The 72,089-nt window shown below is 35.6% G+C and overlaps 2 protein-coding genes across 2 annotated transcripts; one reads left to right on the forward strand and one right to left on the reverse strand.

Annotated features, from left to right (window-relative positions):
* Nucleotides 1-24,211: 24,211 nt before the first annotated feature.
* LOC131158528 (receptor-like protein 15) lies at nucleotides 24,212-47,290 on the forward strand. The gene is made up of 5 exons (XM_058113398.1): nucleotides 24,212-24,273; nucleotides 28,968-29,071; nucleotides 29,230-29,373; nucleotides 29,509-29,756; nucleotides 47,216-47,290. Exons 1-5 carry the CDS (start codon nucleotides 24,212-24,214, stop codon nucleotides 47,288-47,290), a joined length of 633 nt encoding a protein of 210 aa, XP_057969381.1.
* Nucleotides 47,291-49,165: 1,875 nt separating this feature from the next.
* On the reverse strand, nucleotides 49,166-52,600 carry LOC131157567 (glycerol kinase). Its single transcript, XM_058111814.1, has 4 exons — nucleotides 52,312-52,600; nucleotides 51,981-52,202; nucleotides 50,679-51,645; nucleotides 49,166-49,623 (listed from the first exon to the last, which is right to left on the reverse strand). Exons 1-4 carry the CDS (start codon nucleotides 52,446-52,448, stop codon nucleotides 49,384-49,386), a joined length of 1,566 nt encoding a protein of 521 aa, XP_057967797.1. The 5' UTR covers nucleotides 52,449-52,600; the 3' UTR covers nucleotides 49,166-49,383.
* Nucleotides 52,601-72,089: the final 19,489 nt, after the last annotated feature.

The following is a 72,089-nucleotide window of genomic DNA, read 5'->3' on the forward strand; positions in this document are numbered from 1 at the left end:
TGAAACCCCTATCCAGTAATCCCTGTAACTGCTCCTTCAACTCTCGAAGTTCTACTGGAGCCATCCGGTACGGAGCTTTAGAGATCGGTGCCTTACTAGGCAGTAACTCTATCGCAAACTCCACCTCATGGTGTGGAGGTAAACCAGGTAAATCATCTGGAAGCACATCCGGGAACTCACTGACTACCTGAATGTCCTCGAGTCTCAACTCATCCCGCGGCGCTTCCTTCACACAAGCTAAGTACCCCTAACATCCATCCAAGAGTAGTCTCCTTGCTTGTAGTGCCGATAGAATCTGTGGCGCTGGGATGCACACACAATCCCACAAATTTGTACTCCTGCTCCTTAGGAGGTCTGAAAACTACCACCTTCCTACGATAGTCAATCACAGTATAACTGGAGAACAACCAATCCATCCCCAGGATGACATCGAACCCCAACATGTCGTATTTCACAAGATTCGTTGGCAATAATTTCCCTTGAATTACCACTGGGAAGTCTACCAATATCTTCCTACAGAAAGACACACTCCCAGATGGCGTAGTAATAGATAACACCTCATTCATGTCTTAGGTCTCAACCCCACACCATCCCACAAAATTCAAAAACACAAAGGAATGGGTTGCACTCGAATCAAACAAAACAAAAGCTTTATTCAAAAGCAATAATAAGGTACCTGTCACCATGTTATCTGCATGCTCAACATTTTTTGGAGTAAGAGAGTATACTCTGGACGGAGCTATATTCGTCTGAACGGTCCCCCGAGGTATCTGATTGCTCCCTCAGTCCCCACTAACCGCAGGCATGTCTCACCTCGGTGCATGACAATCATGAGCCATGTGGCCAGTTCGACCACAATTATAGCAGTTACCACCAAAAGACCGACACTCACCCTCATGTCGTCTAAAACACCTGGTACAACGACCCTCAGTCTAGCTCACCTGAGAATCCTGGTGCTCAGTATTCTGATGGTAACCCGAGCCCTTACTCCTCTTCTTCCACAATCCCTGACGAGATCCTGTCTGAGAACCAGAAGGTACTATCTTTTTCCTCGATTCCTAATATGCCTCATCCTCTCAGATACCAGTCTCAATCACCGTGGCTTTATCCACCAAGACCGAGACCTCGCGGATCTGAAGCTTACCCACTAGTCTACGGATATCCTTCCTCAAACCCTTCTCGAACCTCCAAGTCTTCTCGTACTCACTCGAGATCATACATCGTGCAAAGCGAGACAGCTCTACGTATCGAGCCGCATATCCCTGCACCGTCATACTCCTCTGCGTCAGAGCAGAAAACTCATCTGCCTTCGCATCATGTACAAAAGCCGAAAAGTATCTGTCGAAGAACACCTCCTTGAATTGGCTCCATGTCATCTCCTCAGGACCACCCCTCTGCTTCTCCTCACTGCAATCCACCATCGACCCGCTTCCCCAGATAGCTAGAAGGTGGCATAAAGGACTCGCTTCCTATTCGTGCAGTACAGGACTTCCAAGATTCTCTTAGTCTTCTCCACCCAATCCTCTGCTATCGTTGAGTCAGGTTCTCCAAAGAACGTCGGAGGATGCATGCGTGTGAACATCTCAATAGTGCACCCCGCAGCAATAGGAGAGCGCTCGCGTCTCCTCACACTCTGCCCGTTCTCCCGCAATACCTACATCGTCAAACCTCAAGGCATAGAAGGAGACTCATCACTCGCAGTCTCCTCGGAGCCACTTCCCAGGTTATTATCTTTGGGCTCCATGCTGTAACACAATAGGAATCTATCAATATCCCTACAACACATACAGTTAACACAATGATCTACACTAATCGTGTTAACTACTCCCTGCCAGGTCTAGGTCTGTCCTATCACATCGACACAAAAGTCATCAATGATCTGCCCTGTTTTTACTGGAATCGTCATCCCAGGAAAAACACGGAATACCATCGATAAGTCCCGGTATAGCAACCAAACAACCCTCAACCAACTCTACCCATATCCACATCCTATACTTAAGTATGTACTCACAGCTAAGCCTAACCAAGTCTACAAGATCTAGTAACCTGGTTAGCTCTGATACCAAGTTGTCACGCCCCGAACCTCGAAATGGGACCCAAGGGTGAAAAGGTAACCTAACCTGTCCTGTATCATACAAATCATCACAGATACAGCACAATGGATGAGGGTCTGACCCCGTGGGGTTCCCAAGCACCCTAAACACATCCAAATACAATCATGTATGCAGCAGAAAAACCATATATACATATGTAGTACCATACCAGATTCTATATAAGAGCAGAACATGGCTCTACCAAAAACGTACAAACTGGGTGCCTAACACATCCCAAAATAGAAACCCATCAAAATACAGTCCTAGCACTTACCCAAGCGCTAAACACAGTACACCGGCCACTACGCTCCCTACACCAGGATGCTAGTTTTGAATACTTGAAGCACCTATAAAAATGTACATACAGCAGGGGTGAGACACCTCTCAGTAAGGAAGAACACAGGTTATACCGATGTGTAGCATTTGAGTGTTATCATGATACAACATACACGCAGTTAAATGCATTCCAGTACTAGCATACACAGTGCATACACGCACACATACACATACACATGATCAGTAATCTACAGTGTCGTCACACTCATTGGCCTGAAGCCGGTCCCCGAAAATCCGGCATTGGCCTGGCCAACCCACTACGCATGGCGCTACCGGCACATGGCTAGTCCTCGACTCCCATGGCATCGTACCGATGCATAACTGGTGGATCCACACCCTTCGGCCTAATTTGCTGGTATAGGCTCAAGCCCTCAGATATAGAGCCGGACACTCTTCCCTACGTGGCAGGCGATAAACATGCCCTCGGATATAGAGCCGGACACTCTCAGTACCTAGAACAATTCGGAACCCAGTTCCTACTAGCATTTCAGCATATCACACACACATGTATACTCATATAACCAAACAAACCACACCCATTTGGTAATCTAAATCATGCTTTTCCAAAAAATACAGTTTAAACAAAGTTAAGGCACGACCATCCCAATATCACAGTATAAATCACACATATACTCGGTTTTCAACAAAACCCGGGATTCAGCCTGTCGCCCCCTTTTTCCCAAAACTGTAATAATGAAAAACCCATAATTTTCCCCATTAGATCCCCCCAAATGAGTATCCAAAAAACACACAGGACTATGGACCATAGTTCCACCGAGTCTGATTTCAAAAATAACTAATATAAACATAGTTCCCCTTACTTTTTCCCTGAAAAGCAAATCCCAAACTACAAGGCTCCTAAACAGCGAATCGAGTTCCAAAACCTACAAATCACAGTATATAATATATTCACAAGACTAATACCTATAAACCTACCAGATCAGAATTGAAAACCAAGCCTTACCTCGATTTTATGCCAAAACCCGAAAAAACTCCGAAACGAGATTCTGATCCATAGAAGTTGTAGAGAATCCTTCCGCGATCCTCGTGGTAACTTCAGATTTCCGATTCCGTCAACGATCGGCGAAGAAATCTAAAGAGAAGGAAAGAGTAGAGAGAGTTTAGAGAGAGAGAGAGAGAGAGAGAGAGAGAGAGAGAGAGAGAGAGAGAGAGATGAAGTTTCTTAATGAAGAAGTAAAGAGAATTTCCTTTTATAGCCCTTTGACCTGAGCAATTTCGTCAACAAAATGGTGCCTTCGTCGACGAATCTTCCACTGGCTTCGTCGACGAAATCCAGCCACGTCGACGAAATTGGGAGCGGTCTTCCGAGACTCCTCGGCTTCTCCTCATCGACGAGTCTCTGAATTCGTCGACGAGAAGAACATAGGCTTCGTCAACGAAATCTGGCTTCATCGACGAAATTTGCCATTTTCCCAATTTGCCCCTCTCTTATTTAATTAAACCTAATTATCACAGTTCAAGTTCTTACACAGGCCGAATATTTCGCACCTTTTTTAATTGACCGTGTGGCGCTAGCTAAACCCTCTTATTTAACTAGTTTGTCTGTCATTTACCACAAGTCACCCACAAAATACTTTCATTGTCATTCAATCAAACATAAGCAGGTACTATAAGCAAGTTATGAAAGCAGTGACATTTAAGCAATAAATATTGAAGTAATGTAATTAATTAACAACATATTCGTTAACATTGTGTATCTAGCAAATGAGGCAAGTTAGCTAAACACATTGACAATAGCTAGTGAGTTTTATAAGTTGATGAACACTCACCCTCACTTGAAAGAGCTTTCTATGTTATTCTCACTTTGGCATTAGGAAACATCAAAGTGACTGATGAGTCATACTGCCCTTTTTAGCATAGAGAGAACCCTACTGGAAAATAAACCTATACTAGTGTTTACATGATGGAAACTCATATCAAACGCATAAGACAAGCAATCACAGGCAAGCATAATGCCTTAAACAAGATCGTCTCGTGATGCTCCCCAACTTATGTGATTGACGTCCTCGTAGACTTTGACGCTAGGTACACTTCAACTTTGTCCACGAACGGTTGCATGTCTTATGCAAAAACCTAGCTTATTTCTCCATCACCAAGGCCTTTCCACCTCACTAATAACTCTCGCCACCTTTTCATTTCCGTAAGGATGTGAATTCTTTGTATGTAAGGATTTCTTCAACTTCACGTCTATCGGGTTGCACTATCTTCTAGTGTTCGGTCGCCCGGGGTATGATTTGAACTTAAAATGGTTGGCAACCTGAGTTGGTGAACAGTCTCTTTCAAAGGGTTCGGGCACCTAAGGAAAATGTGTTCATTCTGGTTTGGTAGCTCGAACCAAAGTCAAATTGCCGACTTTTCAGTAGTTCAGGCGCTCAAAGAGTTTTGAATTCCAGGGGTTCGGTCGCCCGACCTCTCACATATTCTGATCTTTGTTCAATTTAAGGCACAAATTCAACACTTCTGCATATTATATGCTATGTGTGTGAGTGTTGGGACCTAAAGTATTACTATGGCCTTATTGAGCTTACCATATATCCACTATGCATGATGTGCAAGTAAGGAAAATAAAGACCATATCCTAAGCTACTATTATAGACCTTATTACAAATATTGAATTTACGATTATAAATATGAAAGATCTTCAGGGTCTTCTAGTTGCTTCATGTGTCCTTCCTTGGGATGATTATTTAAACCTACATAAACACTTGACAATTATTAAATACCTGAGTATTTGGCATTATCAAAACCGGGTATGACCTATAAGGTCAACATTCTCCCCCTTTTTGATGATGACTAATACAACCAGCAAAAATATGGGTATAAACCTAAGAAGGCTCCCTCTATCAATATGCGTCCAATTATTTTAACCAATTACTTTTACCCAATTATTTTTGCCTCTCTCCATCTCCCCTTTTTGGCAACAGCAAAAAGGGCTATAAGAGTTAAATATTCGATGCAATGGGTAAGTATAATATATATACATTATTAGTTTTGGAAAGATTTTGAAAAAAAATTTTGGCAGAGTGTCGTTTGTAAGTTGGACTTTCCAAAGACATATCCTGTATAAATACTATCCTGTTTGAGTTTATATATCCTAGCAGTCTATCCACAATTACTCAAACAGCTCAGTATGATGCAAAAACCAAATACAAATGCCAATATCATCATGAAGTGGACAAAAGAATTGTGCAACACAAGCAATAATTGATATACATAAAGTCCAATATGATCATGCTGTAGATATAGGAGTCATATACACAAGCAATAATCAAAATTTATCAAGCCTATCCACTAAGACATATTAATAGCAATATAAGTTGTGATGACTTTCAAATTTAAATTTAACTCGAGAGCTCCCCCTAAATTTATGCAAACAATGAAACATCTAAGAAGCCTCTCTACTATGCATCAGACCTAACTCACGTCTAATTTGTATGAACCTATTTTCAAGAAGTGGTTTAGTGAATATATCAGCCCACTATTCATTAGTGCATACAAACTCAAGAGCCACATCTCCTTTTTGCACATCTCCTTTTAGAGATGTAGATTGCACTAGTATTATCACATTTAATCGGTATTGTATCATAATGCAATGCAAAATCCACAAGTTGTTGTTTCATATAAAGAGTTTGGGCACAACAACTTCCAACCGCAATATATTATGCTTTGGTTGTGGATAAGGCAATTGAGTTTTGTTTCTTGGAGAACCAAGAAACAAGAGATTGTCCTAAGTAGTGACAAGTGTCACTAGTACTTTTTCTATCAATCTTACTACCGGCAAAGTCAGCGTCAGTATCATTAACAATCTCAAAAGTAATATGCTTATGTTACCACAAGCCTAACTCTATAGTCCCAACTAGATACCTAAGGATTCGTTTAACAACTTTTAGATGAGATCCCTTAGGGGCGGCCTGAAACCTAACGCACATACACACACTAAACATAATGTTAGGCCTAGTAGCAATGAGATATAAGAAACTTCCAATCATGCCCCGATACAAATTTACGTCAACAGGAATTCCTTGCTCCTCTTTTTCAAGCTTAATGGAAGAATTCATAGGTGTACCAAGAATTTTACAATCTTCCATATTGAATTTCTTTAGCAAGTCCCTGATATATTTAGATTGGCATATGAAAGTTCAATGATTAGCTTATTTAATTTGTAGCCCTAAGAAGAAACTAAGTTCACCCATCATGCTCATTTCAAAATCACTTTGCATGCATTGCATGCATTTGGCAAACTCATTACACAACTCATCATTAGTTGCTCCAAAAATGATGTCGTCCACATAAATTTGAACAATGAGCATATCATCGTTTTTGGATTTGATGAAAAGTGTAGTGCTAATTTTGCCACGGATAAACTCATTTTCTAGTGGAAAACCGCTAAGCCTATCATACCAAGCTCTAGGAGCTTGTTTCAATCCATACGAGGTCTTAGGCAATCGGTAAATATGATCTGGATATTTAATTTTCAAAACCGGGTGGTTGTTTTACATATACTTCTTCATTGATATAGTCATTTAGAAAAGCGATGTTAACATCCATTTGATACAATTTGAAAATTTTAAAAGTAGCAAAGGCAAGTAGCATACAAATGACTTCTAACCTAGCAAGAGGAGCATATGTTTCATCGAAGTCAATGCCTTCCTGCTGGTTATACCCTTGGGCAACTAGTCAAGCCTTATTCCTAGTTACTACCCTATTCTCATCTTTCTTATTTCTATACACTCATTTAGTTCCAATTATAGTGTGATCATTAGGCCTAGGAATAAGAGTCCACACTTTACTTCTTTCAAATTGATTAAGTTCTTCTTGCATGGACATCACCTAATATTCATCCTCTATGGCCTCTTTAATGTTTTTAGGTTCTTCTTGGGATAAGAAAATAGAGTGATTCATAAGATTTCTTAAGGAGGATCTTGTGGCTACACCACGGGATGGTTCACCTATGATTTGATCTATAGGATGGCTTCTAATGTATTTTTAATGTCTAGGCAACCCCTGATTTTCATTTTCTTCAAATGATTTTTCATTTGCTTCAGGATTTTCACTTGCATTGTTTTCAATAGATAATTTATCTAAGCATTTTCTAATATCTATATCATCTTCATCATCTTTCTTAGAAAATGGATTAGATTCATCAAATACAACATGAATGGATATACTGACAGTTAATGTTCTTTTATTGAAAATCCTATATGCTTTACTATTAAGTGCATAACTTAGAAAAATACCTTCATCAGATTTAGAGTCAAATTTTCCTAACTGTTCATTATCCTTAAGCACAAAGCATTTACAATCAAACACATAGAAAATATTAGGCTTATGGTTGTTCGACAATTCATAAGGGGTTTTATTAATTGATGGTCTAATCAACACCTTATTCATAACATAACATGCAGTGTTAATGGCCTCGGTTCAAAAATATTTAGGTAAGTTATGTTCATTCAGCATAATTCTACCCATTTCTTGCAGTGACCTACTTTTTCTTTCTATCACATAGTTTTGTTGAGGTGTCCTAGGTGCAGAAAAGTTATGTGATGTGCCCTCTAAGTCACAATATTTTTCTATGTTCTCATTTTTGAATTTCGTGCCTCTATCACTTCTTATATGAGTTATCTTATATCCTTTTTCATTCTAAATTCTCCTACAAAGTTTGATGAACTATTCACATATTCATTTTTATGTGTAAGAAATAATATCCATGTGAATCTAGAAAAGTCATCCACAATTACAAAAACATATGATTTTCCACCAAGACTTTGCACTGAATTAGGACCAAAAAAATCTAAATAAAGCATCTCAAGTGGTCTAGTAGTAGATATGAATTTCTTATTCTTGAAACTAGATTTTGTTTGCTTACCCATTTGACATGCATCATAGATTTTATCTTTTACAAAAGACATCTTAGGCAAGCCTCTAACTAGTTTTTTTATAACAAATTTAGACAACAAGTCCATGCTAGAAGTCCTAAGCGCCCATGCCATAACTAACTAACTTCATTTACAGTAGAAAAGCATGTCACTTGTTGTGAAGCTAAGTTATCAAGAGAAGTAGTATAAACATTTTCATGACGATCGGCAGTAAAAAGCACTTTGTGATCTGATTTATTTTCTACTATGCATTTGTTAAGATACTTTATATCTATGTCACACAGCTGACTTATGCAAAGTAAATTATGTTTTAGTCCATCAACCAATAAAGCATTATCAATAGTAAGAGAGGAGTTCTTACCAATCTTACTTATCCTGATGATGCGTCTTTTTGCATTGTTGCCAAATGTCACATAGCTTCCATCCTTGGGAATGATTGAAGTGAATTTTCCCTTGTTGCCGGTCATGTGCAGTGAGCACCCGCTATCCAAGTATATCCAATCCTTGGGGGAGGACGATCTTTGGCATACCTACAAAATAAGTTAAGTAACTGATCCTGGTCCCCAAATTTTGTTCGGTCCACGGGGCTTAGTAGCTGGATCTCCCTTAACTACCCAAACTTTCCTAATTTTAGTATGCTTATTCCTAAGTGGACAATCAAACTGAATATGAGCAATTTGTTTGCATTTAAGACATCTTATTCTACACTTAGGTTCTTTAGGAGGGATATGAGACTTTGACTCACTCGTAAAATATCTTAAGTAAAGATTAGGTCGTCTAACATTTTCAATGCCATTAAAACCAAGACCTTTTTTACTTAAGGAATTTCTTTGGGCATCAAGAAGTTTTTCAAAATTGCGTTTACTCTTAGTGAATTTAAAAATAATTTTGGACCTATCCTCCAATTTCCTCTCAAGCTCAACAATGGTAGTATCTTTTTCTTTTAAAATGGAGGCATGAGAGGTTTTTGCAATATTAAACAATTTTGACCAATTTTCATATTTCTTTTTCAAATCATTATTTTCTTTGGTCATTTTTCCAAACAATTTAGATACACGAATATATTCAAGTTGCAACTCTCTAAATGTAGGCATGCAATCATAATCAAAGTCATTAGATGAATAATATGAAGATAATGAACTAGAATACGATACCTCGTCATCGTATGCCATCAAACACAAATTGGCGACCTCTAAGTCACTATGGTATGATTCTAAGTCTCTGCTGCTAAGCTTAATCCCCATTCCCTAGCCTTCATGGGCTTTCTTTCTTTTTATTTAGCTTCCCTTTTTTTTCCAGCAACAAGGCAATGTTGGTTTGGAATACCCGACCTTGTTGCATATACACGTGGAGCATTTGATTTCTATTTCCTTTTACTTTGACTCTCCTTTTTAGTTGTAGATTCCCTGGATCTTTTAATGGCTTTTGTCTTCCTAAAATCTGTTAATTTTCTAGCTAGCATGGCCATAAATCCTCATTCAGTGTCACATTCACTGTCGTTCAACTAATTGTTCGTGGAGATTTTTAATACAATCACTTTCTTAGCCCTATTATGCTCATTAAGTCTCTCATTTATGGCTAATTCATAGTGATCATGGCGGAATATATAATATCCAATCTAGAGTCATGGCCTTAAGGTCTCTACCCTCAGCAATGGTCAAGCCTTGGCTCCAACATGAGTAAGTCCGCGAAGGATCTTCCTATCATCTCCATATGTAGGGATAGGTCTTTCCTAATGCATGCACTGAGTTTGTTAGGTTGTGGAATCCTAGTATACATTTCTGAAGGACTCACCTACTTCATCCTAAAGGCCCATACTCATGGTCAAGCATTCTATTCTATCTATATTTTCCATCTCTATACCCCTCTATGTGACTTCAACTTATCTCATATTTATTTTGAGTAAACATGCCAAAAGTTCTATTAATTCAATTTACCTCAACGACGTCAATATTCATGGTAGTGCATTTAAAAACTAACATCGATTATATCGCCATCATTATTATTCTTCTTCAGTCTAGGAATCTAGTCGTGCCCTTATTTCATAGGGACATAGTGCCCTTAGAGACATCCTCCTTACCTTCCATTCATTTTTCTAAAGGTAGATGCGAATCCGCCTTTTCTAGAAGGTGTTTAACACCACTGAAAACAAGAGGTCGTGTATAAGATGGTTCCCCTTAGGGAAAGGGGTCACGGAGCGAACGAGTTTTATAAGTAGCTTTTTTTGACAATACATCATCAGTCTATGCTACTGGTTCTGATACAAACTGATAGCTTTTACCATGATCCCAAAAAGGGGGGTGAATTGGTACATTTTCAAATTTAGGCTTTAGGCCAATCTCTAACAACTATTTTCACACCCACGAGTCAATTTAGTGCAGTATGTAATCAAATTGTATTGTACAGTATTAAATAAGCGTCTCTTAAGCACCCAAGGCCCAGAATCCTTCCTGCGGTTGATCATTTTGATCCTTATGGGCTTCCACTATATCTTTACTAACTATCCTTGCGTGCTATGGTTGAATTTTGTTCAAAAGGTCATCCAGTGCACAGTGATACCAATTGAATGTCATTATCAATGGGATTAAACTCACAACACATAGTCATACAAGCTGAACTTTCAACAATTTCATTCATTCATCACTTTCAACGCTTTTACATAAGTTTATCCACTCAACTTCAACAATTACTTTAAATAATGTAAGATTGTTAACAATCAAGTATATCCATAATCAATCCCAAGTTCAGTTCTTGTATGATGGTCAAGATTATTTTGTAATTCTAAGTAGCCAATAGATGATAGATAAACAAATCTCAGAATATTCAAATCTGAAGTAACCTTCACCTCAATAAAATTATAATGTGAAAGATAATCTCAGAGATTTATTTTACAAAGAGGCTTGAAACTTTCCTGTAATTATGGAGGAGGGCAATTTAACTTCAGCAACGTAATTAAATCATATTCCAGGTTACTTTTGAATTTTCAAACCACTTAATAACACCAAATAATAATAACCAATATGTTTTCTTGGTTTTGAATGTTAACATCAAAATTTCAGTGAGCTTCAAAATTTGATAATCTCATTTCTCAATCAACCAATCAATATAGTATGCTGATTTTAAGTATGGATCAAAATAAGAAATTTCAGCAACTCTCAATATTCAGCAAGTAATTAATTAATTACACGTAGGTTATATGCTTGTAGAAAATTAAAGAGAGTAGGGAGAAGAGCTAAAGGTTAAATGAAAGGTATTTTCAGTATATAAACGTTAAATGTTGGTTGGCTTATTTTACAGGCAATGTATGAATTTTACTGCTAAATTGTGTGGCATGAGATTCTATGCAAATATATGTTAAATGTATGAGATGCAGGCTAAGTAAGTAAAACAATGAGAATAAAAATATGACAGCTGAAAGACAGCTATGTTAGTAGATCTAGCACACTTCTGTGTAGACTAACTGATGATAGCTAAGAGGAGTTGTGTTAGCAGATTTAGCACGTTTCTACGTAGACTAACTGATGATAGCTATAAAGACCAGCTGTAGTACGAAGTAATAAAATGAAATGTTATGCAATGAAATGACGATGAAATGACAATGAAACGAAATGATAAAGGTAAATGATGTAAATAGGAAAGAGTCACTTAAAGTGAAATGAAATGCAAAATTAAGTTATGAATAGGAATGAATGTGTATGAATGTATAATGACAGAAAAGAATGATGTATTATGATATTAGAAGTATGAATGTACGTAGAACAAATTAAGATTGGGCGAGGCATACTTTTCGCCTAAGGGCTTGCTGAGTAAGGCGAGTGCACTGGTAGCTACAGATGTGGTAGTAACCGCATAACGTACTAGGCCAGAGGGAACCTACTTATATGGGCGGGTAGATTTCCCTATCCTTAGGGCCTTTGCTGATAAATTGTTGTTGAATGCGTGAGTACGAGATCAATCTAACACTTTAGGGCTTATTGAGTAAGGTGAGTGCCCTGGTATGCTTAAATTGTGACCTTTGGGTTGCTAAATGTATCTGAGCATAAGGGTGCTACTTGTATGGGCAGGTAATCACCCCTATCCTCGGGTAATCTTGTGGGTTAAACATTTGCATATGTTTGTTTAGGATCAGAAAATGACTTTCAGTATTATGTTAATGATTTGCAAATATTATAAAATGATATGTATAATCTCATAATGGCCACACGCTGAGTTTAATATATTGTTTCTTCCTTTACTAAGATGTGTCTCACCCGAATATGAATTCATTTTTTTTCAGGATTTCTCAAGATTGAGCTTTAAGAGCTCGATATTTTATAACATTTTTGGAAGATATAAGAAAAAGGGTATATTTTTATATTAATTCTGATACGTATATTTTATGTTTTATATCTTTATGTTTTAACTCGGTTATGAAAGGATAGTTGTGAAACATACTGGTATTAGTGGATAATGTTTTGGAGACATGTATATATTTGAATACTGGTGGATGATTAATTTATTATGGTTGATAGTTAGAATTAGTAAACTCTGGTATTATGTTATATGGAGATTATGATTATGTTTTCCGCTGCATATATTATGGAATTATGGATTATCAACGATTTTATCAGGTATAACGCATTGGACCCGGGATTAAGGGTTTGGGGCATTACACGGCCTACGTCCTTACCCCAAGCAACTGCTATGAGGAATTTCCTTTCCAACTTTCTTACCAGGCAAAGTTACAACCTCTCCTTATTAGTTGGAGATCCCTCTCTAACAAGAATACCCCTTCTTGTTAGTCCAACGATTTAATAACCCCGAACCGTAAAAAAAATTTCTCTCTAACAAGTTACCCCATCTCGTTAGCTAACAATTCAAAAATCCTAAATCGTCAAATAATAGCAAGAGAAACAACTTGTGTACAAGTAACACTCTCAACAAGAGCAGATTAGTACAATTGAATAACAATATACTTCAATCAATAATCAATATAGAAAGATGAAGCTCAAATGATTGTTACCAAATTTCTGATTTAGAATTGAAATTCTTAGTACAAACAAATCAGAAAACTTGTGGCTTTGTTAGCTATAATACAACAATAGGTTTAGAAAATTTTAGCAATGGACTCTTGAATTTTTATTTGTATGTGCTTGCTAGTTGTGTTTAATTCATTAGAATAACATGTATTTATAGAGTTAAAAAGTAAATTTTCATGTTGCCCAAGTTAATTGGAGTATTTCTCAATTTTTTTGAAAATTTGGAGGTCAAGCAATCAAATTTGGAAACTTTCCCTCACTGTTATAAATTAAAATTCTCAAAGGTCAGTCGACTGTGACCTGAGGTCAATCACCTAATTCTTTACAATTCAGGGTATTTTTCAAACACAAAATGGGGTTAGTCGCCTGATCCTGAGAGGTCAGTCGCCTGATTCTATTATATCTGCTCAATATTTTTAGCATTTAAATGTTAGTCAACTAATAGTGAAGCATCAGTCGCCTGATCGTGTAAAACATATGCTTTTAAAATTTTTGTTTCCAAAAACTCTTTTTAGCTTTTAAACTTGGAATATTGAAATGAGACTTTTGAAAATTATTTTTCACGGTTTTCAAACGTAGCTCTTTAAGTCAATACTAATTCCTAAGAACTTCATGCATCAATATTGAATTGTTTGAAGTAGTTACATGAGTTTTCTTAAGGACTATGACTTTCTAATCATTAAGTCTTCATGTATTTTTTTTGTTCTCAATGTCTTCATGTATTTGCTTTCCTTTCAATCATAGCTCATTGACTTAAGTACATACTTTCATCAAGTTTTTCTAACTTTAAGTACAAGCTCTTAATAGACTTTTCAAGTACTTGATCTTGATCTTTTATCAACACACTTGAGTCCTGAAACTTCACTTAACAAAATATATAAATTCCCTTTGATTTGTTATCATCAAAATAAGATTCTAAGCCTTGTGAGGCCAACAGTTGCCATGAATTATGGCCTTCCTCAACATGTTCAGTTCAGTTTAAATAGTTCTTTAAGGTAAAAAACTAAATCCAAACTGGAAAACTTGGCTCCCTACTTTTCTAAACCAAAAGGAAAGGATTCAAAGAAAAAAAAAACCAACTGATTTCAGTTCGGTTAGGATAGTTTGCTGGTTTTGTTGGCACCCATTCATCTTGAAATGCATATAATAAGTACAATATTTGGACAGGTGTTAGAAGTGCAATATGTGAACAATTTAAAGTATTAGCTGGGCTGGATTAAATTATGAAATTTGGTTTCAGTTTTCCAAACGCCACCACATTTCTTTACCCTTGCCAGTTTTTGAGGGTAATGCGTTAATTTGTTTTATTGGAGGTCTCTTAGGAGCACCTAAGAGGTTGACAATGAAATTTCTATGCTAAACATTTTAGGATTAAATTGTGGTAAGAAGGGAATCAAGGCATTCAAAACATTTATGTGTATGTGAGAGACACAACATAGCTTATTCTTTGAGCAATCTTAGCTTTTTTAAATTGGAAGTAATATTTATATTTCGTTACACAAGGTCTGAAAGTTAATAAACTATTATTTTGCTCATCATATTTACTTTTATTTGAGGAATACCATATTAAATTCTCTTTTTCTCTCTCTCTCTCTCTCTTTAGATGAGTGCAAAAATTTGAGTATGTATGACACCATAATTTTATTTTATTTTTAGAAATACATTGTTGCATATATTTGAAAATGTTTTAAAATTGTCTTAGATTCCGAAAGACTATCCAAGCTGAGCAAGCTAAGTTACCTTGATCTGAGTAGTAATGGTTTTGACAAATCCGTATTAAAGTCTTTAAGGGTGCTCCAACTCTTAGATATCTATCTCTTGAGTCAAATGGACTTAGCGGACAACTTTCTGACTTGGGTATGTGTTTGAAACCTTCTCGCTTTTTGGTTCAATTCATTTTAATTCTCATGCTCATAGTAATGGACAAAAAATATTGTGAGAAAAAAGGAATGATCGTTTCTTTTTTAAATTTTACACTTCTTTTGCAGATATATTAGCTTTTAGGAATTTGGAGGTCTTAAATTTGGGGGATAATTTTTTGAGTGGGAGTATTCCTCCAAGTATACGAGCATTACATTCTCTCAAGGCTTTATCTTTAGTTGGCTCTAAGACTATTATTTTAGCTTGCTATAGGCTTAATGGCACTTTACCTCTAGGTAAGAATTAAGCAGCATGTCTAGCTTATCAATCCATTCATTTTAAATTTTCCTTGCAAATAGTTTTGTTCCACGTAGTCTCATGGAAAGAAAATCAAAGCTGTGAAATCATTACTTGTTTGATTTCTTTTGCAGATTTGTGTGAACTAAACAAACTTCAAGAGTTGGATCTTTGTGATAACAATCTCGAAGGGACCCTTCCTCAATGTTTGAATAATTTGACAAATCTTAGGCTTTTGGATCTCTCCAAGAATCAATTCACAGGGAAACTTTCTAAATCTCTCATTTCCAGCCTAACAACAATGGAGTACATTGATTTTAGCAACAATTCCTTCGAGGGCTTATTCTTATTTAGCTCATTTGCAAATCATTCCAAGCTTGAGGTTTTTCAATTCCTCGGTTTCAATCACAAGTTTTAGGTGGAAACTGACTTATCAATTTGGGTTCCCAAATTTCAACTAAAGGTCCTTATGTTATCTAACTGTAACCTAAATAGACTCTCCGGTGGTAATATTCCAAAATTCCTTTTGGGCCAATACAAGTTAAGAACCATCGATCTTTCCCACAATAACTTGACAGGACATTTTCCCAAGTTGTTGCTAGAAAACAATCCATGACTCGAATACTTACTTCTTAGGAACAACTCTTTGGTGGGTCAATTTCGTTTGCCACTGACAGCTTGCTTCCATATTGATGTCTTAGACAATAAGCCGGTTGGTGAAATTCAATCAAACATAGGGGAGATGCTTCCACAAACAAGACGTCTAAACATATCCAGAAATGCTTTTGAAGGACGTGTTCCATCCTCAATCAGCAACATGAGTGGGATTTGTCTATTGGACATGTCCTTCAACAAATTTTCAGGAGAGGTACCAAAAGAATTGCTTGCAGCTTGCACCCAGTTAGAGTTTTTGGATTTGTCTCACAATATGTTTCATGGTCATATATTTTAAAATCACTTCAATATGAGTAGTTTAAATCTTCTGCGTATGGACCACAACTACTTCTCTAGAACTCTACACAATTTAACAGATTTTAATTTTTTAAGGGTTTTAGATATTAGCAACAATTATATGTCTAGTCAAATTATTCATTGGATGAGCAATGATTTCATGTTGGACACACTCATCATGCGGAATAATCTATTCAGTGGTCAATTTTCATGTGAAAATATTCCTTATGAATATTTAGACATTTCTTATAATGATCTTTCGGGAACTTTACCATCATGTTCAAAGTGTAAACGTTTGCAATACTTGCATTTAGAAGGGAACAGACTTGGAGGATCAATACCAGAAGCTTTTCTGAATTTTTCAAAAATATTGTCACTCAATATTAGGTATAACAATTTATTTGGAAAGATTCCAAGTGTGATTGGATCGCTTTCTAGATTAAAAGTCCTTTTATTGAGTGAAAACCATTTGAGTGGACTAATGCCAAATGGGTTCTGTCAATTAACCGAAATAAGCATAATGGATCTCTCCAATAACTTTCTTTTTGGGTCAGTACCCCATTGCTTCAACAACATCACTTTTGGAAATTTAGGGGATTACCAATTCAGCTTTTCACAAAATTTTGAATTCATGTGGGCTCGATCTTTGTATTGGGAATCTAGAGGTTTACTGAAGGGGCACAAAGGAGTTTGGGTGACAGTTCAATATTATGGATTGCAAGAAGAAGTTGGCTTTGTCACAAAAAGCGTATTCAGGCCCTACAAGGGTGGGATCCTAAATAACATGTATGGATTGGACTTGTTATGTAACAACCTCACAGGTGAAATCTCATATGAACTAGGAAATTTAAGTTCAATTCATGCAATGAACTTGTCCCACAATCGATTTTCAGGTCCTATACCAAGCTCTTTCTCAAACCTATGCCAAATAGAGAGCTTGGACCTTTCTTACAACCGTTTGAATGGGGAAATCCCTTCGATCCTTGTTGATCTAAACTTCTTGGCAGTGTTTAGCGTGGTTCATAACAATTTATCAGGTAGAGTTCCAGACAAGACCAACTCTTGACATTCAAAGCAAGTAGTTTCGTTGGAAATCTATTTCTTTGTGGGCAAATATTGAAAAAAAGCTGCAGCCCCATTGTTGAGCCACCTCACTCGCTAGACAAAAGCAATGGGAAACGGTATAAAGTGGATCTGGTGATCTTCTTTGCAAGTTTTGCTGCTTCATACATCACATTTTTCTTTGGGGTCATAGTTGTTCTCTATGTCAATCCTACTTGGCGACAAAGGTTGTTCTATCCAACTGAAGAATGGTTCTTTTTGTGCTACTACTTTGTTTATGATGCTATTCGCAAGTTTGTAGCATGCATGCGCTGATAGTTGTTATGTAATTAATTATAAGTTTGGCTGGTATAAGATTATTAGAGTATGTTTAGGTTTGATAGACAAACATTATGTATTGTCCAATATAATGCGTATTGTTAATTGAATTATAAATTAGCATGTATGACAAGATTGTTAGTCATAGATGGAAGCTCCTAGAGTTAACATTGCAGCATTATATTTATATCAGTGGAAAAGTTATGCTGTGTCCCAATTACAGTAAAAGCTTCTTGGTCCCTCGATTTGATCATTTTATAGTTCTATAGATTCTCGAGTTCATTTATCTTTTTTTTCGAAAAAACATAACACCCAAATATTCAAATATCCAAATCTCAATTACAAAATCCCACAATTGTAAAAACCAATGATTTCTTATCCTTTATGTATGTATGTATGTATGTGTATTGTAATTCAAGATTGAATTTGGACCTTCCATTGCTATGCATAACTGATAAAAGAACATGTCTAAATATTGTTTGGCTCTTTATGGCTGCATTTTCTATCTCCTTATATTCATCCTTGTTTAGCTCTTCCTTACTTCTTCTTTTCTGTTAGTTCTTCTCCTATGCTTCATGCTTCTCTAGTACTGCATCTTATGACACCAAGTGCATAAAGTCATATACACATCACAAAAGAAACCTATACATCTAATTTAATGAGATCATGTAGCACATTTTCTTTTGCAAGCCCAATAGGTCTAATTACAATTTCTACCCTCTCCCTCCTTTCAGGGAATGCAAATTTGTGTGTGGCATGAGTTTAATAATGTTTGATTTTTTCGTATCAGTAAAACATAATGAAAAATAAGATTAAAATTTTTTCTTTTCCTTTTTTTTTTTTTTCAATCAACTATTTTTTCCTCCAACGTAGGGGCTTGAAATTTCCTCATAGCTTAGAGGATTTTTTTTGCGCGCGGGGCGGGGGTGGGGGGGGGGGGGTGGGTGAGAAATAAAAATTAGAGAAAGTGGATTAACATTTAGGACTTGAGCATGGATGTTAAGAGCATGGATGTGTGTGCATGTGCATGAGATGTGGGCATGTGAATTGTGCACATGGAATGTGTGAGTTCGTGTGTATTAGTGTGTATTTTGTGCATGCAAGAGTGCGTGTTTTGATGTGTATTGTGTACGTGTATGAGCGTGTGTGCAAACGCATGGGTTGTGTATGTGCATGAGGGTGTGTGCATGTGCATGGGTGGGTACGTTGGTGTGTGTTGTACGCGCTTACGTGTGAATTGGTGGTGTGTGAGTTGGTGTGTGTGCAGGTGTGTGTGTGTGTGTGTGTGTGTGTGTGTGTGCAGGTTGTGCAATGATGTTTTGGTGCATCTTTTAGTGTATGTAGGTGTGTGTGCATGGAACAGTGTGTGTTTTAGTGTGTAGCAATGTGTGCATGAAACAATGTGAGTGTGTAGCAATGTGTGCATGAAACAATGTGTGTAAATAGTGTCTGTGTGTGTGTATGTGAGAAATTTTATTGCGTGTTTTATGCGTAGTAGTAGGTGTAGTGTGTGCAATACATGTTTCTGCGTGTATGTGTTGTTGCGTGTTGCTTGAGGTGGTGTAAGGCTCTGTGTGTGTGTGTGTGTGTGTGTGTTCTTCTTGTGTTGCCTAAGGTTGTGTAAGGCTGTGTGTGTGTAGGAGTGTTTGTGTAGAGAGTGAGAGGTTAAGGTTGGGGGGTGCACTCGTAAGGATGACTGTGTAAAAACAGTGAGAGTGAGTGGGTGTTGATGGTGCATGAGTGTGTAGGTGTTAATGGTTCCCGATCATTAACCAAAATCCCACCACAGACTGAATGGAAAACCTTCTCCCAAAGAACCTATCCGGTGGCAAAGAAAAGCACACGGACATAAGGGATGATAAACCACGACCTGCAAACTCCAATAAGCATGAACAAACCCGAACATATATAGATAACACAGCCGGCAAATCAAACAACGATGAAGCGAGCAATACCGGAGCAGAGGACGAAATAATCCCAGACCCATTGAAATTATTTAAATACAGAGCAGATATACCAATCGAGAAGGAATATATGAAGCAAATAAGCACATCTAAAACCTGAGATGAAAAGCAACTTCATGGGGAAAGAGTTACCAATCAAGCTGGAAGCAACCGGTGTTAAAATAGTGGGGTGGGAAGTTCTCAGGTTGCAGAGGTAATACCGGCGCTACAGGGGACTGAAATCAGTGTCTTATTGGCGTCGACTCAGTGCAGAGAAGTTGTAGTGTGTCTACAACAACCATCGCTACAAGCTGGAACTCCGACCATTTGAGATAATGCTGATGCGCTCGCTGGGAATGGACTTGCCGCGATGATGCAGAGGGGGGCGGTGGCTGCTTGGGAGTGGCTAAGATGGTAGTGTTAGTGGTGCGGTGTTGTGACCTTGAGATGGAATGACGGAACTGTTGGGTTTGGCCTTGTTGTGGGCATTGTTCGGCTGCTGAGGAGATGTGTGCGTGGCAGAGTGTGTGGTTCTGAGGGAGGATTTCGAGTAGAGGCGAGGTTGGCGAGGAACTCGGATCTGGTCATGGAGGTTCACCGGAGCAAGGGATACTCATGCCCGTGGGGGATCCGAGAGGGTGCTGGTGTAGGAATCAACTTCTCTGTGCTCGCTCCTGCAGCTGGTTCGGAGAGAAAATCCGTGGAGACAAAATGGAGCTGCAGGACGTCTACAAACAGATACGAGTGTGGGAAACAACCTCATGAACACGAACAGCAGACACAAGAAGCAAAGAAAAACACAAAAGGAAAGAAGAAAAAAGAAAAAAAAATAAGAGAAAAAATAAGAAATCAAAGGTGATGGTTGTGAGTCTGCCGAGGTGGTTGCCGGGACTTGTACGTGGAGGTTGCAGAATGAGGAATAGGATGAGGACGGTGATGATGATGAAGATGCTGGGTATGGAGGTTTTCTGCTGTGTGTGAGGGCGTGCTCGGCGAGGAGGTGGCTATCTGCTTCGGCAGGCCGGCTTTTCACAATATGGGATCCTAGGCGAATGATTTAATCAAGGACCCTTAATATTTTTTTTAATTTTTATTTTTATTTAAAATTAATTTTTCTAACTTTTTGAGATGCAAAATCACTAATTAAAGTTTTATATTCAAGATTTTCATGTATTTCTTTTTCTATTGATGACATAGTCAATCCATTTAATTTTTCTTGTGACATACTTGATCGCAAATAATTTTTTATAAGTTTAAGTTTTGAAAAACTTCTTTCTCCAGAAGCTACTGTCACAGGTATTGTTAATAAAATTCTATAAGCAATAAATGCATTTGGAAAACAATCTACCTTTTTTATAAAATTCAATGTTTCAATTGGTGTACTCGTTTCTTCCAAACTTTCTTTTAAAATTCTCAATTCTGAAAATAAATCAAAACCATTAATATCTGAATGTGTTCCATATTTTAAAATATTCTCAAGTGTCAAACATTTTTGTTTCAAATTATTCTCATCTAATGATTTTAATATTTTTAAATTATATAAAAAACCAAAAATATTCTCATATGTTTGAAATTGTTCAAATATACTCTCAAATGAAATAATAGCTTGATCTATTATGTATAAGAAAAAATTAATCCTAAAAGATTCTTCAGCTAAGTGTGTTTTATCATCATTAGCATTCTCATCAAATTGTTTTTTCCTATTAATTACACTTTTTTTACGAAATATAGGTTCAATATTCATTTCAAGTGCAATCTCTTTTGCTGAAATCATAGAAGATATAAATTCGTTCTCCCTATAATTTTTTAGAAAAACAATAAGACCTTTTAATTGATTAATGGCGACATTAATACACATATCTTTTGATTGTAAATTTTTACTAACACAATTGACAGCAAATAATATGTCATACCAAATAATCATTCCTAGTGAGAATTCAAAATTTTCCATTTCATAAGTTGTTATACAATAAGATTCACTCTTTGTTTTTGGATCATCACTAGTTTTTTTCTATTTGAAGCAAAGCATCTCTAATTTGACAAGTTTGAAACCTTATTGCCTTAAAACTCTCTATCCGACTTTCCCAACATGTTTGTGATAATGATTTTACAGTTAAATTTGGTACATATTCGGTTAAAATTTTCCATCGTTTCGTAGAAGAAGAAAATAATGTATATATTCATTGTACTACTCCAAAAAAAGTTATAGCTTTAGAACAACAATTAGCCATATCACAAAGTACTAGATTAAAACTGTGACAACCACACGAAGTATAAAATGCTCTAGAATTTATATCTAATAGTCTCTTTTGTACACCTTGTTGTTTTCCTTTCATATTAGATCCATTATCATATCCTTGCCTTCTTATATTCTTAATACCAAGTTCAAATTTTTGTTTGACATTTATTAATTCATTAAAGAGTCCTTCTCCTAATGTATCATCTACTTTTAGAAATTCTATAAAATGTTCTTCTATTTTAATTGCACTTGTAGAAAGATTCAAATATCGTATTATTAAAGACATTTGTTCTTGATGACTTACATCCGGAGTGCAATCGAGTATGATTAAATAATATTTTGTTTTATTGATTTGCTTCATAATTTTCTTTTTAATATTAAGAGTTAATAAATTTATCAATTCATTTTGCATATCATGACCAAGATAATGATTATGAATTTCACCATGTTGAAAACGTCGAATATGTTCTTTCATTATTGGATCAAATTCTGTAATCATTTCAATTAAACTTAAAAAAATTCCATTATTCTCTTGATAAATTCGTTCATTTTTCCCACGAAATGTCAAATTACTTTTAGCAAGAGTTTTCACAACAGAAATAATTCTCAATAATACTTTTTTCCAGTGTTCTTTTTCTTTGTTGATTTTTTCTTCTATATTTTTATCAATTGTTATATTTTTTAACAATCTTAACTCTAAATCAGCCCATTTACTCATATTGAAAATATGTTTTTCACTAATTTCGTGACTTTTAAGTTTAGTATTAAGATTTTTTCAATCTTTACACCCTTCATTAGCTAGTTGTTGATTATTTAATTTTTGGTCAAATAACTTACAACAAAAACAAAATACTCTATCTAAATCTTTAGAATATATAAGCCATTTTCTATCATGTTTCTCTCCATTTGATAATTTTCGAATATAATATATATTTGAAAAATGTCTTGAATTTTCATCTTTTGGAAAAATTAAATCATTATCCCTAATAGGATCTTTTTCAAGTAATAAATTTCGTAATTTGGTATCTATATTTTCCCAATATTTTGGATCATAAATATTATCATCATTATTTATTTTTTTTTTCTTCTATATTGTTAAAATGTCTTTCAAAAGAAATATCATTAGTGAACATTTCCTGTATATCAATGTTATCTTTATCACTATTATTATTATTATTATTATTATTATTATTATTATTATATTCTAATTCCATCTCTGGAATTGATTGCTCGTTTCTTGGAGGATTTTCATCTTGTTCATTTATATTTTACTTAGAACTAAAAATAAATTTATCAAGAGCTCCCTTTTGAGATGACACTAATTCTTATATTTTTTTTTTTCTTCGTTTTTCATATCCGGATTCATATTTTCTTGTTGACATAGTTAAATTTCAAAATTAACACTATAAATTGACAAATTATGTAAACAAATAAAAATAAATTTAATAAATCTATAGAAATAGGAGATTGAAACAATATAACCTGATTATTATTATTATTGCAAATCGATCGGCGAGCGAGACTTTAGAGATATCGGATTCTTGTCGGATACAGCGCTCTAACCTTAAAGCTTCCAAAATCTAAGAAAAAATAGAAAAAAAAAAATTCAGAATGAAAATAATAGAAAAATAATATACAAACATTGAAATCAAAATTAGAGTTGAAGAAAATTACAGAGAATCGGAGGCCCGAAGATGATGAACACAATAGTTGGAGCAAAAATCATAGAGAGATCAAGAGATGAGAGTGAGAGAGTGTGAGAGATGAAAAAAAAATTTTAGAGAGACTAAAAGAGAAAGATGGGAGTAATAGATAATTTGAAATACAATAAAATTGTTAGTTGGGAAGTATAAGACTTGAAAAAAAAAAGAATTAAATTCTATTTATTTTATATTTTAAAATATAATTTTTTTTATTTGTTAGTTGGGAAGTCAATTATGGGAATAGAGCATAATAAATAATATTAATATTATTTAATTAAAAAAATTTTGGGGCCCTAAAAATATATTATTATATTAAACAAAAATTGAGGGGCCCCAAAAATTTGGGGGCCCTAGGCGGGTGCCTTAATGGCCTAAGGGCAGAGCCGCCCCTGTGCTTCGGGTTGGTGAGAGATGAGAGAGGGTGATGGTCGGAGCTTTTCTGCTGTGTGTGAGGGGTGAGCTCGGGTTGCTGCTATGGAGTTTGGAGGGTGGGGATGGAGGTAGAAGAGCAGGAAGAGCCGAGGGCGGTGAGGCTAGTGCTCTGCGAAGATGACAGGTGAGTCCCGGAGAGTGGGAGGTGGCTGGAGATGAGACAGAGATTAGGGAGAAAATGAGGGTGGTCTAGGAGATGGCCGAGAGAGTGGTTAGGCTGCGGCTGGTGGGGGTTGTAGGAGAACAATGAGGGTGGTATAGAAACCTGAGAGAGAATGAGAGAGAGAGGGTGGGTTGTGTAAGGAGAGGATCCGAGAGGAACGGTAGTTGCATCGTGGGTTACTAGGATCAAAATAGGTGTCCCCAAGATCTTTCATCTCAAAATTTTTGGTCAGAAATCTTTTGGTTTCATGTAATAATTCTATATCACTACTCGCTAGCAATATGTCATCGGCATACAAAACCAGGAATATAACCTTACTCCCACAGACCTTATGGTATACACAATCATCAACCGAATTTTCCTTAAAATCATATGAGATGATTACTTGATGAAACTTGTGATACCATTGACGGGAAGCTTGCCTGATCCCATAAATGAATTTCTTTAATTTGTAGACTATATTTTCTGAATTTCCAAAAATAAAATTTTTAGGTTGAAGCATATAAATCATTTCATCAATGTCACCATTGAGAAACATTGTCTTTACATCCATGTGATGAAGCTCTAAGTCCAAATGAGCCATGAATGCCATTATAATCCTGAAAGAATCTTTCGGTGAAACTGGAGAGAAAGTATCTTTATAACCAATGTCTTCCTTCTGAGTGAATTCCTTACCAACTATACGTGCCTTATATCTCTTAACATTACCCCTTAAAACCCTCTTGATCTTAAATATCCATTTGCAACCAATGGTCTTTGTAATTTGATGAGATCCCAAATGTCATTTGCTTTTATGGAATTCATCTCATCATTCATGGCATCAATCCACTTCTAAGAATTTGAACTTTGTTTGACCTGTTGGAAGTTGATTGGACCATCTTCCACCACACATATATCAAACTCATATTCTTGGAGAAAAACAATATAATCATCCGAAATCGCACTTCTCCTTTCTCTAGTGGATCTCCTTAATGGCACTTCTTGAGGTTGTTGAGTTTGCTATTCTCAAGCAATATCGTCATTTTGTGTAGAGAGTACAATGATATTGTCTTGTATTGTTTCTTGAATATGCTTAATAGATATTCTAGGAAGAGAAATAAATTCCTCCTCAAAGACAATATCCCTAACCTTATCTCCCTGCACAAACTCATCTTCCTTAAGAAACCTGGCATTTCCCATCTCAAAGAAGGTCCTTGTCGAGGAATCACAAAATTTGTAACCTCTTGACCTTTCAGCTTACCCAACAAAGTAGCAGCTTATTGTCCTTAGGTCCAGTTTCTTTTCATTAACCTATAAGGCCTAACCTCAATCAGACAACCCCAAATGTGTAAATGCCTAACACTTGGCTTTTTTCTAGTCTAAAGTTCATAAGGAGTTTTAGCTACTGCCTTGCATGGCACCCTATTCAGTATATATGTTGCAGTCTTTACTGCTTCTCCCCAGAGAGATTCTGGTAAAGAAGAATGACTAGTCACACTTCTTACCATATCCTTAAGTGTCATGTCTCGTCTCTTAGCAACACCATTCATGCTAGGTTTCTTTTGCATGGTGTATTGGGGAACGATACCGCATTCCTCTAGGAATTTAGCAAAGGGTCCTAGACGTTGTTCTCATGATCCGTCATATCTACCATAGTATTCACCACCACAGTCATATTTGACAACTTAATTTTCTTGCCTAGTTGGTTCTTAACTTCAGCTTTGAAAGCCTTGAACACGTCCAAAGATTGTGACTTCTCATGTATCAAATAAAGGTACCAAAAGCGTGAGTAATCGTCTATGAATGTATAAAGACTTCTCATGTATCAAATAAAGGTACCAAAAGCGTGAGTAATCGTCTATGAATGTATAAAATACTATTGTCCATTCCAAGAAGCCGTAGGGAAAGGGGATCTAGTGGCACCTAAATTTATTTTGTTTGTCAGTTTCCCCTTAATACAATCCACACAAACTATAAAGTCTATTAAGTTAAGGGGTCCCAAGATTTCGTCTGACATAAGCCTTTCCATTCTCTGTCAAGAGATATGTCCTAACCGCTTGCGCCATAAGGTGGCAGAATCTTCCTCAGTTAATTTGCGTTTAGTACCTCGTAAACTAATATGCAATGACTCATTATTAGAGGCAATAGTATCTAACATATATAAATTGTCAACCAAAGATCATGTTGCAATCATATTTGAATATTGACAAAAGATAAAATTTATTATTTTCGAAAGAACAAGAATAACCAAATTTGTCCAATACAGAAATTGAAACCAAATTATGTCTAAAAGACAGTACCACATATGTCTCTTCCAAATCCAAAATACAACCAGATTTAAATAACAATCTAAATGTCACAATTGCCTTAACCTCAACTTTATTGTCGTCACCTATATAGAGGAATCTTTTAGCATCAACCGACTTTCAACTTCTTAGGCAGTCATGCATTGACACACTTATGTGAGTAGTAGCACTCGAATCTACCCACCTAGTATGTAAAGGTATTATAACCAAATTAACTTCAAAACAAGCTAAAGTTAGAAGCGTACTCTTATTTTCCGGCCAAGCGGCATAATTGGGGCAGTCCCTCTTGAGGTGTCCTCTTGTCTTGCAGAAGTAGCAGCCAAATTCTTGGTCTGGTTTCTTTTACAGTTTTCCTTGGGATGTCCCAACTACAACATCTTTATCCTTCTTCCTTTTGTTATCCTTTAAGGAAGTTGCTAAGTGAGCACTTTTCGTCTTCTCTCGCTTAATCCTTTCCTCTTCTTGCACACAATGAGCAATGAGCTTATTCAAAGTCTACTTATCCTTGTCTACTTATCCTTCTGAGTGTTATAACTCACAATGAACTGAGTGTATTGTGTAGGAAGGGAAATCAAAACTAAGTGTATGAGCAAATCATTAGGCAGTTCTAACTTAAGTGCCTTTAGCTTTGAAGCGATATTAGACATTTCCATAACATATTCCCTGATATTACCTTTTCCTTTATACTTCATTTAAACAAGACTAGCAAAAAGGTTGCTTGTTTCAATTTTTTGTTTTTTGCAAAACGTTTCTATAGTTCATCAAGAAATACCTTAGCATCATCTTCATCGGAGATTCCACCCCTGAATGCTTCTGAACAGAGCATTTCATGATCACTAGGCTAATTCGATTAGAACGCTTCCACCTCTCCAAGTCCCTCTTCATATTAGAGGTACTTGTATCCATAATAGCGGGAGGTCGTTTTGTCTCTAGCACAAGATCCATATCCATATAGCCTACAACAATCATAAAATTCTTCTTCCAGTTCTTAAAGTTGGAGTCGTTAAGTTGCGAAATGGAATTTATGCTGATAGAAATTGTAGTAGGAGATGCAGTAACTAAATGTAGACCAAAACCAAACAACATGTTTAGTCATAATATACAAGTCATATTATATTCCTAAATCAGTTCCATATATACATGACATGTATATTAACAAATAAAAGTGGGTCTCATCTGAAGATACCTAGTACGACATTAATATTCTATCTTTGGACAAAAATATTAACTTGTTAGTGGTATCCTTCATGCAGTGATCAAATACTTGCAATAAGTCCTGTCAAACAACAAGTATTTCTTTGGACGAAGTTTTTCTAGCTATAGCAATGACCTTCCCTTGGGCTGATCATTACTCACACAAACAACACACATACGTCCCTAATGTTTCAATATAAATGCATCTACATAATAGAGGCTATTTGACAACATATTACTTCAATATACTTATACTGAAACACTCAAAACACACAAATTAGCATAGAAAGAAAAAAAAAATTCTTTCCTTCACAGGCGTTGAAACTTGAAGTCCCACTTTTATTTTTATTTATTTATTTTTTTAGCCGGCAAGCCCTGAAGAATTTCCTTAATGTTATTTTCTATTTCGATTGGAATTACTCCAAATCGATCCCAAACATTAAAAATCCCAAATTAGGGCTAGAAAAACATGACTTTAAGTATGGCGAATAAAATTCCTTTAACCTTAAAACATGCTGATCCATAAAATCATGCAACAACACATCAAATCTAGGTTTTCTTTAAAATTTATCTTGAAAAACTTAGATTTAGGGTTTTAATACAATCAATATCATTCTGAGATCAGATCATGCACAGTTTCTTAATCAACAACATGAAATGTCTCTGATACCACTTGTTAGAAATAACTTTAATTCATAAAACGTAATAACCCAAGATCAGCATGTTATTCAATTAAGAAAACTAAATGCATAATAAATACCTAGATCCATAGATGTGTTTGATTTTATTGTTCAATAGCCTTTAGCAGAGAGTTTTGATTTTCCACAGTCAAATCCTTAAGTGTCTCACTTGTGTTCTTCTCTTTAGATAGAGAAAATAAAGAACGTGATATTGTTTTTTATTTGACTTGGGGACCATAACCCTATTAGGTTTTCCTTATATACTAGGTTATTTTAGAAGCCTATCAATCTTAAATTAACTTAATATTGAGTTTCTACATATTGCAAAACTCATACCCAATAGATGTTAAAAGAACACAGTAACATAATTACTTTTAAATATGTGAGCGCACAATATTAAATTTCCTAAGAGCATATATTTGAAAATGTTTTAAATTGTCTCAGATTCCAAAAGACTATCCAAGTTGAGCAAGCTAAGTTACCTTGATCTGAGCAGCAATGGTTTTGATCAATCCATATTAAAGTCTTTAAGGGTGCTCCAAGCTCTTAGATATCTATCTCTTGAGATAAATGCAATTAGCGGACAACTTTCTGACTTGGGTATGTGTTTGAAATATTCTCACTTTTTGGTTCAATTCATTTTAATTCTTATGCTCATAGTAATGGACAAAAAATGTCTTTTCTTTTTCAAAATTTACACTTCTTTTGCAGATATGTTGAATGATTTTTTATTTTTCAAATTTACACTTCTTTTATAGATACGTTAGCTTTTAGAAATTTGGAGGTCTTAAATTTGGAGGATAATTTTTTGAGTGGGAGTATTCCTCCAAGTATACGGGCATTACCTTCTCTCAAGGCTTTATCTTTGGCTCGCAGTAAGATTAATGGCTCTTTACCTCCAGGTAAGAATTAAGCAACATGTCTAGCTTATCAATTCATTCATGTTAAATTTTCCTTGCAAATTGTTTTGTTCCATGTAGTCCCATGGAATGAAAATCAAATCTGTGAAATCATTACTTGTTTGATTTCTTTTGCAGATTTGTGTGAACTAAACAAACTTCAAGAGTTGGATCTTAGTGATAACAATCTCGAAGGGACCCTTCCCCCATGTTTGAATAATTTGACAAATCTTAGGCTTCTGGATCTCTCTAAGAATCAATTCATAGGGAAACTTTCTAAATCTCTCATCTCTAGCCTAACAGCAATGGAGTACATTGATTTTAGCAACAATTCCTTCAAGGGCTTATTCTCATTCAGCTCATTTGCAAATCATTCCAAGCTTGAGGTTGTTCAATTCCTCAGTTCAATCACAAGTTTCGGGTGGAAAATAACTTATCAATTTGGGTTCCCAAATTTCAACTAAAGGTCCTTATGTTATCAAACTGTAACCTAAATAGACTCTCCGGTGGTCATATTCCAAAATTCCTTTTGGGCCAATACAAGTTAAGAATCATCGATCTTTCCCACAACAACTTGACAGGACATTTTCCCAAGTTGTTGCTAGAAAACAATCCAGGACTAGCATACCTACTTCTTAGGAACAACTCTTTGGTGGGTCAATTTCGTTTTCCACCAATATCTTCCTTCCATATTGATGTCTCAAACAATAAGCTGGCTGGTGAAGTTCAATCAAACATAGGGGAGATTATTCCGCAAACAAGATATCTAAACATATCCAGAAATGCTTTTGGAGGACGTGTTCCATCCTCGATCAGCAACATAAGTGGGATTTTTCTATAGGACATGTCCTTCAACAAATTTTCAGGAGAGGTACCAAAAGAATTTCTTGTAGCTTGCACCCAGTTAGAGTTTTTGGATTTGTCTCACAATATGTTTCATGGTCATATATTTTCAAATCACTTCAATATGAGCAGTTTAAATCTTCTGCGTCTAGACCACAACTACTTCTGTGGACCTCTATGCAATTTAACAGATTTGTATTTTTTAAGGGTTTTAGATATTAGCAACAATCACATGTCTGGTCAAATTACTCATTGGATGAGTAATGTTTTCTTGTTGGACACACTCATCATGCAGAATAATCTATTCAGTGGTCAATTTTCATGTGAAAATATTCCTTATGAATATTTAGACCTTTCTTATAATGATCTTTCGGGAACTTTAACTTCATGTTCAAAGGGTAAACGTTTGCAATACTTGCATTTAGAAGGGAACAGATTTGGAGGATCAATACCAGAAGCTTTTCTAATTTTTTTCAAAAATATTGTCACTCAATATTAGGTATAACAATTTATTTGGAAAGATTCCCAGTGTCATTGGATCGCTTTCTAGATTAAAAGTCCTTTTGTTGAGTGGAAACCATTTGAGTGGACTAATGCCAAATGAGTTGTGTCAGTTAAGTGAAATAATTATAATGGATCTCTCCAATAACTCTCTTTTTGGGTCAATACCCCACTGCTTCAGCAACATCACTTTTGGAAATTTAGGGGCTTACCGATTCAGCTTTTCACAAAATTTTGAATTCATGTGGGCTCGATCTTCGTATTGGGAATCTGGAAGTTTACTGAAGGGGCACTGAGGAGTTGGGGTGATAGTTCAATATTATGGATTGCAAGAAGAAGTTGGCTTTGTCACAAAGGGCATATCCAGGCCCTACAAAGGTGGGATCCTAAATAACATGTCTGGATTGGACTTGTCATGTAACAACCTCACAGGTGAAATCCCATATGAACTAGGAAATTTAAGTTCGATTCATGCAATGAACTTGTCCCACAATCGATTTGCCGGCCCTATACCTAGCTCTTTCTCAAACCTACGCCAAATAGAGAGCTTGGACCTTTCTTACAACCATTTGAATGGGGAAATCCCTTCAATACTTGTTGATCTAAACTTCCTGGCAGTGTTTAGCGTGGTTCATAACAATTTATCAAGTAGAGTTTCAGACAAGGGGCAATTCTTGACATTTGAAGCAAGTAGTTTCGTTGGAAATCCATTTCTTTGTGGGCAAATACTGAAAAAAAAAAAAAAAAACTGCAGCCCCATTGTTGAGCCACCTCACTCGCTAGACAAAAGCGATGGGAAATGGTATAAAGTGGATCTGGTGACCTTCTTTGCAAGTTTTGCTGCTTCATACATCACATTTTTCTTTGGGGTCATAGCTATTCTCTATGTCAATCCTGCTTGGCGACGAAGGTTGTTCTATCTAGCTGAAGAATGGTTCTTTTCGTGCTACTACTTTGTTTATGATGCTATTCGCAAGTTTGTAGCTCGCATGCGCTGATAGTTGTTATATAATGAATTATAAGTTTGGCTCCTATAAGATTATCAGAGTCTATTTAGGTTTGATAGATAGACATTATGTATTATCCAATATAATGTGTACTATTAATTGAATTATAAATTAGCATGTATGACAAGTTTGTTGGTCTTAGATGGAAGCTCCTAGAGTTAACGTTGCAGCATTATATTTAGATCAGTGGAAAAGTTATTGTGTCCCAACTGCAGTGAAAGCTTCTTGGTCCCTCCATACGATCATTTTATAGTTCTATAGATTCTCGAGTTCATTTATCTTTTTTTTTTTTCCGAAAAAACATAACACCCAAATATTCAAATATCCAAATCTCAATTACAAAATCCCACAATTGTAAAAACCAATGATTTCTTATCCTTTTATGTATGTATGTATGTATGTATGCATATTGTAATTCAAGATTGAATTTGGACCTTCCATTGCTATGCATAACTGATAACCGAACATGTCTACATATTGTTTGGCTCTTTATGGCAGCATTTTCTATCTCCTTATATTCATCCTTGTTTAGCTCTTCCTCACTTCTTTTCTGTTAGTTCTTCTCCTATACTTCATGCTTCTCTCGTACTGCATCTTATGGCACCAAGTGCATTAAGTCATATACACATCACAAAAGAAACCTATACATCTAATTTAATGAGATCATGTAGCACATTTTCTTTTGCATGCCCAATAGGAAGGAATGCAAATTTGTGTGTGGCATGAGTTTGAAACAAGTGGATTAGTGGAAAATGGAAATGGATTACAAATAAACTTGCACAAATTAGTGGAATACTGGCACTGTTTAACTCAAACTAAATTTATTTCACATCGAGCTCATTGAAAAAATCAATGTAAAACAATGCAGTTTTAGGCTAAAGAGTAAGTGGAAAGCAGTTTCCCCATATTCCTTATTTTATATTACTTCGGGAACGCTCCCAGTTAATAATACAATTAAGAGTATAAGTGGAACATAATCGAAACAATTTTTAAGAATGAAGATGTCAAAAGCTTGCCACCCATATTTGGATTGTTCGTTTACTGTCTTGGCTTTAACTGTGCTTTTTATTAATATTTTGAATTATGTGTTTTTTTTTTTTTGTAAAAAAAATTATAAATGTTTTCCAGATTGGCGCAAATAAAAAATATGGTGTAGGAGAAGCACACCAACCTCGGACTTAAAAATTGTATGTATTATTTGTGTCCTAGCTAATGATGTTTTTACTAATAAATATAATGGTAATGATAAATTTTTAATAATGTTTGATTTTGTCATATCAATAAAACATAATGAAAAATAAGATTAAAATTTTCTCTCTTCATTTTTTTTTTCAATCAACTATTTTTTCCTCCAACGTAGGGGCTTGAAATTTCCTCATAGCTTAGAGGATTTTTTTTTTTTTTTTTTGGGGAAATAAAAATTAGAGAAAGTGGGTTAACATTTAGGATTAATTTGTATGCTGCATCTCTAAACAAATAATATTCTATATTACATATCATTTTAGTTGTTACTTTAATATGGTACTAACTTTCCTTCACTAATCAAATGGGGTGATTAAAATAAAAGCTGAATATAGTTCTCTCTCCTTTATGTTATACACTAGTTCTTAATTACTCTCACTTAAATGTCACTTAAATAGGTTTCTTGGGCCTTGTTTTGACCCAAATTTTCAAAAGGATTTCAATTGTTTTTTTCATTGTTAGAAAATCTTTTAATTTTTATGCTAATTACATTATCAAAATCTATTTTTTATTCTTTATGTATGTAATTGCATTATGTATATCAAAATTACTTCCCTATACTAATAAAATCGATATTACAATATTTCGGTGGTCAAAACATAAAACATCTTTGTCCAAAATTTGGAATTCCAATGTTGGAAGAATTGAGCAAGAATCTAAAATTTGTGTAGCCTAAGTCTAATATAAAAGAAAGGAAAAAAAAAAACATTAGCTGCTGCAACTTTCCATGCATTTGGGATGAGTTTCTATCATGTAAATACTAGTCTAAGATTATTTTTTAGAGATAGTTTTCCCTAGGTTAAAAAGGGGAGTATGACTCCTCGGTAATATTAATGTGACTATAACGGCCGTCTCAACTCACTATTAGTGATGGAGGTGGACTGTCACTAATAGTGTTATACCGTCACTATAATTGACACTATTTTTTGACTAAAAATTATCTCTAAAAACCTCTTATTAGTGACAGTTTCTTAACCTTTATTATTTTTTAACTTTTAGTGATGGTTTTAGAAATCATCACTATTGTCTAACTTTTAGTGACAGTTTAAGAAACCATCACTATTGTCTAACTTGTAATGATGGTTCTAGAACTGCCACTATTAGCCCACATTTAGTAACGATTCTTGAGCCGTCAGTACTAGTGGAATTTTAGCGACGACTTAACAACCATCACTAAAAGTTTCTAATAATTCAATTAAAAAAAAATCATGCATTACCGTGAGAACACTGTTTCACACATCATATTAAACCACAATTTTAGATTAATTGATTTAAATGTTAAAAAAATGAAAATATATTTACATAAAAAGTGTTAGAATGTACATAAATATCATATGCATAGTGTCCACATAACCCAAAAAAAAAAACAAAAAACAAAAAACAAAAAATATAGAAAATAGTCCGCATCATCATCATCGTGGTTGTTGTGGTCCCTATTATCATTCGACAGACCGCAAACCCTACAAAATAATAATTATACAACAAATTAGTATAAATTTTTTTAATATTATAACTACAAATGATTTGATATGAAGAATGATTATTACATAGTTAATAACAAATGACACAATTTTAAATATCCATACAATTTTAACTTTGATTTTAACTTTCAGTTGGGGACGAGTTTTTGGCCACTGTCAGCTCTGACACATCCGTCTCAATGTCACAGAGGTGTCGAAACTAACCCCACTCAGTTTGGCAATGAAACTAACCCACCGGCTTTACATTTTCTTTTACTCATCATAAAATTTCAGCCTCTCTAGAAGATGAATTTAAGTACTCGTGTCAATAATGGAAAATAATCTTTAAAATAATTATTTTTGCCAATAGATAGTGTTTGATTTACACTCAATTAAATACGTATTTAAATTTTTTAATTGTTTTTAAAAATAAATATCTTTAATTGTGTGGAAAGGTATTTATTTTAAAAAGTATTTATTGGATTACATCATAATTGATTAGATTTTGTTGGATAGGTGAGAGGCGTGAGTGCTTTGGATTTTTTCTGGACACAATGACATGGCATTAGGGTTTTGCATAGAATTGAGAAATATTAAGAGGAATGTCATGACGTCCTGGAGTGTGTGTGCTCCAGGGTGGCGAAATAAAAATTTTAATTTTAATTTTTAGGAAAAAAAAGAATGAAATCGTCACTAACCTTTTAGTGTAATTAAAACACTTGTTTACTACCCAATTAAGGGTAGAATCGGTCTGCATTATCAAAGCTGAGATCGGGAGTTCGGTTACGCAAGGGGAAGGTACGAGCACCCCCTATGCGCCTGTTTTTACGAATGGTATCTAATTAATTATGAAATTATCCCAAAGTAAATTTAAAAGGTCTTTAAAATTACTCCCTTTTAGTAAATTTTTGAAATACATACAAAAATATATATGATATATATTTCCTCAGAACCAAGGTATGTGAAGCCTGAAAGCTCATACCCTATCATTAAAATCATAGGAATAAAATTAAGAAAATATTTTTATAAAAATAAATACCATAGTACATATAAGGCCAAATAACAAAAATACTAAAAATAATAATAATAATATTAATAATGATAAGAATAATAATAATAATAATAATAATAGTATATTAATGTTTCCTGCCATTGTGATAATAATAATAATAATAATAATAACACCTAACACACATTATAATAGTAATAATAAAAAGTACCAATAATCATTATCATAACGATACACACATCCAATGTCCTATAAATGCAATCATACCAATTATAAAAATAATTAAGCCCCACATGAATCATATAATATACACATGGAAAGAAAAAAATGAAATTATGGAAACTATTCAAATCATGAATCTACTTTGAAATATACACACATAATAACAAATAGATATGTCATCCGATGGAAACCTTAAAAACAAATATGGAAGTAAATCGAATCCTACCAAACAACATTTAATGACATGGAAATCCTAAAAATTACCCTACATCTTATGGAAATCCTAAAAACCAATATACACTAATATGGACTTCCTAAAATTAATTTACAAGCTATATGGAAGTAATTAAACCCTAAACATGCAAACTAATTAAAACCCTAAATATCAAACATACCACATGAACATTACATAAATGAACACGACAAAACCTACACACTAAACATACCACGTGAGCATTGCATATTTAATAATAATACTAGTAATATACCACTATAATAATAATAATAATAATAATAATAATAATAATAATAATAATAATAATAATAACCCTCAGTAACATTAAACAAAAACCTTAAACAACGATATGAATCCTTTGACATATATATACTAGATACATAAAAAATTTAACGTAAATATTAAAACAACATTCAACCATAAAAACTTCTACAATAATAATGATCATTTAATAATAAGTACAATCAAAATGCAAATAAGAATTTGAACTGACAATCATTAAAAATCCTACTACAATAGTATTAATTATGTAATATGCATAATAGACACGACAAAAATTCAAGTTTTAAATATTAACACAAACTCCAAAATTTCCACAAATATAATAATAATACTTTAATAAATACTGATAAAAAAAATACAAACTTGAATACTAAATATTGAAACAAATATTATACCTAAAAAATCCTACAACAATATTATAGACACAATCAAAATAAAAGTATAATCACAAATATTTAGTATCACAACTAGTATACAAGAAATAAATAAATAATAAACAATAAAATAATATATATATATATATATATATATATATATATATATATATATATATTTGGTAAAAGAGGGCGGCACCTCCTAAACTTTATTAGAAAACCCCTCACTTATGGCGGAGGAAAACCGTGGTTACAATTTTAAGACTTTGGGACAACAAAAGCAAATTCCAAGACCCTAAAACTAACGTAACCAACATAAACCAAACCAAACACCAAGAACCAAAAAAACTAAGAAACTAAACCACTAAAAGTGTAATAACAGAAAACATTATGAGCGCAAAGAAGGAAAACCCGACAAGTCCAATCGAATCATCCCCCTGACTTGCTGAGGAAGATCATCTTGGCAACTATATGATCGAGAAATACCAGATTCACTCTGTTTGGCAAAGAAATCTGCACTTTTATTCACCTTCCTGTAAACATGTTCCACTTTGAACTGTATGCCTCTTAATTCTAGCATAAGTTCTTCCCCAAACCCCATAAGTTCCAAACCGAGTACTTCCCAGAATTTATCCACTGAACCAACAAAGCAGAGTCACATGCAATCTCCACTTGATCAAATCTGAGATCTTTACACAGATTAATCCCTAAAATAATCGCTTTCAATTCAGCCATGTTATTTGTTCCATAACCCAATAATAAGGAAAAAACTGCTTTAAATAAACCTTTTTCATCTCTTATCACGCCTCCACCACCACAATTCCCTGGGTTACCTCTACAGCTCCCATCCACATTCAATTTAACCCAACCTATCCTAGGTTTACACCATCTGACTACACAAGGAAGATGAACCCCCACATTTTTTACTTGAATATCCAAAGCACGAAGGACTGCAATATCCATGCAAGAAGCAGGTGCACATTTATTTAACTTGTTTGAAATGGATCTCAACCAATATTTTATATCAAGCCACACAGTTCTCACTGAATCATGAATTGATTCCATCCTGACTCTACATCGACGAGTCCAGAGTCTCCAGATGATGAGACTAGGTATAAGACCTACCAAAATGCCTAACTGTGAGGCCCATCTTGCACAACTAAACTAGAAATTAATTCTGCATTTCCAAGTACTCGTTGCCATACAACTAACACCCAACACCACTGCTACTTTTTTCCATACCTCCTGAGCAAAAGATCCTATGCAAAACACATGATTTAGAGATTCAATCTTGGCATTTGAACAACAATCACATCGAGAGGCCATCTAGACACCTACTTCTTTAATATAGGTATCAACTAGAAGACAAGCAAACCAAGACTTCCACATACAAATTGACACCCTTTTTGGCAACATAGGATGCCAGATCCATTTTGCAACTGAGAATTCCTCTTTATGTTCCCTTATAATTTCCCAAGCACTTGCCGTGGTGAATTTCCCATCTATTGAAGGTTCCCAAATTACTGTATCTGGACCCTCCTTGCAAGAAATAGCAGAGTTCATTACTTCCTCAGCCTGATCTTCACCCAATAGATCCACTAATAAATCAACATTCCACCCATCTCTATCCCAACAATCTCGAGTTTGAAGCTTATGGTTACTAATTTCCTGAACCTTAGCACAATGGGGGCCAGAGGCTAACCAACGATCAAACCAGAAAGAAGCCGACCCTTCTTTAATTCGAACATGGACATGCTCTAAAACTTCAGGAATCACACGAACAATTGATCTCCAAAATCTGGTTCCTTTCTCTAGTTTCATTTCTCTCAAGTGGTGTTTCTTATACAAATGTGTGTGAGTTTTCTGTGTGTGTGTTCATGGTGGGTGCAAGGGACAAGAGAGAGGTAGACGGCTAGCCGTGAGGTGTTGGGTGTTACCGGAGCTAGGTGGTGTGAAAGACGAGAGCTTGGGCTGCTGGGCACTAGTTGGACATGGCTGGAGTAGGTGGTGACGGGAGCTGAATGCTGCTAGGATTTGGGGGACTGTAAGGGCTGCCAGAGAAGACAAAGGTGGTGGAGGTTCCATTGGCTCTCTTCTGTAGTAGTAGACTGTTGTGAGGGAATGGTAGAGTGAACGAAACAAGGAGAAGAAGACTTCCTCGACGGCGTGAGTGTGATGGAGTTGCGGGGGGTCGCTAAAGCTGCTGGGTTTGGTTTGGCAGTTGTGTAAGTCGAAGCAAGTGAGTGCGGTGAGGCTCGTGGTTGGCTGTTGGAGATGAGAGAACAGTGAGGGATGTGGGATGCGAAGTTGGTAACGCTGTGGGAGGGTGAGTGAGAGTGAGGGTTGCTAGTGCGGGCTTTTGTGAAGTGAAGGTGGTCGTGGGGTGATGCAAAGATGGAGAGGGACCAAGGAGGAGATATGTGTGAGAGAATGGAAGGATGGACGAAGAGATATGGAGAAGGGGCGTGGAGCTTGGCAGCGTCGGGTCTTCCAGCAGCGGGGAGGCGTGGGTGAACGAGAGAGATAAAGAGGGAAATGGCTGCGGTTGTGGGGGGCGTTAGGGCTTCTTCTATTTTTTTTTTTTTGTTTGTGTCCTCTACCCCGGCCCCCCTTTTGGCTGTGTGTTTGCAATGTATTTATAGAAGAAAATAAACCCTAAAGCCATCCCATAGCCTCTCTTTGCATGTGCCTTGCACGACACCTAAAAAAAAAAAAGAAAACCCTCCTTTTCTTCTATTATTATTATTATTATTATTATTATTATTATTATTATTATTATTATTATTATTATTATTATTATTATTAAATCGCCAAAATAAGGCCTAAAAACACTCAACCTCCATAAAAAGAATTTTGAGACTCAATAAATTTTTTTTTTATAAAATAAAAGACTTGATCTAAAAAATATGGGGACTCTATTTTAACATGACAAAACTCCAAAATACTAGGACTTGATTTAAAAATACCAGAACTCAATTAAAACACCGATATTCAAATTATAAATACTAGACTCATTTTTTAAGACTTGGGACTCAATTAAAAGACTAGGACTCAATTTAAAGGGCTCATTCGACTTCCTGGAATGTCGGATTCTCTCAGAATGACCTAGGTAAAATTGGGGTGTCTACAGTTGCCCCTTTTTGTAGGTGTCGTTGTTTCAATGTAACAGTAGGAATTCTCTTACGTTATTTGTAGCAACAAGCCTACAAAAATAAAAGACACATATTTTAACTAGATCGAACAACTGCTTAAAGCTTTTAGATCAACCAGATACAACTCGCTTCTGCCAACTAGGGATGAGAAAATTTAAATTGGGAAAAATGGGAATGTGGCACAATTCTTTAGGAAGTTAGTGGATAGAATCTCTAAAAAATGATTACTCCATTGGGGATGATCAATCACATGTAAGATCCTGAGATCCTTTAGCTACTCGAGTACTCAGGTGTAAGATCATGAATCTCTGAAAACTAGTTACTTCGCTGGGGATGATCAATTGAGTATATGGTCCCAAGATCCTTTGAATATTTGACTACTAAGGTGTAAGATCCTAAGTCTTTGAAAAAATAGATACTTTGCTAAGGCTGATCAATCAGAGGTAGGGTCCCGACAACTTCTTAAAGTCAGATGATTGCTCGAATGTAAGATCTTGAGGACTTCTCAAATGTGGGATTCTGAGATTTTGCTGGTTGCTCGAGTGTGGGATCTCGAGGATTTCTCAGATGTAGGATTCAGAGAGTCTTCTAATTGCTTGAGTGTAGAATCTCGAAGATTTCTCAGATGTAGGATTCTGAGAGTCTGTTGATTGCTCAAGTGTAGGATCTTTAGGATTTCTCAGATGTAAGATTCTGAGAATCTGTTGATTGCTTAAGTGTAGGGTCTCGAGGACTTCTCAGATGTAGGATTCCAAAAGGATGTTGATTGCTCGAGTGTAGGATCTCGAGGACTTCTCAAATGTAGGATTCCGAGAATCTGTTGATTGCTCGAGTGTAAGATCTTGAGGACTCCTCAAATGTAGGATTCCGAGAGTCTATTGATTGCTCGAGTGTAGGATCTCAATGGCTATTCAAATGTAGGATTCTGAGAGTCTGAGGACTATTCAATGGAAATTCTGGACCAATCGTTAATGATGGTTCGAGTGTAGAATCCCGATTAGCAAGGAATTTGAGGAAGACTTGTGTTGGGTGTAGGATTCGATGACCTAGGAGATGACTACTCAAGTGTATGGTCCTGAGAGTCTAATGACTATTCAAGTCTAGGATCTCAAGAGCTTGATGAATTGATTAATTGAAGATGAATGCTCGGGTATAGGATCCCGAGAGCTAGATGAATTGTCGAATTGATGATGAATGCTCGGGTATAGAATCTTGAGAGCCAAATGAATTTTCGAATTGATGATGAATACTCGAGTATAGGATGAATTGTCGAATCTGAAGATGAATGCTCAAGTATAGAATCCCAATAGCTGAACGACTCAATTTGGTCCTAAAGGCTGGTGCCCCAGTTTCAAAGTGGATGCTAAAATTTGGACTAGGGTCAATTGCCCCAGTTTCGAAGTGGAAGACTTGACTAAGACTTAAGCAAGTTGCCCCAGTCTTAGGGTAGATGGATTGATTTGTACCTGGGCCAGTTGCCCCAGTGTTGATCTTATAGGTCTCGCCCGGTTTTGATTATGACAAATACTCATTGTATCTAATGGGTGTCTGAGGTTTTGTGCAGGACCTAAGATTGTTAAGGTCAAGATGAGCACAAAGCAAGTAAAAGTCTGAAGACCAATTTATATTTAGTGTTATAATATGTGAAAATTGGTTTGTAATAGTTATTAGGGTTCTGGTTTGTAATAATCTCACACACATCACATGCATTATAATACGTAAGTTCAAAACAAATCATAAACTAAAAGTGACCTTAGAATGATCTTAGGGTTCGGTCGACCGACACCGGACTTTTTCAGTGTCTCCAAAATTGGACCCAAAGTGACCTTAGGACACTCACCTTTGCACTTGCATGTATTAGGAACTTGAATAGGTTGAATGTGTATTGAAACGAGACCGAAATGCACACTTTGTGCACTTTCGGTCGATCGGCCAAGGCAGTTCATTCTGCTCCGGTCAATCGAAACAGGTCTGGGTCAACAGTTGACCAAGGCCCTGGTCGACCAAACAGAGTAGTTCAAATCCCCCGGTCGACCGAAACCCTCTCTGGTCAACAATTTGACCATCTAGTCGACCGAGGCAATTTTGTACTCCAACTACCTGGTCGACCGAGGGTCCTCAGGAAAAATCCCAATGGTCTAGTTGACCGAACCCGCCAATTCAAAATGGCCCGGTTGACCGAACCTTGGAAAAATGAGAAATCGCTAACTTTCGGTCATCCGAGCCTTCAATTCAAAATCCTCCTGGTCGACCAAACCATATGAAATCTGGTCGACCGAAACCTTTCTGGTCGACCGGACCTCTCGAGTTGCCCCTCATTTTTTACCACAGTTAATACTTTTAAACACGGTTAAAACATTTGAAAGATCATTAAACTTTTCTAATAATTCCTAATAGGTTCCCAACGGTCAAAAATCATGGGGTGTCTATATATACCCCTTCATTTGGGAAAATTAGGAAGTGCATTAGCAAAAAAACAAAAATCCAAATTTCTCTCTCAAGCAAAATATTTCCTACTGCTCATACTCTTTCCAAATCCACTCAAACTTACCTTCTTCACTTATTCGTATCATTTGTAAGTGTATTGAGTGTTTTTATTTAGAGGTTTGCTCTCTCATTTCGTGAGTGTTTGAATCGATTTTTACAGGAGCTAAACCTAAGTGTTCTTAGGGGACTTTGTTAATAAGTCTCTCCTAAGAAGACTTATATAAAACTTCTGAGTATTGCATATTCATTGCAATATCTTGAGAAGTTTGTATTTGTTTTTGGATTGCAAAAACTTGTCAAACATCTTCAAATATCTATTGTGCTTTTATCTTGAAAAATATTTGAAGAGATATTTGGTCATGTGATAAAATCTTTGTTGCAATATTCATTAACTCACATATCCTTTGCTGAATACAAAGATTGAATATCTTTTTGCAAACCAAACATATACATTACTAGAATATCATACGGTTGAGAAAACCCGCTCATTGAAATATACATATATATTGTTTGGCTAGTATCTTTGTGTGAACATCTTGCTTGAATATCTTGTGATACAAAGATTGCTTGATTGATACTCTCACGCACTTATTACACTGATAGTAAATATATATATCTGAGAGTTGAAATACTAGATCACATTGAGCTTACATATTGTGGTGTATGTAATAGCGCATGTTTGGGTACATATCTGCTTTACAAGAAAGCACAATCACTATATCGATATAATTTGATTGTAAAATCTATTGTATTTCTAGGCACAGGCATGAAGAGGGAGACTAGTGTTGGAATAGTCCCGAATTAGTTTAGACCTGGTTAGATAAGTTAGGTGCGCCATCCTGTTAAGGGGTGTAGGTTGAGGTCAGCCCCGCTAATCGACATGGTTAAGGTTGAGGTCAGCCCTGTACTAATTGACCTAGTTGTAATCGGTGCCGCTCCACCCTTAAGTGAGCTAATAGTGGAATCTTCGAGCTTGCGAGTTAGAGGCGGGGATGTAGGCACAGTTGGCGGAACCCCGATAACATATCGTGTGTTTGTTTATATTTCCGCACTTTATATTTACCACACGTGTATGTTATCATATGAATGATGCGCCTAAATTAAATTTTTGTATATTATATTTGTCAACATATTTGGAACTGCATAAAAAGACCCTAGGTTGTAATATCCTGCTAACATCTAGTTCAACCTAGGAGAAAAGTTTAAAATTCCAATTCACCCCCCCTCTTGGGAATACACCAATTCTAACACCCAGTTTTAAAGCAAATGACTTGGCTATGACCTGGGTCAGTTGCCCAGTCTTGAAGTAAATGGATCGATTTGTACCTAGATCAGTTGTCCCAACTTTTTTTTAACAAAACATGGATTGCTTAGATAAGGATGACAAGACAAGTGTGAACGAATGATGCTATGTGGTGTATGCATGTTGCTACTTATGATGCTTAGAATGCGGGGATGCTCGCATGCTATTTGATATGATACCAGAACATGGGGATATGTATGCATGTTACATGATATGATAGGTATGCATTCTTTTTCCTTTTTTTTATGCAATGGAAATGCATGAAATGTAAAATGATGCGCCAACTTTCTTTATCCAACGTGCCTATAATCAACAACCCAATCTCCGATCTTGACCAGCTTTCAAATTCCAAATCCAACATTAACGCCCCTAAATTGGCTCTCTTGAAACTCAGCCTGACATCTACCCTAATCCCTTTTATCTGTCATGTTTTCAATTTTTACTTCTGATAGGAAAGCACCTAAACTGGCCCCACTAGAACTCGACATGGGATCTGCCCCTGTTACATTTATTTAATGCTGATCTTGGCCATGTCTTCAATCTACACTCTGATATGAGGGTATCTGAACATGGAATTTGTCTAAGTTAAATGCATCTGTAACCGCTTACTACCATGTTGTTAAATTCCTCTTGAAGAAACAAATCTTTGAATCAATTCACGTGAAACTTATCATGACATTTGCCCCAGTTAGATTACTCTGTGACTGATTTTACCCGCATCGTACATTCCCAACAAGGACCTTCTCTACAAGAAGCCTATTAGTGATTCTGAAACTCTTCGACTGTCTATTCTCTTTTCAAGCTTAGAAGAGTAAGAAGATTTTTTTTTTTAAATGAGGAATGATTATGCAATTATGACATCAACTTGTTAAATCAAAAGGTCACCCGCACAAAATAAATGTTTTACCATGTTCTAGTGCTATTATAAGGAAAATTCATACTAGTATTCAAAAGCCATATGACATTGATGTTAACTTACTAGACTGAATGACTAATCTTCGACTGCCCCAGTTTTATCGAGGGCTACTTCTCCCCTTTTCATCTCACTCTACAATGAAACCACTAGAAATCTCTTATTTAACTGTTGCCTTAAGTTTAGTCAAGTTTAGTCCATGTTTTGATCTCAAGACAGTCTTTAAGACTCGGGACGAAATGTAGGCTTGCGGATATAGGTTTATAGAAGAAAAAGGGAAACTAAGGCTCAAAAATCTCATCTCATAATGACGTTTTATGACCTTAATTAGAGTTGAGGTGCTTTGCAAGATATTGACCGAACTTGTCATTTAAACAAGTTGCCTACATACCTTTTCAGGATCAGGTCATTACGTAGTCCAGAATCAACATTGAGTCTAACAAATCATTTGAGACAACAATGTATACCAATCTGGTCAAGACTTTCATTTGAACCATAATATAGGCTAGGGGTATGGGTTAAAGAAAGAAAGATTTAAATAAGACTCAAAATTTATCAATCTAATTACAGGTATTTGCTAGTTAAAGATCACATACAAATCATGTCCCTTATTTTTATTTCTTTCTCTTTCTTTCTTTCTATTTTTCCTGGATATTCTTCTTTTACTGCACTTTTTTCTTTCTTTCATGAAGGGCTTTTTAGCATTTTATATGGACCTCCTTTGGGACTGATCTTTTTAAAACTGTCCCAGTGTGTGGTGTGATCCTTTGACGGGTTAATCAAGAATTGAATTCCTTTAGACTCAAAAGGGCATGCAAGGGACTTCTTCTTTGCCTTTCTTTTGGGTAGCAGAAAAATGACCTTCCATCCTTTTGGTAGTGATTATTGTCTCAAATGACTTGCCAAACGCTAAGGAGACCCAACCCAAGTTAAATTTCTAGTAAACTAACTTTTAAGAAAAATGAGTTTAACAATCAGACTCAAATGGGTTAACAAATGGTAAATCAATATTTAGTTCTTTTTAGGGATACTGGTCTGCCAAGGATGGACATCTATCATTTGATCAAAACGTGAGTAAGGAATTGACTTGAAATTCTTGGCACAACACAAATATTTTACTGAATTCCTTTGAGATTCTTTATTTCTTCACAACATCTAAGTTCATAGAGTGAGGAAAATTGTTTCATTTTCTTCTACTTCCACCTCCCGTGTTTGGTTTTCAAATTTAACATCACTTTTTGGCTTATGAATATTGGTATAATCATTTTCCTTATCTTTGCATGAAACATTAGCAAACAAATTTTTGACAATTGAACTCATGACACAAGTGATATAAGAAAATGCATAATTCATTTTATTGATGAAAGGGAAATTGTCCGAGACAATAGTGTCGACAGACTACGAGAAGAAAGGGAATTAAAATGACATCATTACATGAAATAAACTAGATAATCAAAAACTTGCCCCTTCTGTACTTTTGCTCTTGCGATCAAAGAGTAAATCTATCCCTTCAGGCTTCTTACGAGAACTCCAGGATCCATAACTGAGATATTCTTTTGCATGACCTCGGCTCCCAGATCTTCTTACAACATATTAACCATTTCTTTCCCCGTGATTGAGTAGAGGATTACTCTGGATCCCTGGCTTCTTATCATCGAAGACCAACCAACCAACATCCCTCAACGATTGTACCTTGTGCTTAAATGTCCAACAGCGGTCAACAGTGTAACTTGGAGAATTGGATTGATACGCGCACCTAGCATCTTGGTCATACCATTGTGGTAGGGGATGTCGTACGGCTACTCCAGGGATAGTTGAAATGAGCCTTCTTTCGAGCAATTGGGGCAACAATTCTGAATAAGACATAGGAATTGGTTCTACCCTATTAGGACCATTTCTTTAAGTTTGAACATTTCTCTGTGTGAGCGTAGGCCCATAGGGAACAAACTGAGACCCTGCCCCTGTATGCGCTATCTAATTAACAAGATTTCTTCTAGGCCCTTGGCTATGACTTCTTTGGTATTGTCGCCCTTTAATCATATGAGCTTCCTCATCCTTCTTCCTATTGGTCTATTTCTTATTTTAAAAATTTAAGAAATGTGAACTGTGTTCAGTGCTCTTTTGTTTCTTATTTTTTGATTGAAATTATGTAAAATTTGGAGTTAAACTGCATTCCCTGAGGAGACGATCTGGTCCTTGGGCTAAGTATTACACGACTATACTCCTATACTTGGGATAGCTTCCGAAATGCTCATTTTTCGAGTGAGTCACTTAACAGTACCAATATGAGTGGATTCAACCTTTTGTCCATTTGGAAGTTGAACTTTAGATGTAATACAAAATAGGAATGAAATATTGATGTTGAATGTATGATGTGATTAGTAGCCCCCTTATCAATGATCCAAGGGCTGGTTTTGTCAGATTGAAACATAGAAAAAACACTAGGAAAAGACCTACCTGACATGGAATATGTTGTGCTGTTATTTACAGCAAAGGCAGATGACAAAAGTGTAGAATTAGGAGTCTTGAGGAGACTGAGAAGCTGCTCACATTGTTCTGAAGTAAAAGGACAAGAATTTGTTATATTAACTAAATCTTTATTTGCAATGACTTGATTAGCAAAAGTAGTATATCTTGATGCTGACTTATCTTTGGTAAATTTGTACCTAGGAGGATAACCATCTAGTTTATAACATTTTTCAGCTATGTGATTCTCATAACCAAAATAAAAAACATGGTCCCTTTTGCTTGTTATTTTTCTGATATCTTTGCCGATGTGCATTTGAGGAGTAATTCTTACTCATCATTGCTGCAGCTTCAACAAAAGGCACATGCCCTGCAGCAGCTCGTTGACACTCTTCCTGAACAATCAGTGCATACACCTTCCTAATTGAAGGCAAAGGATCACTCAACAATATTTGTCCACGGATTTATGAATATGTGTCATTTAACCCCATAAGAAATTGCAGCACATAATCCTCATGAGATGACTTTCCATATGCACATCCTCGACCACAAACACATTTCTTAGTGGCTATATAATTGGACAATTCATCCCACAAACCTTTGAGCCTAGTAAAATATGTTGTTATAGTCAAATTTTCTTGCATCATGTTGGAGATATCTTTCTTTAACTGAAAGAGACGTGGTCCATTTGATTGTTGAAATCGGACAGAAAGATCATCCCAAAAGTCTTTCGCAGATTCGTGATATAAAATACTTGATGCAATGTCTCTTGATATAGCATTCAAGAGCCAAGAAAGGATCATTGTATTACACTTTGACCAGCCTGCAAATAGAGGATCTTCATCTTTAGGCTAAACTATTGTGCCATTTGCGAAACCATATTTGTTTTTGGCTAATAAAGCCAATATTATGGCACGCCTCCAACTAGGATAATCATCAGGTCAAGTCAATTGTTGAGAAACCAAAAGTGAACTAGGGTTTTTGCCATGATGCATGAAATATGGATTAGATGGATGAATTTCAGAGGATGAAACAGGATAAGTCATGATGAAAAAAAAAAAACACGAGGGAGAAAAAAAATGTTGAATGTGTTTTCTTCAGGAAAGAAAGAAACACAAGATTTGCAATCAAGTTGTCTCTGATACTATTTTACAAAAAACAAAAGATTGCAATGAAAGAGAACAGAGAAGCAAATGAGAAAGAAACTAGAAAAATGTAGAGAGCTGTGAGAGACTAAAAAAATGCAGAGAGAGTTCTTCTCTTCTCTTATTATTCTTGATGTACTCATAAGGATATATATATATATATATACACACATGTAACAGAATAACTGAGTAACTAAAAAATTGAAAAACTAAAAATAAAACAATAATTGGTTAGAACGGCATAAGAGTAGCAACAAGAGCAAACAACTACAACAACTGTTAATCATATAACAGAATATATTTCGATAAATTTAAATGCATAAACAACAAAATTTGACACTGCAGAAGAGATGGAAAAAAATGATGATATTTTTTTTTGTTAAAATTCAACTTGCTACCAAAATGAAATTCTTAAGAATATATAAATGGATATGGATTATAGAATAAATGTGCACAAATTAGTGTAAATGGCATTCTTAAATAGAACTAAGCCTTTTTACGTTTCAAGTTTGTTGATCAGATCAACGCAAAATAATGTCATTTTTTAAGCTTCCAACTTATTGCACTTGTGATTGCAGAGAAATCACACTTCCTGTAAATATTATAGGGTGAGATTGGCACTTGTTCTTAGAAGCTTATCTGGCCTTCGATGAGGCAAAGCTTATTCTGGTGACGAAATGCATTGCCGCAGGAGAGGATTAATCAATGTGGAACAAGCTTTATTAGATAGATGAGTAGGAAATGGGTGCAGCAGCACTGCTGGCCCTTGATCCATGTCTTTAGTTAAGTGCAGCAGAAAACAGATTCTTCCTAAAATGAATAGCACTCAAAACTGAACTCCAAACTTAAAAGTTTCAACACTCTGCTGGGCAAAGTGAAGTTTTACAAGATTGAACATAGACAATCAATGATGGTATGTTAAACGCCCAAACAATGGTGCTTAGAGAAAAGGGGGGTTCCTAAAAAGAATGTTGCTCAAGTATTGTAATAAGAGAGGGCAGGTGGGAGAACAACAAAGGGCAGAACAAGAACTTGGACTTCATTCCCATGTTGAAGGTTGGTGTCCCTGCCTTTTGAATCCATAGAAAACATCGTATGGTTTTATGCCTATCCAATATGACAAAATATTCAGCTAATAAAATAGGGCAGACGAATGAATCAATTTACATGCTAGATTTCATTATTCGAACACTCTGGTAACAAGAGTTGAAGATCAGCGTTTACCAAAAGATAAATAATTCTTTTAGAATAAAGGAATGATGTGCATCAGGCACAAAAATATACACCAGCAATTAACCACTAGTTTTGTTATTAGCAGCTAATATTGAAGCTAAAAGGCCGAAAGAGAAGAAAGATGGGCAAGGAAAAAGAATTAAAGAGAAAGATCAGCCAAGTCAAAAGTCCTGGAAACAGCCTTGTACCAGCACTCCAACTTCTTCTTTCTCTGTTCTTTGTCTATGCGGGGGCAAAAAACAGTCGATTTCTCAGCCTTGGTGGCAAAAATCTCTTCTTCTGTCCAAACCCCAACGGCTAATCCAGCAGCATATGCTGCTCCAAGTGCTGTTGTCTCGATGTCAGCGGGTCTCACCACTGGGCATCCCAGCAAATCTGCCTGCAAATCAGAATCAAATTTTAAGTTAGGTACCTTGAATAAAAAAGACAATCCGAACAATAGGCCACTTGGGGAAAAAATTATCAAGAAAAAAAACACCAGAATCGAAGTGGTCTGGTAAAGGCCATGTCACTACTGTATAAAATATTTTAGATCTACTCAAGAAAGATAACAAGTAATGCCACAACAGCTATAAGATATAGAGAAAATCGGCAACTGCAGCAACTAGTGTATATGCAACTATCTGTTTGCCAAATTATATCTGAAAAAAATTGTTAACCACAAGGTTGGTATGATAGAACTGCTGCTAAACATTAATAATTTGTTTATATATTCTAAAGGAAATAACATAAATGACATTTTCTTCTTGACATGGAGTCGATGAGGTCATGAGAGTCAATACTGAAATTTGTTTAATTACACATAATCAACATCAAACACAATGAGGAAGAGCAGAAGTGCTTATGAAAATCCATGCATTTTAAAACAACCCTGAAATTTTTCCTCATCACTGCCATGTTTAATGACAAAAAAAGTACATTTGGAACATGGCATTAACATATTCATGACACTTCACATCTGCAGCATAATTTTCTGGACTAAAAAAATTATATTTGTTCAAATGATGGAAAGTAGTGTTCCCATATTCTTTATTTCATTTTTCAATTATGCACATCTCAAAACATCCAAAAATACAGACATTATATATCTCATCAAAAGACTCGGCACAATCTTTTTTCGTGAATTTAATATTTTGGCAAACAAACAGAACCCAAATATGAACCAGAAAGATCATGGAATCAAACAAAAAACACATTTCCATGTGTCCTTTAGAAGCTATGACAGAGAATAAATAATCTATGCATAAAAAAAACAAAAACAAAAGAACAGGAATACTGTAAATACTATGAGTATGCAGAACAATTTTTATAGAAGAAAATAAGATATCAAAAGTTCACCAAGTGGCTAAATTGTTTGTATTGGTGAAAGATAAGGTGTCTATAAGCATAGCTGAATGAGAAATCATAAATAACAGTATTGAAAAAATCCTGAACCTGAGTTTGCATCAAAAGATTGTTAACAGTAGCACCACCATCGACTCGCAGCAGGAACTCCCCATCCTCATTCTTTACCTCCCCATTCTCTCCAGTGTCCTTGTGCATTGAATCCAAAACATCATTCACCTGAAAGCACATGCTCTCCAGCACAGCTCGAGCAATGTGAGCCTTGTTTGTAAACCTCGTGATCCCAATACACACTCCACGTGCATCGTCACGCCACCATGGAGCAAACAATCCATTGAATGCAGGCACAAAATAAACCCCACCAGTAGAGTCAACTGAAGATGCCAATTCCTCAATTTCTCGTGCACTACTAATTATGCCAAGACTGTCTCTAAGCCACTGAACTGCAGCTCCTGCAATGGCAATTGAGCCTTCTAGAGCATAGTTTGTTGGAGCATCTGGACCAAGCTTAAAAGCTAAAGTTCCTAAAAGGCCATGCTTCGACTGAATAACCTCTTCACCAGTGTTGATAAGTATAAAAGCCCCAGTTCCATAAGTGCTTTTGGCCTCACCTTTGTGGCAACCTTGCCCCAGCATTGCCGCATGCTGGTCCCCCAAGCATCCAGAGATCGGGACTCCTGGAATTAGCCACCCTTTTGCAATTGTCCCTATAACCTCAGAATTGCTTACAATTTTGGGAAGAATGTCAGCAGGGATTCCAAGGGTTTCTAGTGTGGGCTTATCCCAATCAAGGGTTTTGATGTTCATAAGCATTGTCCGTGATGCATTCGAAACATCGGTGACGTGTAAGCCCCCACCCACGCCTCCAGTTAAATTCCATATTAACCAGGCGTCCACAGTTCCAAACAGAGCGTCCCCTGTATTCACAGCTTGTCTAACAGCATCCACATTCTCCAACAACCATAGCAGCTTCACGGCACTGAAATAAGTGCTTATAGGCAAACCACATGTCTCCACAAAATGGGTTCGTCCTCCTGGCAGTTCTTCCTCTAGCTTCCTGCCAAAAACCAAACAGCATTCCGGAACTCAACAATTCGCTCCTCCATGAAAAAGGGCAGACCACAAATTGCAAAAACCAAACATGTGTATTGATCTAAATGCTAAAATAATTTAAACCCAATTCGCCCTAAATTGATTCTCTAATTCCTATACAAACAAAATGAAAAAAATAAAGCAGCAACTCTTCGTTGGATTGCAGAATAGCACAGATATCATGCCTGAATAACAGGAGCTTAAGACAAAGGTGTTGATCCAAATCCAAAAATAAGCAAAAGCCAATCAAGAATGAATAATAGAACCGTAATTGAGAAAAAGAGATGAACATAAAGATACCGGCAGATGGCACTGGTTCGAGCATCCATCCAAACAATGGCATTGTAGAGGGGCATCCCTGTAGATTTACTCCAAAGAAGAGTAGTTTCCCTCTGATTTGTCAAGCCAATAGCTCTCAATCCACTGTCAACGTTGTGCCCATCCGCGGTGGCCTTGTCAAGAGCCTTCGCAATACACACCCTCACGCTCTCCAGAATCTCCACCGGATCGTGCTCCACCCATCTAGAGAGAGAGAGAGATCAGAGAATTTTCACAGAAGGAGAAAAAAAAGAACAGAAAAAAAAACCGAGAGATAGAGTGAGGGGGGGGGGGGGGTAAGAATTTTAAATACCCTGCTTCTGGGTAGAACTGCGTGAACTCGACCTGGTGAGATCCAACAGGGTGGGCATGCTTATCGTAAATTATGAATCGTGTGCTTGTTGTTCCTTGATCAATGGAACCAACATACACAGCCTCCTCTTCGCTCATTTTCTTTTCTCCTTCTTCTCCTTCTTCGTTCTTCAGCAGGGATTCAAGGCGAGAGCGAGAGGGAGAGGTGAGGAAAGAGTCACGGGAGCTTTATATACATACGAAGCGTGGAAAGAGGTAATGAGAAGATAACAAATGGGAAGATTACAGATGAGTCATAGTCGAGTTGGGCAATGCTTCTTGGGAATGTGGACAAGACAAGTCAAGTTTTATCCAATTGCTAAAAAGCCTACAATAAAAACCCCCCAAAAAATATATTATAATAAGAAAGTCTTTTATTAAGGGTTTATCTTCTTCTCCTTCTTCTTTCCTCTCATTTTAATTGGGGTTTGCATTAACAATAATCCCTATTTATTTTTATCTAATCACAAAAAAATACATAAAATTAAAGTATCCAAAAATAATAATATTAAAATAAACAATTTTAAGATAGTTTTTTATTAGAATTTTAATTACAATTTACCCAAATTATTAATCATAGAAAACTAAGTTTTCATATTTATGCTAAATAAATGATTGTTTTGTATTAGTTTTAATTAAATACACATTGATATTTAAATCTCTGCTTTTAAATATATATTTTTTGTTATTTAAAAAATTATTAAGGTAACTAATTAATTATGTGCTTGAGTTTGGGTAATTTTGAAAAACTTGACATGAACAAATATTTATCAATTAAAAGGTTCACATGTCCATATCTTTATATAGAAATAAGATATCGGGTGTCTAAGTCTCGAAGTAAGAATGGTGTAAAGATCAGGGGCTAAGACGAGAGGATTGACAGAAGTCTTAGCCTCCCTTCCTTTCTAAACTTTCTCTTTGTGTGTATGTGTGTATAATTTGGGGAAAAAAATTAGGAAATTTTTAATTGTGAAAATTAGTTTTCCAATATATATATTTTTTTTATAGATTTTACAAGAATTGCAAACTTTTAATTTATTTTACAATTTGGCAACAATAAAAAATAAAAAAATAAACCATTAGGAATTATTCACTTTTAAAAAAAAAAATTTATTTCTAATATTTTAAAATTATTATAAAAAATAAAACTTGTTTTTCAATTTTTAAAATTTGTATAAGAAATTTAGAAAAAAATATTTTTATTATTTTTAGAATTTTTAATTCTTGTATAATATTTAGAAAATTAGAAAACAAGTTTGTAATATATAATTGAAAAATGAAAATTGTTTCATTCACTCTACCATTTTTAATATAATTATTGGAAATGAAAATAAGTAAATATTTTTCAATATTTGTAGACTAAACCTAAGCTACACAAATCAACTTATCTCTCATCCTCGTACAACTCTTCACCCTTCTTATGATTTAAATCTAACATATTATATATAAAAAATTTCTTATGGCATTATTTAAAAACTTTGCAACTAAGTGGTACACACAAAATCCAAACAATAGTGGACGGTGAGCGTTCTCTGTGAGCCAGCGGAGATATTGGATGGTAATGGAGATATGTTCCGGGAGTCGAATTAGTCAAACGTCTAATTGATGCACAAAAGTAATATTTGCATCCGTACTTTACTCTGATTAGCGAGACTTGGGAGCGAAAAACGTTGATTCTTAAATTTGATGCCACATCAGGGGGTCCAAAAGGTTCGTTAGTAGTTAGAGTTCTTATATAAATCAAAAAATAAATAAAAATAGTAGTCTATGCTAAATATTTCTTAATTATAGATTTCAATAGAAGTAAATTTATTCCATTTATTGAAACTAACAAACAAGGGAATAAGTAAAAATGTATATGTAATGGCTATTTTATTACTTATAAAAATTAATTTTGTTAATTGATTATTCCTAAATATTCATTAATATTGTATTTTAAAAACATCTTTAATTTAATCATCAATAACATCAAATTAAAGTCTAATTAATGCATTAACAATCTAAATTTTCTTAAAATAACACTTTATCTTGTGTTTTCAAGATAGTTGAGAATGAAACTATATAAAGTATATTAGCTTAAATGCTTCATATAAAATAATAATTAAATTTTTTAAGATAAATTATTATTCATGAATATTGTGAAAGGGAGGGAAAAACAAAACAAGAAAAGAGAATTCTATAAAAAAAAAGATTATTATTTTAGAATTATTTAAATATTTATTGAAAACTTCCTTTAGTCTTTCTTAAAATCTGTTTCTTTTTCATAAAATTTATAACTTCACTACTAAAAATGTTTTTGTCAAATAAAATAAATTAAAATGAGAACTATGTCAGAATTTAGGATGTTTTGATTATTGAATTTAAAAAAAAAAAATCAGTTAAAAAAATTTTTCCCTAAATTTTGTAAACTATTTTTTGCACATTAATTTGCTTAGGTGTCTAAAGATTAGTTGGCAGAAAGTTGAAAAATGTGGAGGTTGGCATTTTATGCTTTATGATGACGACGACGTCGTTTCCGAGGAAGGAGACCGATGGTCCGTCTACTAACCCCCGAAGATCACGCCAACTTTGTTGGGATATTTCGCCACGTGTATGGTGAAGATCTTGTCCCGCTGCCTCGCAGGGTTGACTTTCAAAGCCCGTGTGCAAAGTCTTCCGGTCATAAATGATGAGGTGGCAGATGTGCAGTGGCTGACGCCGTTTCAACGGTTGTGGTTGGAACCGTTAGAGTGGGACAACCCACTATAGTCACTACATTTAATAGCGCATACCCCACTGAAATCATCTTTCAAATATATCTATATTTTTTTATACCATAATTTTACTGTACTGATTTTATTCAAGTTTTTTATTTTTTTTGGTTATCAAATTATTTTTGGTTCACCAATCTCAAGAATACTAAACTGATATCTTGCAAATATTTAAAGAGATATTATATAAATGCACATTATAATATGCTATCGTGGCCACACGCATCATCGGCCAAGTATTTCACATTTTTATATGTAGGGTCATGAGACGCTAGTTAACAGACTATTGTTGAAGTAATCAGTCAAAAGTTTAACATGATTTACCAACACAACTCATTTATCGTCATTGAATGTTATGTAAGCGGAAGCATGAAATAATTCATGAAAACAATAATAGCCAAATGATAAATATCGAAGTAATGTAATTCGTTAAAGCAACACCTCCATTAATCATGTGTATTTAGTGAGGGAAGCAAGTAGGTTAAAAATGTTTACAATGATTAGTAAGTTTCATGTGCAAATTTAGGTTTAACACAAGGACACATTAAATTGCTTGAAAAGTCATACTCCTATATTTTTCCTAGGATAGAAATATCCTTGAAAAATAAACCTACGCTAGTGTATACATTATGGTAGTCTATAACCCTATGCATATGTAACAAGGGGTCACATGCAAGCATAATGCCTAGAACAAAGTTAGCTTGTGACGCTCCCTAACTTATGCGGTTGATGCTCTCGTACATTATGACACTAGGTACTTTTCAACTTTGTCCATGAACAGTTGTGGACACCTCATTTTGTCTAGGGCTAAAATAACATGACTTGGCAAATTTTTTACTCCATAAAATAAAAATACCTAGAAAAATTGAAATACAGGGAAATGAATCTGTACATTGGAAAATAAAAATGAAAAAAAAATAACAGAAAAGGAAAAAAAATAAAATAAAGAAGTAGGCCAACAATCTTCAACTTCCAATTTAAACCAACAAAGGAAAAAATTAGCAAAATAAACATGTGGAAATATGTAAACTTGGAGTAAATGGAGATTGATTAAATTTTGTGTTGATTGATTAATCAGTATTAAGTTGATTGATTTCCCAAGCCTATAAATAGAGGCTTTCTGAGGGAGGGAAAGACAGTCATATAGAGTGAGAGACACAATCACAGAGACAAGGCGACCATACAAACAATTTAGTGTGAAAATCAAGAAATTGAGAATTTAAGAAAATTAGAAAGGAATTGCTGAAAATTGAGAGAGAGTTGTTGAGAAGTTGAGTGGCCGAGATCGAAGAAGCCAAAGTGAGTAAAAGATTGGGAAGTTTAAATTGCAGCAAAGGCTTGGGAATCAAAAGGTTCAGATAGAGATTTGAACTTGGAAGACAGTTGCATTTGCAAGAAATTCAAAAGACTTGGAGATTTCAGGGATAGAGGTAAATATGGTTTGATTTTTTCTATATTTTTAAATGATCTTTTTTTAATTAATATTTAGATTCAAATAATTGCTTTTAGAATTTAGGATAATTTTTAAATTTGACCCATTAAATCGGATCCGACCCATCGACTCGTTGACCCAAAGACCTGAAAGCCCAGATCCATTGACCCTTGATCCGAAGGCCCAAGACCTAGGTCCAATTTGGACTAAGGTCCATTGACAGTTGACCCCATACCAAGCCTAGAGCCCAACTGGGTCTGAGAAAGTTCAACCCAATTGATCTAAGCTCATAGGCTTAAATGAGCTCAAGCACATTTTCTAGATTAAGCTTATTGGGCTTGACCCAACTAGTCAAAGTCCATTAAATGAAAAAGAACCCAAGCCTATTTGGATCAAACTCATCCAATTATACCAGCTGGATCTCAATTATAAAGTAAATATTTAAGGACACAAAACACCAATACTATACATAAGTGAATATCAAGGGAATTGGAGCAGATTTCAATACCCATTTCCTCGTAACTAATCTACATGAAGTATGTAGAATCAACATCACTCTAAACCTATGGTCTTCCTCCATAGTCAAAACATAGATAAGTAAAATTTCTTTAAAAAAAACAAAAATAAAAGTTGATGGTTATGTCAACTATGACGCAACCTTTTGTTTTGCAATTAGAGGCTTGTGAGGGATAGAAACTCTCTTCGTAACAATAAGTCAAGAAGAAGACTACTAATCGGGACCGCCTTTCCTTTGCTAGAGTCCTGGTAGAGGTGGATATTGCAATTCCAATTTGGGTTCAACTTAGAGCCCTTCCAATGGAGCTTTGGACTCCTGCTGCCCTTGGTAGAATTTGTTCGAATATTGGTTTTCCACTATTGTCAGATAAGTTGACTACCAATCGTGACCGTCTCTCCTTTGCTAGAGTTCTGGTAGAGGTGGATATTGCAAAACAACTCAAACACAACATTCAAGTGAGACTACCGGGAAACATCATTATTGATCAGGAGGTTTTCTATGAAAACGTTCCTAGATACTGCAATAGATGCAAAGTGTTTGGTCATACAGATGGCCAATGCCCCCATGTTAAATATTTCCCCAAAGGAAAGAGTCTTGTCATTGGTGATAATGCAGGGAAGGATATTGGGGTCTCAACTGCTTTCGATTCAGCTGCAATTACTGCTAAAGTTGTGGAGTGCCCTACGGAGCCCCAGGTTCACAATGGATCTACTTCTGAAAACCAAGTAACAAGTGAAAGTGAAGATGGAAGGGTATCTACCCAGGTAGGAGATAATAAGGCTAACGCAGTGTGTGATATCCCAGCTGAAAGTGGGATTGTCCTAAGTAAGGGAGGTGATCAAAGAGGAAACAATGAACAACTTGAAGGTGCACAGCATTCATCCGCACTATCGAAGGTGAAAGGAAAAACAACATGCAATCAGAACAAATCAGATGCAAATGATGGATTTACCCAAGTGAAAAGCAAGAACAAAGGGAGGAAGGTCTATATAACACAAGATAGGAAGGGGGGCTCAAGTCACCACCCAAATCCAGGATGATTGAAGATTGTGCCTAGTTACTTTTGTTTTGTCTATTGGCATTTTGAGTCCTATAATACTTTGATGTAATTTGTTGTATCTTTGGATGTAGTTCCCTTGAGGACTTTGATGTAACTTTGGATGGGGTTCTTTAGTTCCCCTCTTTCTGGGTATGCCCAGTTAACGCTGTACATATCCATTTTGGTCAATACAAGTTTTACCCTTATGATCAAAAAAAAAGAAGAAGATTTTATGATAATGAGAATGACCAATAAAAGATGTAAACACCTCATTTTGTTTAGGGTTTTATATAGAAAAACTTAGATTTTTTTTTTTAAAAAAATTGATGCTCTTTAGGGTCTTCTTCTAGGTGGGATTCCTCATTTTTCTCATCCTCACCACCCGATTCAAGCATGCATATAAGGGTTTATTTTATAATAAGTTCAGTATACTCAATAAAATCAAAATTTTAAAATACAATAATAAATACATGAAAAATAGAAAATAAAAATAAAAACTCCATTCTAGTGGGCCAACTTCCCCATGTTTATACATGCACATATAAAAAAAAAAAAAAAGGTTCGTAATGGGTGAATAAATGTAAAACAAATAAAAATAAAAGTCAGCCATTTTTTTTTAAAATAGGTTGATCAATCAAAATTGATTGGTGGTTCTCCCCATCGCCTATAAATAGAACTTTTCAAAAAAATGGAGAGGAAGAAAAATAGATTTTGAGAAAAGAAATATAAAAGTGAGATACAGAATTTGAAAGAAGGGTTTTGCCAAGAAGAAGAGAAGGAAAATCATTAAGCAAGTTGTAGAGGACAAAGGCAAATAAGGAGTTTAAAGATGAAGAGATTTAGGATGAAGTAGTAAAGCATAAGCAAAAAGGGACATATTAAAGGTAACTATTGTTCCCAGTTTCTTTAAATTTGGATTAATATTTGGCTAGGCTAATTAGAGTATTTGATTTTTGTGGATGGATCAATAGGTAGCCCTAATCTAATTTCAAATTCCCCTAGTTCCCAATTACTACCCCAAAAATCAAAAAGCCCCCAAATAGAGCCAAAATTAGCATTAAAAAAAAAGGCTGCAAAAAATCCCTAAAAATAGACCCAAGTTCTTGACCTAAATCCAGCAACCCATGCACGATTTGGGGACCTGGGTCAACTTAACTCGAGTTCAAATCAATAGACCTAAAAACCTAGCCCGAGTCCAATGACTAGAGTCTGACCTATTACCCAAGCCCCATGTCAAACTTAACCTAGGTTAATTGACCCATTAACCCAACGACTCTAGATCTTAGCCCAATACCCTAACACCTAACTTAACTAGCCTACTCGACAGTTCAGGCCTCAACTAGGCCCAATTACTTGAAGCCCAAAAGCCCAACTTAAAACCAAAACCCAGTCAGCCCAATTTAACTAAAATGAACCATGGCCCACAACCTAAAATGATCCATGACCCTTCTCCAGGATGTTGCGATAGATTAGCAACTCCACTGAGGATGCTTAGAGGGTCGAGTGATTAATGAATCCACCTGGATTGAGATAGGAGCTTCATCCTTTTTTTTCAAACTTCGGCCATTCTTTTGTAATATATTATTTTGAAGGTATTATTTTAAGGATAAAATGGTGTTATTCATCTCGGGGGTATCGCCCAAATTCTTGCTCTATAGTGTCGATCAGGATTAATAATCCTGTTAAATTATCTTCCCCTTCACTATACATTTAACATTGTTTATATGTTGCTACATCCTTTTGCATTCATTTAGGCATACACACTACTTTTCCAAAATTTTAGATTAGCACCAAACTACCCTATGGCTAGCTTGGTAGTGATGTACAAGGAAGAGGAAACAGGAGTGCAGCGATATTCAAAAGGCCAGCAAAGTTAGTAGGGAGATAGTTTGATTTAGGGAATTTATGTGGTGTTGCCAAGTTGGATTAAAGTTGACACTCAATCAAATTTTCTGAAGGAGTTTAGGGCAATCTAGGCAGTTTGGTGTGCTAACCAAGTCAATTCTCAAGTCACGGATTTTCAACCACTATTTCCTCAAGTAGTTTCCACCCCTCAGATAGGGCCTTTGGTTGCCAAGATCTCACCCCAATTTCAGAAAACAAGGGAAGTTCATGAAATAGAATGACTATAAGAAAAGGTAGATTTGCAGGAAAAAACTTTGTTTAGTTGAGAAAAGAGCCATCATAGGCCGAATTAAATACTCGACAAATGAAACTAAACAAGGGAGGAGGAATATCCCTCCAGTACTAAAAAAATACTAAATAGAATAAAGAAATATACCTATAAGCTGAGGATGAAATGGTAGTTTTGAAAGAACAGAAAGTTGCAGAAGCCAAGCCGAACAAGAAACTATTGGAAATGTAACACCCCAAAAATAATTATTACAGGAGAATGTAGTGATTTTTTAAAAAAAGAAAAAATATTTAAGATTAATTATTAATTAATTAATTAATTATTATTAAATTGAATTAATTAAAATAAGTAATATGATGGTTATATATTTATATATATATATATATACATATATAAGTATATAATATAACAATATACAACCCGTATATATATATATACATATATAAGTATATAATATAACAATATACAACCCGAAGCTTCTTTAATCTTCAGAAATTGATTTTGAAATCAAGAACAGAAGACCCCCCATTCTCTCTCACTGTCTCTCTGCTTCATCTCTCTCTCTCTCTCTCTCTCTCTCTCTCTCTCTCTCTCTCTCTCTCTCTCTCTCTCTCTCTCTCTCCTCACATCTCCGCCCCTCCTTCTCTCTCTCCTCGATTTCCTCGACCCAACGCGCACCAATCGAAAAACAGAAAAATATCACTGGATTTCTATCTCGACCACCAACACTTTAACTGGAGTGGATTCATGATTAAGGCGTTGTAGGCACCACTCCTAGGGTAAGGTAAACTCTCACTCTTTTCTCAAATTTTCCTTAACTCTTTAGCCAAATCAATGATCGAATACCACCATGGGGTCCTAGTTTTGATTCTCGTCATTTTAATCGGACCAGATTTTTAATTTGGATTTCTTAGGCACCACTCCAAGGTTAGGGTGAGGGTAGTGGAATTTTATCCATTAATTATTATTTTTTAATTAGTATTGAGAGTGTGTGGGTTTAGGAAATATTAAAATAATTATTATTCTGGGAATTGAATTGATTGATTTGGGAGAAATGTGAATTTTAGGGTTTTGAGTTTTGAACGTCGCAGGAGTGGGATTGGGTATTTTAGCAAGCCTCTCAGTAAGCCAAGTAAAGAGAATAAATTATAACAATTATTTTTAAAATTACCGGTTGAGTAATTGTGTGAAAAGGAAATTATGATATTTTTCCTATGAATATTGTATCGTGAATATCAGACAAAATTATGTGGCATGAGGAACGTGAATAATATTTTATACTAGAATTGTGATAAAGTGGAATAAATATGTATATGTTTTGAAATGGAAAGAAATGAGAATACAAGATATATTGATATGATGATACCAAATGAAAATATAAGAAATAAAGATATGTTTTATAGAAATGATGAAACGTGATATGCAAAAATGGTTTTTACTAGAAATGATGAAACAAGTTATATTAATATATTTTTACAGTGATATGATAAAATGTGAGATACATATGTGTTTTATTTGAAACAATGTTATACGTGATATAAGATATGTTGGTACAAAAATATTGAATTGAGTTATATATTGATATGAGATGAAACATGAACTGGAATAATGAAATGAAGCATAAAATGATGAGAATATTACTGATGTGATGAAATGTACCAATATACTGAAATGTGAACACTGAAATGTGAATATTGCAATGTGAATTCTATAATGCGTATACTGAAATGTGAATATTGAAATATGAATATTGCAATGTGAATACTGCAATATAAATACTGAAATGTGAATATGGAAATGTGGAAATAATAACCCTGATGGACTGGAGTATTTCTGAAAGCACAGTACCGTTGCTAGTGGGATCATAATTGCAACCACACCGTCTCGTGGTGAGTGTAGCATGACAATCGATTGTGCCAATGAGAAGGGTAGTTTTGCCACTTGGCGTCCGGACCAAGAGTGGGCAGGCCAATTGTACTACAGACGGGTAGTTTCATTGTTTTAATCTAACCAAGTAAACCGCAGTTTAGATCCAGCCTTTGGGCCGCACAACCCTGATCATGGGGGGAAGCATGACGTGGAGAATATCCTTAGGGCAACCATGAGTTACAGACAGCACATGGATGGGATACCGTGGACACTTATGAGTTAGAATGTGAAATGAATATGAGAAATAAAAGAGTGTGACTTTAATTACATAAATATTAAGGTGAAGTAAAACTCTCCGCCTAAGGGCTTACTGAGTAAGGTGAGTGTCCTGATAAGTATCAGTTGTAGCCACACCTGAACTATTCGAGTGAGGTTACAAACGATATCAGAGCTGAAGGGAGCTGCATGTATGAGTGTGTAATCTCCCCTATCCTCGAGAACTTTCACTGATAAATATTGGTTGCATGTGTATGAGTTTGAGAAATGGAATTAAAGCTTCTAAAATATTATGTTATATAACTATATGATTATGAGTTTATATCTGTATATCTTGTCAAATGATGTAATCACTAGAGTGAGTATATTATTATAGAACTAAACTCATACTGCCACACACTGTAAATAGATTATTCCATCTTACTGAGAGGTGTCACACCCAAATATCTAAACATTTCAGGAAGCCATGACAGACGAGTAGATAGAGCTCCAAGATAAAGGGGAGTTGTTACCATGATAGATAGGGTGAGTGTTATAAGTTAGCGATGTATAGTTCCCATAGAGTATTTTGTTGATTTTTGGGAATGTGTTCAAACATGTGTATATGTATATATATGGTTAGAACTCTGGTTATTTATATTCTAGATGGTTTGTAAATATTGACTTCCGATGTTAGGTTTGTTTGTATAATGAACTGATTACCCGGTATCCCACTTCGGGTCGGGTCTTGTTGATATGGTATCAGAGGTTGTGATGTGGCAGATGATTGATTAATATTTATTATTTATTGGGAATAAAAAAATGATATGAAAATCAAGGCGTCACAGGAAACCTTTGAGACTAAGAATGAGGAAAAATTCCAAGTCCTACAAGAACCTAAATCCCGACTGCAAAGTTAGGACATTGAGTATAAATGATTATAAGCCAAATATCAAGAAATAGTGTCTTATGTACAAAAAGCAAGAGATTGGGGGCCAAGTTTTAGGGACTAGCTCACCAAGCATTTGAATTGACCCTTCAATCCCAAGGAGCCACTAACTGGGCAAGAACCATAGCTGAGAAAATGAAGCAAGTTGAGCACAAAGTGTATCTCACACAATTCAATCCTGAAATAATACATGATGTACACCAAGTGCTAGGTTGGATTGGATGTTTCCATAAAGCATATGGGGTCATTTTTTGTTTTTTTGCCATAATGAAATTAGTTGCAAAAAAACAAAAACAAAAACAAAAAAAAAAAACTAAGAAAAGAATGATATTTCTTTTTGTATCCATCTTTGTACCTTTCCAAGTCCGCATATAATGGAAATACATGGTGTGTAGGGTTTTCATTAAGAATTTTGGCAAAGTGGTTGTTTTAGGTTGTGTTACATTAATAAGAATTCATGCATAGCCATACATACATCATAAGAAAAATCGAAAACAAAAATGTACTGAACTCAGTTCAGATTCGGGTTTTCAAGATTGTGGAAACTTAAATGAAAACACAAATTAAAGTCCTAAAACTAGCACGCACGGAATTAAATAATAATAATAAAAACCCTAATTTACTTAAGAAAACACTAGAGTATACTAACTAAAAATGGAAACTTTAAACATGGAATTAAAAATACGCAACCACAATCACAATTTAAACACGAAACAAACAAAACTCTAAACCTAGCATGCAATGAAATTGAGAGTAAAAACAGAAACTCTAATCTACTCAAGGAAACATTGGGACACGCGTTAATTAAAAATGGCAACCTAGAACATGGAATTAAAAACACACAATGGAAACTAAATTAGACACACACTAAAAAAAAAAATCAAACCTACTAAAAATCGAACCTTTAGCACAATTAAGAGATCAAATCAAGACTCACAATTTAAATGTAAACATGAACTCAACGGAAATTTAAAAGACATAAACAATAACGGAACACAATAAAAACACAACCTTTACTAATCATAGACCCTAACTAAATCGAATTTCGACAAAAAAAAATATCTGAATTTAATTAAGAATGCTAAATTAAAATAACTATCAATTAGATAAATAAAGAGATTAATTTAAAAATAATGAAATACTCAACATTACTCAACTTAAACAAAAAGAAAGAAAACTCCAATAACATTAAAAAAAACTAAACTTTCTTCAATATTCCAAGATTCAAAGAAAAGTAAATAAAAGAAAGAAAGAAAGGAAAAGAGAGAGAGAGAGAAACAAATCCACGGAGCCATGGCAGCAGCTGCGGCTGTGTGTGGGTTGGTTCGCGGCTGTGGCATGGAGCAAGGAACAGCGGGAGAGTGGCTCACGGATCTGCTGGTGCTGTTGGCGGCCGCCGGAGAGAACAACAAAGTGCAGCAAGAGCTTTTTGTACTGCGGTAACAATGAGTAAAAGAGGTTTGAGCAAGAGAGAGAGGGATAAAGGGAAGGAGAATAGAGAATAGAGAAAAGAGAAAGAGAGCAAAGTAGAATTGAAAAGAACAAATAAAACAAACTAAAGAAAAAGAAGAAGAAGAAAAAGGAGAAGAAGAAGGAGAAGAGGAGAATGGGGAGCCATGGGGGCTGCCTGCATAGGGGGAAGAAATAGAGGAGCTTAAATAGGAGGCATTAGGTGCCCTAGACCCGGATGGAAAGGATTGACCCGTCAACTTGATTTTTTTCATTTTTTTCATTCTCTATTCATCACAAATTCTGCTCTTCTGGAGCCTGTATCTCACAAAACGTAAAACACAAAAGTTGTAGATAATCCTTTTCTCTTTTTCTAGAAATTTGAATCGTCTCAATCGGAGCTTAGATGGAAAAGTTATGCATAAAATACGAACAGGTGTCGGTTTTGATTCCTGGGAATTTTCCTGCGACAAAAAATTACCAAAACTTCATAAATAGTGCAATAAAGTTCAAGAATGATGATTTTGACACTTTATTAAAATATTGAATAATTTTGGACATTTAATTTAAAATATAAACCGTAAAGCCCGGGTTAAACGTCCAATTACGCAGTTTCGGTGCGTAATCAATAGCCATACATACATCATAAGCATTTCCAAAAAGGAACTTGCTCACATTATCGAGTTTCCTGTAGAAGGAGTTGGTTACGATTACAATGCCAGAAAAATAACTGAGTTCAATTAGAATTCTAAGGTTTCAACATTGATCAGAGTAAAGCAATTTATTTGCATCCTTATAATACTCAACAAAGAGTTATAATTATGGGGGAACATCTAGAAAGTCAAATGCTAGGACTTAAGTAAAGCCATGAAGAAGTCAGTCAAGATATCCAAGAAATCAAAATCAGATGAAAAAGTTAATGGAAGTTCTTGTTGCCATGAATAAGGGGAAGGACGTACAACCACCAAAACCAGTAGCTGAGGATGATCCTTTATTTTCTATAGGATTCACACTAACACCCTCCCTTACATCCAATGAATGTGACAATGGGCCAAGGCCTAAGTTCACACCCATTTGTACCAGCAGCATCAGATTTGCATTTAGCTCCAAGGTTTAGAAAAGCTAGGAATGAGAATATGCAATCTCCACTAGTCATAATTTCATATAATGAGAAAAGGGAACAACCAGAGAAATTTCCAAAGAACGAGCCCCTAGTTCTAAGGTGAATCATAAATATGAGACATTAGAAGAGCACTTTTGAGCTATAGAAGGCACAAACATATTTGGATTACTGGATGCATTTGACTTGTGCCTAGTCCCCAATGTTGTTCCTTCACCAAATTTTAAAGTATTCGATTTCAAAAAGTTCAATGGGTCTAGGTATTTAATTACCCATTTGAAGATATACTATCAAAAAATGACTTATTCAAATGATGATAAATTGATTATCCACTACTTCCAAAATAGCTTGGCCGGAGCAGTTATGAGATAGTATATCTAGCAAGACCATACAAAGATTCACACTTGGAAAGATTTGGCTCATACATTCATTGCTCAGTATAGGCATGTAATAAAAATGGGTCATGATAGGCCAACCTTACAAAACATGGGGAAGAAGACAAATGAGTCATTCAAGGAGTATCTCTATCAATGGAGGGAAATAACAGCACAGGTGCATCCTCGAGTCAGGGATAAAGGGGCAATCTATTTATCTGTTAATACTCTTAAAGATCCATATTTCAGTCATCTCATTGGAAGCACTCCCTAAAGTTTCACAAACTTGGTAACCACTAGAGAAAAAATCAAATGAGCATTCAAGATAGGAAAGATGGGAAATTATGGCATAAAACAGGGAACTGCCGAGAAATGAATGGGAAAAAGGAAGGATGGGGAGGTACAAGCAATACAAGCTCACCCTTATAGAGAAAATAATGCTAAATAAACAAATGATAGCATTGTGTATAACCTACACAACCACAAATGATTTCTTTGGGCTTGTCACCAACTCCTAGGCAATAGAATGTTCACACCTTAGAACGAAGAGTTCCAAGGGAGATAAGGAGAATAGAAATTCAGCCCATCTTGATGAATTATGCTGAATTTTTCCTACAACTGATGAAAGGTCCACTAGTTTCCCCAATACTAGGGGCACACTGCAACCTCCTTACCCAAGATGGTATGACCTTAATGCCCATTTTGAATATCATGCTAGGGCATCAAGCCATTTAATTGAAAAGTGTTGGCCCTTTAAACATAAAGTCCAAGCTTTAAGGGATGCGAGGTGGTTGTCTTTTGATGATGAAAAGAAATCCAACGTGTATACTAATCCATTCTCTAATCATGAAGGGGTGAAAATAAATGCCATAGGAAAGAAAAATAGGAGAGAAAGGATATGGCAAGTTTGAGCCCTGCTGGATGAGGTTTTTCAAGAATTGCATTAAGTAGAAATGTTGCTAGAAGGGGCACTCTGTGGTGCAGGATCATGCTGTTGTTGTTGTCAGGAAGGACCTAACTTTTCAGTGCAGGAATGAAGTATGTTCCAAGAATTTTTACAAGAATTTAATGGATTCTTACTTGGTAGAACTTCATGTTGGGTTGGAGGATTGACCTGTTGTCAATTTTAGTGGTGGAGTGACTTGTCATAGAAGAGATATTGAGTCCACCCAACTTTGGCAAATAGTGAATTGAATAATTGGCATGTGCTTAAGCACTTAATGGTGGTAGGATCAATGTATTCCTGAAATGTTTATGAATACCCTCCTTCTTGTCTTTTCATAAGAGGGGATGCCCTATGAACTCTTTTTGTTTATATTATTTCGAATTTGAATGATATAAAATTCATATCAGTTCATCTGTCTCATCTTACTACATCATTCTTTACCTATCACTTTTGTCAAGTCTTGTATTGTTTTGCTTGCATTTCATACAAGAATATAGTAAATGGTTTTACCAATAGGAAAGACCCGATTAGCTTTAAGAATCTAGTCAATGAAGAGATAGCATATAAAAGAAGAGGTGAACCTACCTATTGAAATATTAAGAATGTTGAGGGAAAACAAATGGTGCCTAGTAAAGGTCCAACTTCAATAGTCAAATTGGGTACAGCGTGTCCTTGATAGTTTTAAGAAGGAGAACTGGTCCTGAAAAAGATTTTGACAATCCATAAGGATCCTTATGGAAAATGGATTCTAAACTATGAAGGGTCCTATGTTGTCAAGAAGGCATTCTTAGGAGGAGCACTATTGTTAGTTGATATGGATGGATATGAGTTGCCAAACCCTATCAATTCATATGCTATAAAAAAGTATTATGCGTGATGTGATGTGTACCTTTTGATGAGAACAATGAGTAAGATTTCTTGCCTTTTTAATCTTGTGATTGTGGTTAGTGTCTCCTGGACGTAATAACAGTGTCCTAATCAAATTATGGGTGATCATCTTTGGCTGGCCAATATATCCAAAAGAACTAAATAAAGCATTGACTTACCACTTGTAAACCCACTTAAGCCTTAATATTAAAGCCATTTTTTATTAAAGTTAGTTTATCAAAAATTCACCATGGGTTTGGGACCCCTAGTATCTAGCAATTCATTTGAGGCAATTATTACTGTTAAAAGGATGGCAAGTCATCTTTCTATGGCCCAATAAAAAAAATGGAAATCAAATAAGAAATCCTTTGCTAGCCTTATTAAGCCTATAAAAATTGATTTCTTAAATATCCCATTATAGGATCACCCCCAATATTAGGGTAATTGCAAGGAAATTAACATAAAGCCCCAAAAGAATTCCAATGAAAAAAAAAAAAAAAGAGCCTGATGTAAAGGAACCAAGATCCCTTCAAAAAGAAAACAGTTGCAGTATTTCAGTTCTGTTTGAAACCGTCGACAGATGTTTTTAAATCGTTGATGGTTTTGTTCTCGGTAGTGGCACATATTTTGAATTTTGAATAATTAGATGTTATTTTGGTTGAGTTTTGGGGGAAACCTCTAAGAGGCTTATATATACACAAAATGCATTGTATATGATGTGCTTTTGTGCCTTGTGTGTGCCACAGGTGCCATGAGTGGTTGAGAGTATTCTTGAGAGAATTCATATACTGTTTATGTAATTTGGACAAAGAGATAGTAGATTCTTGCCATTTGGTCTCGAGGATGTAGGCTTTGCCAAAGCACATAATTTCTGGTATCATTGTTCTTGTTATTACTTTATTTACATGTTGTGGTTGTGGAATTATTCTTTATATTAATCATTTAGATTGTTGCACTATTTATGTTTAATCCTTCACACAAATTATTATTCCACTGTGCATTGTTTGAGGGCTTTTACACAACAATTGGTATTTGAGCTTGCTTATAATGGCCTCTGTATCTTTGTTTGGGAATTTGACGTTGTCAAGTTTGTTGGAACTAAAAATTTTGGTTTGTGGCAGAGAAGGGTGAAGGATCTTTTAGTGCAACCAGGCATGGTGAAGGTTTTATACAAAATTCAATCAGATAGCATGGATACAGTGACTTGGAATGAATTGGGAGCAATGGAAGTATCGACCATTCGAATTTGTTTGGCTAATTACGTATTGTATCACGTCATGGATAAGGCTTCTCTGGCATTGGTTTGGAGTAAATTGGAAAGCTGATATGTGTCTACGAGTTCGTAAAAATCTGAAAGTGTAGTGGAGAAAGATTCAGAATGCAGTGATGGGGATATGCTATATGTTTCATATGGTTCGTAGTGCCTCACAGATGATTCTTGGAACCTAGATACCAGATGCTCTTATCCTAGAAAATAGTTCGACACCCACAAGTTAGTTAATGCTAGTTGTATTTTGAGGGGAAATGATACTTCATGCAAAATATTTGGTATTGGAAATCTCAAAATCAAAATGTATGATGGTGTTGCAAGAACCATATGTGATGTAAGGCATGCATCGGGTCTAAGGAAGAATGTAGTTTCATTAGGCATTTTAAACTATAACGGGTATAGTTACAAGTCTGAAAGTGGGGAAATGAAAGTGTGTGAAGGTGACTTGATAGTGATGAAAGGAGAAAAGGTAGCAGGAAATATCTATGCACTACAGGGTATTACGGTTGGTGAAGCTACAGTTGTAGAATCTGAGTCAAATAATCTGTGGCATATGCAGGTAAAGCATATGGATGACTACATATATTGAGATGTTTGGGGACCGGTGAAGATAGCATCATAGGGCAAACATATGTTTTTCATGGATGTATCACGAAAGTTCTTGGTTTATATCATATGGCACAAGCCTAATGTTGATGTGTTTACTAGGTTAAACTTGTGATTGAGGTGGAGTACCAGACCGGGAGAGAAATCCTAAAGTCAGACATTGGGACTGAATATGCTGGTTTGGTGCAAGAATTTTTGTGAACAGGGCAAGTTACATGCAAGGCTTGCAGGATACTTCTTAGTGAAGTCAATGAGTATGGCGCGTTTCTCGTGTGACCGATCGCTAAAGGTATCGCAAGATAGGAGAGTTGCAAGTGAAGTGTGGTTAAGTTTTGTGGTAGACTACTCGGCTGTGAGTGGATGTCCACTAGTCCACTATTCTAGTGATGGCAGATTGAGGCTTGGTGTTATTTATGGATAGTACATCTTTCTGGGATATAAGAAAGGTGGGTGTGGGCTAGGTGATCCTATGGAAAACAAAGAGGTGATCGGGGACATTACTTTTGGTGATAAAGTTATGGGGGTGCGTACTGAGGTAAAGGAAGAGAAACAAATGCCAAAAAACTATGGGAGCAACAAACATGTAATTTAGGTGGAGTAAGATACTCAGCGTAGAAATGTGGGGAGTTCTATCTCAAGTCAACAGTATCACGGTATGAATGGACATGTGATGCAGGTGGAGCTACAAACTCAGGGTAGAGATGATATATTTCATTTTGTAGGGAGTTTCAACTTGGGAGACTAGTAAAATCACGGTGGGCCCATCTACACTATTAGACTAGCGCTCATGTATAAATTTGGAATTCTTATGTTTTATGTATTCATCACTACCAGCAGCAAAGTTCCTACTATTTTTCAAGGTGCAATGCATGACAAAGGAAAAAATAGGTGGATAAGTGTTATGATGGAGGAAATGGAAATATTATATACATACCATATGTGTGAGTTGGTGAGGCGTCCAATTTGGAACAGGGTGATAGGATGCAGTGGAGTGATGTATCTACTGCATGTGAATGACATATTATTGGCTGGGAAGGCTTTGACTAAGGTTACTCAGTTGGGAACTCTGTAGAAAAGTTTTGTCATGAATGTGTTGGGTATGGCCAATAAGGGTCTTGGTTTGCTAATTCGCATGAATAGAGTTGCAGGGAGATTGGTGTTATCTCATGGTGGCTTTCTGGACAGAGCTGCAAGGAGATTGGTGTTATCTTATGGTGGCTTTGTGGACGAAATCGTAAGGAGACTTCATTTGCCGTCTCAAGTGGGTTCTGTGGAGAATCAATATGTAATATCTATCGCTTGGTACCCAAGGATGGGCTGTGATGTACGGGACATGTCAAAGGTCCCCCATGATTGTGCAATGGGGTGTTTCTGCATGCAAATGAGTGGACCGTTAGTTATGAAATTTGTTGAAGAATATGTAGGGGGTTTTGATGATAGAAGGCTTGCAGCAGCTTTTGTGTTTACTGTTATGGAAAGGTCCTATTAGAAGTGTAGGGTGAATTCTTTGGGTGTTGCATCTACAACTGTGTAGGGGTTGATGGTAGAAGTTGAAGCTGCCGTCGTAAAGTTCAGGTGGTGTTGCTTGGACTTGGTGTTTGCCTCCAAGTGCCAGAAGGGAGACGATCCCAACCTAACGGTCCAAAGTTCAAGATGGAGCAATGGATTCATGTTTTTTGATTTCTCCTAAGGGGCATATGTTCTCCAAGGTGGAGTTTATTGTGAATTATGTCTCACGTACTAAGGGAAAGCATAAATGGAAATCAAAGTGCAACAGTTTAGCAGTTGCAATATTTCAGTTATGTTTGAAACCGTCAACGGATTTTCTGAAACTGTCGATAGTTTTGTTCTACGCAATTGGGTAGATTTTGAATTTTGAATTATTGGACGTTATTTTGGTTGGGTTTCAGGGGGAAACCTCTAAGGAGGCTTATATATATACACATTTTCCATTGTATATAATATGCTTTTGTGCCATTTGTGTGCCAATGGTTGATTGAGAGTATTCTTGAGAGAATTCATGTATTGTTCACATAATTTGGACAAGGAGCTAGTGAGGTTTTGTTGTTTGCTCCTGTGGATGTTGGCTTTACTGAACCATGTAATTTCTGGTGCCGTATTTCTTGTTATTGCTTTCCATACTTGTTGTGGTCGTGAAATTAT

The sequence above is a fragment of the Malania oleifera genome, chromosome 6 (genome assembly GCF_029873635.1).
Source record: "Malania oleifera isolate guangnan ecotype guangnan chromosome 6, ASM2987363v1, whole genome shotgun sequence".
NCBI lineage: Eukaryota > Viridiplantae > Streptophyta > Magnoliopsida > Santalales > Ximeniaceae > Malania > Malania oleifera.

Excerpts from the sequence above, each read along its gene's own strand:
- LOC131158528 (XM_058113398.1), top strand. The coding sequence starts at position 24,212 with ATGGAGGTAGAAGAGCAGGAAGAGCCGAGGGCGGTGAGGCTAGTGCTC. Across the intron at positions 24,274-28,967 it reads GTGCTCTGCGAAGATGACAG|CAATGGTTTTGATCAATCCA; the intron begins GTGAGTCCCGGA and ends TGATCTGAGCAG. Across the intron at positions 29,757-47,215 it reads CAAATCATTCCAAGCTTGAG|CTTCAACAAAAGGCACATGC; the intron begins GTTGTTCAATTC and ends TCATTGCTGCAG.
- LOC131157567 (XM_058111814.1), bottom strand. The coding sequence starts at position 52,448 with ATGAGCGAAGAGGAGGCTGTGTATGTTGGTTCCATTGATCAAGGAACA. Across the intron at positions 52,203-52,311 it reads CAGTTCTACCCAGAAGCAGG|ATGGGTGGAGCACGATCCGG; the intron begins GTATTTAAAATT and ends CTCTCTCTCTAG. Across the intron at positions 49,624-50,678 it reads ATCTTTTGATGCAAACTCAG|GCAGATTTGCTGGGATGCCC; the intron begins GTTCAGGATTTT and ends TCTGATTTGCAG.